Source organism: Petaurus breviceps, unplaced genomic scaffold, assembly GCF_028583685.1.
Source record: "Petaurus breviceps papuanus isolate PSGF00001 unplaced genomic scaffold, PetGlider_PUasm1.0 37, whole genome shotgun sequence".
Classification (NCBI taxonomy): domain Eukaryota; kingdom Metazoa; phylum Chordata; class Mammalia; order Diprotodontia; family Petauridae; genus Petaurus; species Petaurus breviceps.
Genome location: NW_027186296.1, coordinates 93,270,968 through 93,339,013, shown reverse-complemented (window position 1 = coordinate 93,339,013; position 68,046 = coordinate 93,270,968). Strand labels below are relative to the sequence as shown.

General features: G+C 39.0%; 1 protein-coding gene across 2 annotated transcripts; it reads right to left on the bottom strand.

Annotated features, from left to right (window-relative positions):
• Positions 1-13,921: 13,921 nt before the first annotated feature.
• On the bottom strand, positions 13,922-42,054 carry LOC138168666 (pancreatic lipase-related protein 2-like). 2 transcript variants are annotated; one of them, XM_069097575.1, is made up of 13 exons: positions 42,006-42,054; positions 37,979-38,133; positions 36,126-36,251; positions 32,561-32,695; positions 30,742-30,853; positions 27,793-27,912; positions 27,560-27,679; positions 23,098-23,216; positions 20,240-20,369; positions 19,808-19,919; positions 18,089-18,237; positions 16,370-16,385; positions 13,922-13,985 (listed from the first exon to the last, which is right to left on the bottom strand). In XM_069097575.1, exons 1-13 carry the CDS (start codon positions 42,052-42,054, stop codon positions 13,922-13,924), a joined length of 1,407 nt encoding a protein of 468 aa, XP_068953676.1. The 2 variants fall into 2 exon arrangements, with proteins under 2 accessions (XP_068953676.1, XP_068953675.1); XM_069097574.1 differs by lacking the exon at positions 16,370-16,385 and having other exon boundaries at positions 18,070-18,237.
• Between the last annotated feature and the right edge of the window lie 25,992 nt (positions 42,055-68,046).

The window sequence follows — 68,046 nt, the reverse complement described above, 5'->3', positions numbered from 1 at the left end:
TCTATCTATCTATCTATCTATCTATCTATCTATCTATCTATCTATCTATCTATCTATCTATCTATCTATCTATCTAATGAGGTCCAGATAGGATGCATGGCTTCCATGTTCATGGTCTCTCCTCAGCTATAGCCTTCCCCATCTTCTGCTCCTATCTTTGCCAAAATACTCATTCACTCTCCAAAATTCTGTGTTCAAATTGATCTGTGGATCTATTGATTTGGATATTCCCTCCAATGATGCAAATTACAACTCACCCAAACTGTGCTGCCCTTATCTTCCAGGGTGGGAACCTCCTACCCTGAGATTTCCTGCAGAATAGAGAATGTAGCCACCAGAAACTGGCCCTTAGGGCAGAGCCTCTACCACCCTTCAAGCAGCAAGAAACTTCTGAAACAAGGCTTAAAGGCAGTGTGGTATTGTGAAGAAAGCTGGACTTAGAGTCAGGAAGGCCTCTGGGTTCAGATCCCACCCCACACAGTAACTCTTTAACCCTAGCCAATCCACTTAACTTCCCTATATTTCAGTTCTGTTCAACTCTCAAATGAGGATTTGGAATCAATGACCTCTCAGGTCCTCTCTCCTAGATCTGTGAGTCTAGAAAGTCAAGAGTATAACTTCTCTCCATGAGAAAGGTTAGGGACCCCTGTTCTATAAGAACTACTCCAGTGGATTTAGGAGAAAAAATCTATTCCTGTGTTAGCTTATAAGACCTACTGAAAATAATGTGCAAAAACTCCTATTTCAAATGGCCTCCAGCCATTACTAGAAGACTAGAAGTTGAGTTGATGCATTAGATAGGTTGGTTTTAAGCTATATTGTTTTGAAGTGCTGAGTTGAGTTTATAGACCTCTTAAAAGAAAAATGACATTTGGATTTGATAAGCTCTACCACAATACTGCCTCAGTGAGCCATAGTTTAGGCTCCATACACAACACAAAACAAAGAAAAATAAAAAAAAAAACACAGAAAGGACAATCTCATAGAGCTTGAAAACACTGCTCTTGGCAGAGTCAAGATGGCGGAGTAGAAGCAGGACCTCCCCACTGCTCCAGCTTCCACCTTCCTCAATCCATGTAAAAAGGGGACTCTAAACAAACTTTGGAGCTGCAGAACCCACAAAATGACACAGAGAAGCTAACCTCCCACTGAAGACAGCCTGGCAGGCAGGCAGGAATTGGCCAGTGCAGCGCTTTGAGAGCCAAGCCCAGCCCCATTCCAAGGCTTTAGCCCTAGGGTGGGCCTGACCAGCTGTAGGCCGGAGGGACTCCAGATCAGCAGCAGCTGTGGCCATTTCCAGATTTATCAACACATAGATATGAAGGACAAAGTGAGAGGTCAGCGCAGTCTGTACTTTGGGACTCAGTAAGTGGGAGTGCTTAGCTTTTGCCCCCAGAGTGAGAAGCCGCTGAGTCAGGGCAGCTTCAGCTCCTGGCCTGCAGAGTGTAGGGGGACCAAGCACCAGTCTGAGGGGTAATTGCTCTTGCTTTAACCTTCTTGGATCTGGATTGCAGTCTAGGGTGGAGGTCCTGGGGTGTGTGTCCAGCTTGGCAGAGCGTATGGAGACCTCAGAGAGGGCGCCCATCTAATACCTCTGGCAGCTGAGAAAACCCCAGCCTTTGGGACAAAAGCTCCCCTGTCTGGTGGCAGAGTCCTACTGTGGCAAAAAGCCCAGGGGTCAAGTGACTGAGGGGTGACATGACCAGGCAAAGGAAACAAAGCAGACAGAAGATTCCAACACTAGACTCCTATTTTGGGGACCAAAAGGAGCAAAGCATGGAACAGGAGGAAGACAGTGAAGTCAGAACTCCTGCACCAAGAGCTTCAAAGGAAAATACGAGCTGGTTACAGGCCACAGAAGACCTTAAAAAGAAGATAAGAGAAGTGGAGGAAAAATTGGGAAGAGAAATGAAAACAATGCAAGAAAATTATGAAATGAGAGTCAACAGCATGACTGAGGAAAATCATACCATAAAAAATAGACTAACTCAAATGGCAAAAGAGGCTCAAAAAGGCAATGAGGAGAAGAATGCCTTAAAAAGCTGAATTTGCCAGATGGAAAAAGAATCTCAAAAGCTCAATGAGGAGAATTATTGCTTCAAAATTTGATTGGAGAAAATGGAAGCTAATGACTTTATGAGAAATCAAGATGCTGTTAAATAGATCCAAACAAATGAAAGAATAGAAGGCAATGTGAAATATCTCATGGGAAAAACCACTTACCTGGAAAATAGATCCAGGAGAGATAATTTAAAAATTATTGAACTACTTGAAAGCCATGATCAAAGTAAGAACCTAGAAATTATCCTCCAGGAAGTTCTCAAAGAAAACTGCCCTGATGTCTTAGAACCAGAGGGCAAAATAGAGGTTGAAAGAATCCACCGATTACCTCCTGAAAAAGATCCCAAAAAGAAAACTCCTAGGAATATTATAGCCAGGTTCTGGAATTCCCAAATTAAGGAGAGAATATTACAAGGAACCAGGAAGAAACAATTTGAATATTGTGGAAACACAATCAGGATAACCCAGGATCTGGCAGCTTCTACACTGAGGGATCGAAGGGCTTGGAATATGATATTCCGGAAGTCAAAGGAGCTGGGATTAAAACCAAGAGTCACCTACCCAGCAAAACTGAGTATCATGTTTCAGGGGATAATATGGTAATTCAGTGGAATAGAGGACTTTCAAGCATTCTTGCTGAAAAAAACAGAGTTGAATAGAAAATTTGACATTCAGATACAAGAAGCAAGAGAAGCATGAGAAAGTAAACAGGGAAAAGAAATCATAAGGAACTTATCAAAGTTGAATTATTAACATTCCTACATGGAAAAACAATAATTGTAACTTATGAAATTTTCTCAATAGTTGAAGGGAATAGAAATACATATACATATATATGTATATATGTCTATATATGAGGGTATATGGGCATATGGATACATATGTGAATGTGTGTATATATGTTTACAGGTATACATAGAGAGAGGGCACAGGACCAATTTAACAGGAAGGAATGATACTTAAAAGGTGAAATTATGAGGTGAGAGAGGAATATAATGAGAGGAGATGGGGAGAGTCAGAATGGGGTAAACTATCTCTTATAGAAGAGGCAAGGAAAAATGGTTACAATGGAGGGGAAGAATAGGAAGACAAAAGGGAATGGGTCAACCTTATTCCCATTGAATTTGGCTTGAGGAGGGAATGAAATACATATTAAATAGGGTATCTCACCCTCCAGGAGAGTACAGGGGAAGGGGATGAGAGGGGGGATGATGGAAGGGAGGGCAGGCTGCGGGGGAGGGAAGTTGGAAGCACCCATTTTTGAAAAGGGATGGGATCAAAGTGGAGAATAGAACAAGTGGTATAGGAGGGAGGGAAATATAGTCAGTCTTTTACAATATATCTACTATGTTAGTGTTTTGCATTAGCCACACATGTACAACCTATACTGAACTGCTTATCTTCCCAGTAAGGGTGGGAGACAAGGGAGGAAGGGAATGAATCTGGAATTCAAAGTTTTAAAATCAAATATTCAAATATATATACTATTATTAATACTATTTTACATGTAATTGGGAAATAAAATACACAGGCACTACAGCATAGAGATCCACCTGAAAAGTCAAAAGGGGTTTGGGAGAAAATATGTGAGAGAGCAGATTGGGGGAGGGGATATCCTGTGGGATTGCTATTTTGGGGCGGTGGGTAGGGGAAAAACAGGGAGAAAGTTTGTAACGCAAAATCTGTTGGAAATGAATGATGTAAATCAGAAGTTAATAAAACATTTGAAAAATTAAAAAAGAAAAAGAAAAAAAAGAAAACACTGCTCTCTTGTTTGCTATTGAAATAAATTAAAGGAGGTGCATGTTTGAACTTCCTCTGAAGGGGATATGTCCTTCCTTGGGAATGGGTGAGCACAAGTTTTTATAGCTTTTAAATTAGAAAGATTTTGTGCTTCAGAATTTAAATCATGCACTCATTAGTGCTATCTTTAATGATGTCTGATCCAGTTTCAGGTTTCTCCTTTTTTTTCCCCCCAAGAACCAGAGGTTATAAAGGTAATAAAATGTGAATGCAGGTGTTTTAATCAATTCTTAAATATCATCTAATTTTTTCCCAAACTTCACATTTATGACCATCAAGTTCATTGCAAATCTGCAACTTCTTTGCTTAAGCAGTTACGTATCTCAATTCTTTTTCTTAATCTCCATCTTTTCTGTTTCTTACTAGCCTATAATTTCTGGAGTGTTGGCTGTCAAAGAGGAAGTCAAAATAGGTGATTTTCCTGAATTGCAAACTATCATTATTAACACAAGATGCATTAGTATTGGATCCATTATTGCCACTAAAAACACTTCCATTATCTGATATCACAAAATTACCTGTGCATCTGTAATGCTGTGGGAACTGACAGGGCATGTTTACAGAATTCTCAGTGCTATCTCTTGGTGAATTGAAGGAGTCCTGGGTCTGAAATCTGAAGGTTTGGATCTAAGTCTCAACTTTGCCCTTACCTTGCTGTTTGTCTTTGGGTAATTCATTTCCTCTTTCAGTGTCTTAATTTCCTCATCTAACATAAGTACATTAGACTACATTCATTTATTGATTCATTCCTTCATCCTGTCAAGTATTCATTATATGCCAAGTGCTATGCTAAGTCTAGTGGATGTAAAGGCAAAAATGAAAAAAACCTCTACCCTCAAGGATCCTACATTCTGTAAATGGGAAACAAGCATGCATACACAGAAAATTAAAAGGAAAATATATACAAAGTACTAGGTACTATGGCCAGCAACAATAGTGGTAGAGGAGAATCTGGAAAGACCTTGCATAGGATTTGACTCCTGAACTGAGTCCTGAAGGAAGCTAAGGATTCAAAGATACAAAGGTGAGGAAAAGCACAGCCCAGTTATGGGGGTTGAGGGGTGGGTGTGACGTGTTCAAAGTCACAGGAATGGAAGATGGATTGCTATATATAGGGAAGAGACCAGTTTGGCATTAACAGAGTATGAAAGGAAGAGTAATGAGCAACAGGACTGGAAAGACAGGCTGGAGATAGATCATAAAGGACCTTCCCTGTGCCTAGATTTATTTTCCTCTTCACCTGTATCTCTTAGCTTCCTTGGTTTCCTTCAGGTCCCAGGTAAAATCCCATTTTTTACAAGAAACCTTTCAGTGATCCCTCTTAAAACTAGCTCCTTACCTCTAAGATTATCTTCTGTTTATCTTGTGTATACAGTTATCCCTTTTCCATCATGGTGGGGCCAAAAATTTTTCTGAGGATTTGCCAGATCATGTGATATAGAAAATCCTCAGGAAAATTTTTAGCCCTACCTTCATACCAGAAAAGAGGTCTGATTTTTTTCTTTTCAGTATCTTATTGTAAAAATTGGGTTAAGTATTTCATAGGCTCTGTATCATCTGCTGGCCTTTGTGTGTCATCTGAGGCTTCCTCAAAACTCCCCCAAATCTCCATTTAATTTCTTATGCCAACCTGAGATGTATTGAAACTGCTTTGGGGAAAGTCATGATGTAGAAGGGATAACTATATATCGTCTTTGTGCATAATTGTTGTAGGTTGTCTCTTCTATTAGACTATAAACTCCTTGAGGACAGGGAATGGTATTGGGGTTTTTTTTAACCTTTTTTTTTTTTAAAATCCCAGTGCTTACCACAGTGCTTGGCCTATAGTAGGCATTTAAAAAATGCTTGTTGGCTTGTTGACTTGACTTTAAATAAAAAACAGAAGAGTTTAAGGCCCTATCTAGCTTTAACTTTTCATGAAACCATCTTTGCATTTCTTTATTTTCTTTGAATTTATTTCTTTGTAGTAGTGCTGATTTATTAATAGTAATATGATGGGAGGGAGACTTAGGGTTGAGTTTCTCAAGGCTGAGACCTTAAACTAGTTTGTTCTCTGTGGAAATTTAAGTGTTCTTTTGGAAAACAGTATGGTGTTTTAAGAAGGGCATTGGACTGGGAGTCAGAAGACCTCAGCCACTAATTTCCTTTATGACTGGGCAAGTCATTTGATAGTGTGAAGAGCATAGTCAAACAATGCATTAAAGCCTGGGAGTAACTTCTCTCAAGATCATTGTGGTTCCCTTCCATCAGCTTTGACTTGAAGACCATCTTGCCTGAGGCTCTCTGACAGCATTCCTGTCAGCGATCCTGTTGGATCTCTTCTCTTTACTTCCCCATCCTTCTTTGTAAATTTCAGTGTAGGCCCTATTATGAGAGGTAAGAAGGCTGCCTGGTTTGGTGGTCTCTGCTGTCACCCTTGTTTGGAGGGTACTGTTCTAGTAACCCCCCTTTCCTTGTTGCCCCTATCACTGTTGGGTGTTTCCAATTAATCCACAAGGACTTCCATAAATAAATGACTCTATTTGCCTTCATCACTGACTGACTCATCTGATTCTTCTTTATTTCCCACCTGTCTCCCCAGTTAAGTCCTGGCAGTGGTCTAGGCTAAAGTCCTCATTTCATAGATGTAGAAAATGAGACCTAGAAAATTTAAGTGATTTGTTGAGATCAATGTAGCTAATGGTGATGCTAGGACTAGAGCTTACTCCCTAGACCAGTGTCCTTTCCATTATACCACATGGCCCCCAGGCAATGATTCTGACAGTATGCCTTCCCCAAATGGGTCTTGTTAATATTAAAGTGATTTTGTTCAAGGTGACAGCATAGAATATCCATCATTTCTATGTTTCACTTGAAATATTGGATTAGATTATCTGTTGATTCTTGGGTGAATCAACATAAGATAAGAAAGGAGATTTTTAGAGTTATAGAGAATTAAGATTGAAAGAGACCTTAGGATCCAGATCATCCCCTCATTTTGTAGACAAAAAAACCAAAGCAGATATAGGTCAAATGAAATGCCTGGTTCAGGAAGGTCAGGGAAACTGAAAGGGTCCAGATGTTTTATATGCAAGGATTTGATTCTGCCTCTAATGATGTTACAACTCTGAGGTCAAAGGCAGAGAGGGGAGCAGGAAGGGGAGAAGGGAACGAACATTTATTACATGCCTATTATGCACTAGGCATTGTTCAAAGTGATTCCCAAATATCCCATTTGAGACACAAATTCACGAGGAAGCTGAAAGTTTCTGCCTTGGAAAGTTCTCAGAAGAGAAGAGTCAAGTTATTGGAAGAGGAGTGGTCAGAAAAATTCAGGACTTGAGATGGAAATGTATAGTTTTGGTGTAACGAAAAGCTTCTTTGCAATTTGAGCTATTAAAATGGGTTGGATTGCCTTACTTAATTGGAGGCCCTGGAACAGGGGGGAACACCGCCCCTTTGGGGGAAAGCTGTAGGAGGTTCATAGATCTAGGCTGAAGAAACTGAGGGCCAGGAAGGTTGAGTTATTTGCCAGTATCATACCAATAGCATGAAGTGTAAGAGGTAGGATTTGAAGCCAGGTCCTCTGACTTCAGAGCTAGCACCTTTTCCTCTATGCCTCACTATCTCAAAGTAAAACCTACCAGAGAATGACTGGTTACAATCTATTGGTATCTAAGCTTAGTCTCATTCAGATAAGCTAACCTAAATAGCTCCTAAGGCATCTTCCAACTCTTACAGTTTGTAATTATTTGAAATCATCACTCCTCCAAAACCAAAGGAAGGTTGGGGAAAAAATTATCCAGAAGAGCTAGCCACCAGCACCTAGACAAGGTGTGTGGTTCCCTCATAGTAAAAAGGAGCTATTCAGGGATATAGTACACATTTTCCCAATTGAATTCAACAACACCTGCTGCCTCTTGAGACTCCACTGACTCAAATGTAAGTGACAAAGGAAGTGAAGATGGAAGGGAAGTTTGTTTTCTAATATATAATGAAACCTCGTTTCCATGTGTTAAATTGTCATTGTAGAGCACTGAGCATCAGAACCAGCAAAGCAGTTATGATCTTTGGGTCTTCCCTCTCTCAGGGGCTTTGACCCTAAGCCCTTTTTCCCTTGCCTTTAGGAGGGTGCCAGTCTTGTGTACAGCATATTTTGGGATTTAGGCTAGAAAGTACCTTCAGGATTATTCAACACAATACTCATGCTAGTGACAAGAAATGAAGGCCCCAAGATATGAAGTGACTTGCCCAGGGCCTCCCAGATTGTATGAAGCAAACTTAGCACTTGCACTCATCTGCTGATCCCAAATCTAGTGTTCTTTTCACTGTAGTATATTATATCAACCTGCACTTTGGGAAACTTGGGATCCTAGTCAGGGGCTTGCTGGTTAATTTTTAAAAACTGATTCTCCACCCTCAAAAAAGTATAAATGACACGTATAAGTTTAATTTGTCTTGTTAACATTTTCTCAATGCTTTCTTAAGTGTAAATAATCAGTAAAACAATAAATCAAGCCCTGACTTGTAGAGTTTGTTTGTTTCTGAGGCATAAATGTTCATACTGCAAATTTAGCAATCGACTCCCATTAGCCAGCATGAGCTGGCTTCAGTGTACCCCTGGTCTCACATTTCTGAATCTAACTAGCTAGGTCTGCGTCTTAGTTCTGTGTCTTTGTGTTGGATAGCTCAGGGTATCAATCTTGTGTGCCTGTGTAGTCTGTCGGATGACTGAGGATCCCAATCCTTTGTACTGGATAATTCAAGGTTTCAGTTTTATATGTGTCTCTATACATTGGATTACCCAGATTGCCAGGTCATGTCAGATAGTTCATGGCTCCAGCTGCGGGACGATCTGTCTGTGTGTTATTTGGGGGAGACCCATTGCTCTTGTCTATGTATTAGCTAACTCTGGGTCTCCGTCTTGTGCATCTGTCTCTGGGCTGGGTGACTCAGGGTCCTAATTGTATATGTGTCTATAGGTTGGGTAATTTAGGTAACAGAGGTACACAAATTAAAGATTCAAAAGGATAAGAAGCCATAGAATGAAAACAACCAAGATTTTCTCTGTTTTCTCCAGGTGTACCACTTGGCAAGTTACTATTTACATGAAAAGGCTGACCATATATACACTAGTGAAAAATTGGAGGCTTCATAACTAACTTGTTCAAAATAGTACTGGTATTCTCCAGACTGGTTTAACAGGAATCATCTCTAACAGTTAAAGGATGGAAACCAATGATTTCATACTAGAAGGGGGACAGTAAACCCTCTTAAAATAGTACTAGAACAAAGATGCAAAAGTCTTGAGTAGTGTTTCCTGTGACCAGCTAGGTGGCTACCAGGCCTAAAGTGAAGAAGATCAATCTTGCTGAGTTCAAATCTGTCCTCAGACACCAGCTGGGTGACCCTGGACAAGTCACTTAGCCCTGTTTGCCTCGGTTTCCTCATCTATAAAATGAGATAGAGAAAGAAATGGCAAACCACTCTGATATCTTTGCCAAGAAAACCCCAAATGGGGTCATGAGGAGTTGTACAAAACTCAAGAACAACAAATCTTTTTTTTTTTACATTAAAGTCTACCTAAAAAGGTAGTATATAGTAATTAGACAAGAATGTGGAGCATTTGTCATTGCATTATGCTCTTAGTAAGGAGTGCTTTAGCAAATTTATTCTCTATTGTCCAAAATAAGATGCATTGGGAAATTCGAGTTTGTTTTATAAACTGAGCTTTTGAAATAATGCATACCCCACTTCAGATATGTCACAGAAATAGAACGCTGAAGAGCTTAAAATTCAATCAAAGGTTTGTGGCAAGTGGCCTTATATTAAAATAGCAGGAAAATCATTTCAATATATGTTTTGAACATGATTTGTCCCAAATAGCATTCTAATAGATAACACTGATTATATGGTAGCCAACATAATTTATATATCCCCAACACTACGCCTTTGTCAGAGACATTGTTAAGGAATTTGACGCATATGCAAGAGAACAATATATGTCAACTGAAATATATACCAATTAGCTTTAAATGGGGAGCTGCAATGAATGATATATGTGCACGCTATACTTAGAAGTAATCATATGCAGGCTAAAGTAGCTTGCGTTTCCAAACAAGAAGTCTTTTTATGTTGTCATTTTAAAACTCTCCTCTTTCTGAAGGTCAAGAATAAATAGCACCATTAGCATTAAAAGCGAGTAAAAGGGAAAGTCATTTGTTGTTCATTTAACATCCCATTTTTCTGAAATCACTTTGTAAAGCATTCATTTGTTCGCCCTCCCTCCCCTCCCTTAGAGGTTCTCAAGACAAGGTAAAGACTGTTCTAGGTTTTGTTTATTAGAAGTGGATTTTTATTTTCTATTGTTAATTTTAACATCTTGCTTCAGTGGGATAAGTTGTTGAAATTATATGGCTTGCTGAGGTGACCATGGTGAAGGATAATACTAATAAATACAGCTGTCCAAATCATTGTTAGCACAGTTGGCTCCAGCAGCTGGTGCTAACGAGACCAAGGTTAAAGGTTCAGTTCCCATCTGGGCTGGTCTAACTTTACATCTACCAAACAACCACCTCAACAACAACCAGTCTGGCTGCCAGATGCTGCTTCTTCTTCTAATTCATACCTTTGGTTATGAGGGGACCAGGTGAGAAAAACACAAGGAACTTGAGGGCTCAGTGCCAACTCTGTACGGGAAAACAAAACAAACAACAACAAATCCCTTAGTGTAAGAAATTCTTTCTATGGAAATGAAAGGGTGGGCTGGTGACATAGGGATCATAGATCTGAGCTAGAAAGGACCTCAGAAATTATTGAGGTCAACCTTTTCATTTTACTGTTGAGGAAACTGAGACGAGGGAGGTTAAGCAACTTGTCCAAGGTCAGGTAGGTAGTGTCAAAAGCAGGATATGAACCTAGGTTTTTTGATTCTAGGACAATTGCATTAGACACAGGACTTTTAGATATAGACAAATTGGGGTGGCTAGGTGGTGCAGTGAATAGAGCACCAGCCCTGGAGTCAGGAGGACATGAGTTCAAATGTGGCCTCAGACACTTAACACAAAAACTAGCCATTTGAACTTGGGCAAGTCACTTAACCCCAATTACCCTCCCCAAAACAGGCAAAAAAATAGATATAGACAAATTGATTAAAAACCAAGAAGCATTTATTAAGCGCCTACTAAATGCGAGACGGGCTCTGTGCCTGGTGCTGGGGATACAAAAACAAAAAGGAAACATTTTCTGTACTGGAGCTTGCCTTCTATTCAGGGAACAAAACATCTATGTATATAAAAAAGTTTACAAAACAAATCAAAGATCAGAAAAGGATGGATGGAGGAGGTGTCCCTTGAATAGAATTTTGAAGGAAACAAAAGAGTCTAAGAGATAGAGGTAAGGTGGCAGTGAATGTCAGGACAATAACATCACTGAAGAATCCCAAACATTCCCTGGGTCACAGACCATCTAGTGTGTAGACAAAGTGGGGGAGAAGCTCTGCCTCAGGCCTCCTCCTCCTTCCAGGATCTGCCCTAGGGGAAAAAATGAAGTGTGAATTCCAACATAAAAGTGTCGTCATATTTCGGAAAAGTAACCCATCCTGGGATAGGGCATTGTGGATTACATATGATTTCATGAAGCAGACCCAGTGGCCTCATTAGCAGGCTACTACCTCCCCCTGGAGGACTCTGGGGTTATATCCTTCCCAACCACATATGCATACCTCTGTTTCTCTGAGACTGCCGGTTCCTCACTTTTTGAAATAGAGATTATACCAGCCATTCTCCATTCTTCAGAGCTGTGGTAAGGACATGAATAACTTTTGGTCAAAGCAATTTCATAACGCTGTGGAGAGGCTGCAATTTGTATGAATAGGACAAATTCCCACTCGGATGGAATCATGCACCCTCGATTAAGTAAAGAAAGTTTTACGTGAACGTTATCAAAATCAGGCTCTGTGCCATGGCAAGGACATACATCAGTTTTTTTAATTGAATCAAATGAATCCAGGAAGTCAGAATGAACCACGGTGATCTACAGTACCCAAACAATTGGCTTCCATTTCAAAAATAAAGGCTTGGAAGCAGAAGTCCATCTCCTCCATTTACTAACCAAGTCACCCTCCCCTCTGAACTTCAGTGTCTTCATTTATAAAATGAAGATAATAATACTTGTACCCTCAGGGGGATAAGCTTTAAAATTATTTAAAGCAGGAGTTATTGAGAAACAAGCACATATTGTTTGCTCACACATATACTCCTACTCCCATGTGACCAGATCAGCTGAGCTCTCACATCACTTAATTAACTTCAACGTTCTTCTCTGCTCTTTTCCGTTCAAGGTAACTACCAAATGAGACCATTCATGCTTTGCTTCAGAGTGCTGAATACCTCTGCCCTCCCCAACATCCCTCCCCTGTGACAACCCCTCTGTTGAAGCAATCCATTTGCTCAGTAGGTGTTCGTTGCTGAAAGGACAGTGCTGCCCTTCCATAGTTCAAATGACAAGATGGGTATTGTTCATGAATTTGGGAAGAGGCCAGGTCAAAATTGCTGGGGAATCATTGAATCAGTCTGGCAACAATGGCCTTAGCAGCCGTGTCTTATGAAATCTCATTAGGATAAGTGGGGGTCTGGGCAAACATTTAGCTTCATCGGCCTCTGAAAGGGAATAACCCAGCATCTGTTCTGTTGTATTTTTGGGTCAAAGTCTGATTTTGGTGTTAAAAGTAATATTCATATGAATATTAATAATGATGATAATAACAATAGGCAAAGTTGATATGATGTTTTAAAGTTTGTAAAGTATATATCTCATTTGAAACCCTTTCCCTCATCTTCTTACATGTTTATGCCCAAGATTTAAATATGTATAATTTAATTTCATCTGATCCCCATAAAAGGTAACAAGTTACCCTCCATATTCCTACCCCCACACATCCCCACCACGCATTACAGCTCATCTTCCAGCATCACATCAGCTCTTCAATCAATTAGGGGGCTTTTTTCGGTTTGTGTCAGAAACATAGACTCAGGTCGGCAGAAAATATTTCTTAGATCACCATGGACTGAAACAAGGTGCTTTGAGGATCTGGGTGAGGTCATAGCTGGTGCTAAAACCTCTATTTACTTTGCCAATGAGCAAGTAGGCACTGAAAGTAATTTCCCCAATAAACTGTCTTTGCCCCTTTCTCTAAATCGTAGGTTATTATTGTTCCATTTAGGACTATACTTAATGAGCCTCAATTCCTAATGGTTTGGGAAAGGTTCTGGGATCAATTGTGGTCACTGTCCACCCCCTTTTGTTGCATTTTCTTCCTGCTACACCTACGTTATTCTTTTTTCCCATCACTGTACATATTGCATTATGAATAAAGCCCCCTAATTGATGTTGATGTGGATGTTTCTGATAGCATCCACCTCCAGAAATGTTCATTTAAAAATTTAAGATGATTAATTCTGTATAGTTGGGTGTGTTACTGGCATGTTTCACCAAGGTCCATCTCTTGTTAATTTTACATGCTTTGTGCATGTTACTTTTAGGTCTAATGAGGCCCTTTTCACATAAGGCAGCATATTGTCACCTGTGTAAACTCAGTACCCAAGTTCTGTCCTCAAAGAGATATGGCAAGGGAAGAAGAACCTCAGACGGTGTTAGCCATCACCAGTGCAAAGTTTGGGTCAATTCAATTCAGCCAGAATTTATTAAGCATCTGCTATGGGTGCCAAACATGGTGTTAGATGCCAAAGGTACAAAGACAAAAGTGAAACATTTTGTGCTCTTATGAAACATATTCTACAACATGTACACAGGGAGGCTAATGAGTATATACAAAGAAAATGGACTAATGCATTTCTCTCTTCATACAGCAAACATTTATTAGGTACCTTTCTGTCTGTGGAGCACTAAGGAAGATAATAGAGTTTAGATGAGATGGCTGTTACCCTCAGGAAACTTCCAGTCAGGCTAGTAACCAGACTAGGATGGGAAGGTAGGCATCAATATCACATAAAACAAGAGGATGCATTTTACAAATTCTATTACGATAAAGACATAGCAAGACCACCCCGGTCCATTTCTAGCAAGGAGAGAGTGTTTGCAGAACATCTTCTCGAACGGTGTCACTACTGCAGAAGTGATACCTGTGGAGGTAAAAATGAAATCATCAATGGGTGGCAAAACTTTGGTGAGACTCCAGCTGATTTCATTTATCGGACTGGTCAGCCTTTGTTAAAGTGTTTATTTCATTTGTGTTTTGTGGATGTAGGAGGGAGAGCTGGAGGATGTCAAAAGACTTCAGTTCAAAACCTATCATTGTGCCTTTGGGCAAGTCACAGCCTTCCAGGACCCTCCTTTACTCATCTGTAAAATGAGATGATTGAATTGTATGACCTCTGAGGTCCCTTCTAAGTCTAGGACTGTGGACCTATTTCCAGTAAGTAGTATGTTATAAAACCCTATTCAATCAGATCCCATTCTTTCAGAAATCTGTGTTAACTCACACTCAAGCCTTCCTAATTCTTCCTACTTTGGGGGAGGGAAGTTCAGATTCTATTGATGGAATATCAATTGATAGACTATCTCTTGGTATGGAAACTCTTCCCAGTGATTCAGACAACTGTCACTACTTAAAGTTCCAGGTGTCTGTTTGCATCTGCCTAATCCATTACTGAAGAAGAAGGAAAAAAAGAATTCCTACTTCATGTTTTAGGTCCAGTCTCAAGTCAGTAGTTGTGTGCAGCAGAAAGTTAGGGGTTGGACCTGGATTGGTGATTTCACTACATGGAACTCCTTGATGAAGGTCTCTCCTCCAATGCAGCACCCACCCACCCCCCTACCTCACCCCCCATTCTTTGTAATTTATGATTTTAGAGACTTGCCTAGAGCAGTGGTGTCAAATTCAGTTTGTACATAATGATCCCTGTAGGCTGAAAATCAACTTAGTTTTAAAATGTACTTTATTGTATCTTAACTATTTTGTTGGGAGCAGTGGATAGAGTGTCAGGCCTGGAGTAAGGAAGACACATCTCTGTAAATTCAAATCTAGCTTTAGAAACTTACTAGCTCCTTGACCCTGCACAAATCACTTAACTTTGTTTACTTCAGTTTCGTCGACTATAAAATGAGCTGGAGAAGGAAATGGTAAACCACTCCAGTAGCTTTGCCAAGAAAACCCTAAAAGTGGGTCGCAAAGAGTCAGACACGACTGAAAATGACTGAACGACAACATGTCTATTCTCTTAAATATTTCCAAATTACATTTTAATCTGTTTTGGGCCCCGCTAGGAGAGTTAAGGACTGACCACATGTTTAACTCCTCTGACCAGAGTACTGAGATGTTGCATGGTTTGTGCAGGGTCACACAGCTATTATGCGTCAGATGTAACATTGGAACTCAGGTTGTTTTGGTTCTGAGGCTGATTATGTATCACTTGTTGTTTAGTCATTTTTCAGCATAACTCTTTGTGACCCATTTGGAGTTTTCTTGGCAGAAATACTGGTGTGGTTCAACATTTTCTTCTCCAGGTCATTTTCCACATAAAGAACCAAGGCAAAGAAGGTTAAGTGACTTAGTGCAACACAGTAAGTGTCTGAGGCTAGAGGTGAATTCAGGAAGATGGTAATTCCTGCATCCAGGCTGGAAAGTCTATCTACTGTGCCACCAAGCTGCCAGCTAATCTAAACATTATGCTATGCTATATTCCCTCTCATGCCAGCAGAGGGTTGCTAAAGTGAAATGTTCCTTGAATGGTTCTGCACGGCCTAAGTTCTTCATTTTATTCTTCATGCATTAAGAGCACCAGTCTTTTCCTGAGATTTCTTTCCCACTTTCCTGAATTTTTCGAAACCCAGAGGAGATCAGGAGTACTAAATTTGCAGTCATTGAAGAAGGGAAGTATTGGATGGAATATGTGGCAATAGGTTCTTTCTCTCACTGGAACAATTTTAAAGCCCTAGGGAGTAGGTTAGACACAGTCCTGAGTTAGACCAATTGGTGGTAATTAGTCACCTGGGGAACTCCATTGTAAAATTAGTGAACTTCTGTGTTTAAAATCCTCTTTCATGTAATATAATATAGCTCTGCTATGAGTGGAAATTGTTTTTTATGGACAACTTCATTTACAAGTAAGTTTACAGGTGTATTTGTTTATAATTTACATTGTCTTTAAAGGTAATTCATCTGTTTCTTTACATACAACCTTTCATATGACAATCTCCTACTTCCATGCCTTTCTGTTTGTACTCCTTCATGCCTAGAATACACTCTCTCCTGACCTCTGATTCTTGCAATTCTTGATTTCCTTCAATGCTCAGATCAAAAACCACCTTTTGTATAACCACTTTTTGAGTCCCTCACCCTCCACCCTGACCCAGTTGCTAGTGTTCCCTACCCCAAAACCACTCTGCATTCATTTTCTATATTTTCTTTAAATTGAACTAAAGAAGAATTAACAAGTGTTTTTTTCCCCCACCCTTATTGCCCAGAAAGAACAAAAGATAAACAAAATCCTCATATCAAATATGCCGAATTCCCACATTGGCTTCCTTCCTTCCTTTCCTTCTTTCCTTCTTTCTTTCTTTCTTTCTTTCTTTCTTTCTTTCTTTCTTTCTTTCTTTCTTTCTTTCTTTCTTTCTTTCTTTCTTTCTTTCTCTCTCTCTCTCTCTCTCTCTCTCTCTCTCTCTCTCTCTCTCTCTCTCTCTCTCTCTCTCTCTCTCTCTCTCTCTCTCTCTCTCTCTCTCTCTCTCTCTCTCTCTCCCTCTCTCTCTCTCCCTCCATCCCTCCCTCCCTTCCTTCCTTCCTTTCTTTCTTTCTTCCTTTCTTATCATCTATGTATGTGTGTTGTCTTTCCTGTTAAAATTTAAGCTCCTTGAGGGCAAAGTCTGTTTTACTCTTCCCTTTATATTTCCAGCACTCAATCTAGGGTCTGTAGCAAGAAAAGTACTTAATAAATGCTTGTAATTGATTAAACTCTGAGAGGAGTTCACAGTCATAGTTGATAACAGGCTAGCCTTGGAGTGCAGAAGAGTTGGTTTCTGTTCTGGGACATTGGATGAGACTGGGCAAATCATTTAACCTCTCGTAGACTTAGTTATACACATATGGCCAATGAGCATTGAGTACAGAGTAGAGAGTTTACACCCTATGAGTTCTTCATTCTGATAACAACATGGGATCAGACACACCTGTCCCCCAAACAACAAGACAATCTACAATTCAAACTTTCTCCAAAGTCGACTTACTCTTTCCTCATTATTCACTATTAGCCAGGTTTTACCATACACATCTCCTCCCTATTACTTTCACTGGGGTTGACCAAACTAATAGAAAACAGATAAATAAAAGAACTGATAAATAAAGCTCCAATTGAATACCAAAAATGATCAACAAAGAAACTGTGCTCAGGGAAGATCCAGAATCAAGACACTTGAAAAATTCCATCTAATGCCAGTTCTGTCACAGAACTTCTCTAGAACTCAGTTTACCCATCTGTAAAAGTGAAAGAATCAGATTATATGAGTTCTCAGGGCCCTTCTAGGTTTAAACCTATCTTTCAGTGATAATGATGAATTATTTTGCCTTCTCAGGACTTTATGTTCCCTTCAAACTGCTATATTTTTCTAAAGTCAAGTCAAAGAGAATTGCAGATTCCCAAAGGAAGAATTTGATCATTCAGGGCCAGGCTCCCAACTCATATCATATTCTCTAATGCTATGATCTTTCACATCTTCCCATCAAATACATTTGAATAATGGATAATAATATTACTATGACACCTGGAATTGTTGTCATTTACTTCCCAGTAGTGCATCCTAGACATTTTCCACAGCATCTATCAGATTGTCTAACCTCATCACTTCCCCTTTTTAATCTGCTATTTCTTGCTTTTAACCAACAACCTCTGTTGAGCCACATGGTCTTAGTGAATTATCATTTGATTTCCAAAAAAGGCAGAAAAACAGACAAATACGCATGGTCAAAGAGTTAACTTGAGTTGGGAGAGACCTGAATATCATTTACTAACTAGCTGAACAAATTAGTCAGCCTCTCTGGATCTTAGTTCCCTTATCTGTAAAATGGGTCCAAAAATTACTGCATTACTTCACAGGGTTGTTGTGAAGGAAAAAAAGTATAATTTAAACATTTAACTTAATAAACTTAATAAAAATTTAAATTAATAAGTATAATTTAAATATAAATCATTATTATATCCAGAATGTACATACTCTGTTCCATCTTCACCACTTTGCACTGTGACCTTTGAAGCACCTAATTTGGGCCGGAAGAGGTTGATCACGTTGTTGTACCAGAGGAATTTCACCTTCTCCACTTTTCCCACATTGATGTCAACATCAATCTCCTTCTTATGACTTGCACCTGGCCTGAGGGAGCCCCTTCAAGTAGAGAAGCATGGAAAGGTCATGCCAATGAACTGTGCTATTAGGAAAACTGGAAATTCGCTGCTTCCCCAAACTCACTGGAAATGGGTAAGCCTAGTACAGCTGTGGATTGGTTCCTGGATGTGTATTGAAGGATTTTACAAGACCAAAATCATTCTCTAGGAATTCAGCTTGGAATATGATGGGATGCTATTTTCCTCACTGCCTGAGTCTCTCTCTAGTAGTCGATAGATGGTTGGAAAGGGTATTAACCCTTTAAGGAACCAACACCCAGTTAGTATAGCCCAGGGACACACTTAACTCTGCCTTACCTTTTAAAATATGAATCATAGATCATTGTGGAATCATTTGCATGGCACCAAAGTTGTGACCAGAATTTTTTTCAAAGTTGGATGCAGACTTCATACGAAAGTGAAAATGTAAAATTGAATAAAACTATGGCTATTTTTTCTGCTTATAATATACAAATGCTTCACTTTGAGAAAAATCTAATATTTCTAAATGAGAACTTACAAAATAGGTAAGTTAGAAAGTATGCATTCTTAAGGGATTAACTCCAGGACTCCCCTAGCATACATTGGGCAAGTCCCTTCTCTTTAACAGGTTTTAGCTTCTTTCTTTTTCTTCTTTTGCTTTTTGGAGGGGGTAGGGCAGGGCAATTGGGGTTAAGTGACTTGCCTAAGGTCACATGGCTAGTAAGTGTTAAGTGTCTGAGGCCAAATTTGAACTCAGATCCTCCTGACTCCGGGGCTGGTGCTCTATTCACTGCACCACCTAGCCACCCCAGGTTTAAGTTTCTTAATCTGTAAAAGGAAGGGACTGAACTAGAGCATGGATTCTTTAAATTTTTGTGTCATGAAACTCTTTCATAGTCTGGGGAAGTTGATGGTCCCCTTCTCAGAAACAAAATGCATTAAATACAGTATTAGAAATACAGAGGATTACAAAGGAAAATTATAAGAATTTTTAACATTTCACTGATGCCTGATTGAGAACCCTTAGACAAAGCCACATTTTCTTTTCTTACAGGTATAATTAGATCAGATCGAATTGAATCATTGCAAATTCAGTGGGCTGGAGGGTTGAGGCAGGTGGAGAGAACTCTCCAACTGGTGAAGGGGGGGAAGGGGAGATGTGTGAATGTAATTGAGGTTGAGTCAAAGATTTTCACCTTCTAGAAGACTTAAAAGAATAGAATAGCAGTTATCCAGGGAAAGGAAACATGGAAGCCCTCCCAAGGAGGAAGTACCCAACACCATACTGAGGTTGGCACCTGGGAAAGATTCCTGTAGTCTTCATACTGGGTGTTGTTTGTGTCTCTACCCTTGTAGTTCTAATGTCATCACTATTCTTCATTGTTTCTCCATCTCTAAGACAAGTTGGGTTTGGACCAGATGACATCTTCCTTCTCTAAAATTCCATGGTTCCATTTTTTAAAGTTGTTTAAAAATTAATTTATATGTAAGCTTTCAAGAACACCTCTGCTAGGTGAAGCAAAGTACTTGGAAAAGAATGATTTAGTATGTAGAAAAGAATGACTATTTTACTTGAATGTTCGACTTACTTGAAAATGTCATATTGTCTTGAAATGCCATTACTTCCAAACATAGCAATCCTGATATACCCAGTCAGTTTTTTCTCTCCGGAGAGTTTGACTGATACTCTGTATCTCCAACCTGCCCAAAGAAAATATGTTGAAGTCACCTTTTTATAATGTAGAAAAGAATACTTGTGTCATGTTTCTTTTTTCTGGCATTACATAGGGTTTTGCCCACTATTCAACAGACATTTATATATGCGTGGATTTTCTACTGATCCATTAGGAGAAGACTTATAAGCGTTGGATCACAATGAACTTGTGCATTTCATTACCTTTCTATATCCCCAGGGGAAAGTCAAGCCAATAAAAAAGGGGAGGGGGGATGGTGATTTGGAAAAAATTAAATTTGCTTGTAAGGATTATAAAAATGACATAATAAACAAAAAAGAAACTCACGAGTAAAGTTACCACTGTCCCCAGTGTTCAGGAAAAATGTCTGCCCCAATGCGTTTGTTTTTCCCTTAAACTGGTCAGCATAGTGACCCATTTTTGGGCAGCCTTCAGCTGGACAAGGGAAACATGCATCCTGGTAGGTGAAAAGAAATGAATGAATTTGTCTATGAAATGTAATATGTTGAGTCATTTATTTGACAAATTGGTGATCACCTGCTCAATGTAGAGTAAGATGGATATAGTACTTTTCTAACAACAACCCTATAAGATAAGTAGTACAAGTAATATCATCCCCATTCTATAGGTGGGGAAACTGAAGTAGAGGTCAAGTGACTGGCCTAGGTCACATAAAATAGCATTTAAATTCCCTTTTCTCTCTGGCATACACAATGTGCTAATGTCATGTCTATATCACTGTCCTCATCTGTAAAATGGGAAAAAATGTGCTTGCTATATAAATGTCCACTATTATTATTGTTTCTCACTGTTTTTTAGCCCACCAATGCTAGTCTACTTTCTGTTATTCCTGTTCCCACCTTCCTTCTCTCCCCACACTTTTACCTACATTTCCAACTGACCTCCATTGGATAGGATTATGTGTTGTTTCCCACTAGATGATAAACTCCATGAAAAGAATGATATGCCTTATGCTTCCCTTATATCCTTCCTAGAGCCTAGCACAGTACTGGACCCAATAGTCATTCTAGCAACCAAGCACATATTAAGTGCCAACTGTGTTCTAGTACTATGCTAGCTGCTTGGGATATAAATACCATAAATACTTGTTGACTCATTAGATAGATGACATGTTGACTTTGATACACATACACACATGTGCACACAAAGTGGCTGAGTAGAATCAGTCATGGTTTGGGAGAAGTGAAGGATAATCAGAATGACAAAAGAGACTTGAAGCTATATCATATGAGGAATGGTTGAAGAAACCAGTACACTTATCTTGAAGAAAAAAAATCTTGGGGTAGCAGCATGGTTCCTGCCCTAAAGTACCTGAAAAGCTATGGAGTGGAGGAGAAATTTGACTGATTCTGTTTAATTTCAAAGGGTAACATTGGAAAAAGTGAGCGGAATTTACAGGGAGGCAGATGAGAGTGAACAAGAAAGTATTTGTAAGTACTAATCAAAGCTGTCCAGAAATAGATTGCACTGCCACTGGAGAAGTTTCCTGTAACTGATGGAAAGGCATCTGAGCACCTTTCAAGGGCATTGTTGAGGGGATTCCTGCATTGCATGAAAAATTGAACTAGGGAGTCTCTAAAGTTAGTTCCAACCCCAAGATTCTGTGATTCTGTGAAAGTCAAAGAAATTCAGGACAGGGGAAAATGTACATTTTCATATAGTTCTCTTTTCAGTCTTTTAAAAATAAATGTTAAAAATCACTTTGGGAGTTGACTCCCATCATGTTGGCAGACATGACTTTGATACAGTAGGTAGATCTATGGCCTTTGACTGGCTTCTTTTTTCTCCCTCTGCCACAAAACTAGGAATTCTGGTGCCCAGGGTAAATTTAGTAGGAGTAGAGGGTAGTACAAAGAACAATCAGGTATATTCAGATACAGTAGGGATAGCCTGCCTTCCAGAGATTTAGATTTCAGCTGAGAGCACAGCCAATGACTCCCATTTCTCAATCCCTAGGGAAAGGTAGAGGGAAGACTGAAGGTGAAGAGGTGCATTTATGGGAGAAGGCAGTCCCTGAAAGAGGGGTATGACCCTCAGGTATAGCAGACTGAAGATTATGAGGTATGGGAATGGTGGTCCAGGGGACCATCATCAGGAGGAAGTAGACTCCATCAGTGTCAGCACTCTGGGGTCAGGCTCCATTTGTCTAGCTCTAGCTATGAGTCAGAAGAAGCATCTGGATAACTCAGGAGATAGAAAGCTGAGCCTGGGGGCAAGAAGACCTGAATTCAAATCTGCCCTCAGGCATTTACTAACTATGTGACCTTGGGCAAGTCACTTAACCTCTCTTTACCTTATCTACTGGAGAAGGAAATGGCAAACCACTCCAGTATCTTTGCCCAAGAAAACTCCGTGGACAGTATTGGTGTGCTATGGTCCATGGGGTCATGAAGAGTCATAGAAGTCTACCCCCTCCAATTGCATGTTCATAGTCAAATTTCCTTTGCTACCCACTTGGACTGGGGCAGTTTGATCCTCCATTATGTGATGTTTTTTGAGTTCTTTTCTTATGATCATATGCTTTTGAAATTTTCCCATACCATTATTTTGCTTTCATCAGTCAAGAAGATGGGGTCAGTGACCAGATTATAATTTATATATCTTTTGTTTTATTTTATTTTCGTTATTGAGATTTGTGTTGACCTATGATTTCTTTAAAGAGGGAATGCTCTCCACCAATGATGAAGCCTACAAGTCATTCTGTATTTCATAATCTTAGAATTAAGTGTCTTGACTGTGGTCACATAGCTAGTATACGTCAGAAGCAGTTCTTGAACCTAGGTCTTCCAAAACTGGACCTAAATCCCAACTTTTATAGGAAACCTTTCCCCACCCCTCTTAATTCCAGTGTCTTCCCTCTGTTAATTATTTCCTATTTATCCTGTATATAACTTGCTTTGTATATGTTTGTTTATATGTTTTCTCCTCCATTAGACTGTTAACTCCCTGAGGACAGGGACTGCTTTTTAATTCTTCTGGTATCCCTAACACTTAGCATAGTGCCTAGCAGGTAGTAGACATTTAATAAATATTTATTGTTTAACCTAAATCCAAGTCATAATGTTATCTTTCTGTTCTTTGGTAGAACAAAATTATATTCTGTGAAGGTGGTGTGTCTTAGGGTTTTAACTCACATTTTGGGGTATAGAGGATAGATCGCTTACCGAGTCAAAAACCTCATAGGAAGCACAGGGATAACCAAGAAAGCCATCGGGTTGGAGGATGCTTTCAGAGTAATATTTATAGCTTCGCAAGTGATTGCAAGCTGCAAAATCACGTGTCCCTGGGGAGACAAACTTCAATTAAACTCAGCAAGAATGCAGTTTCATTTTCCCATTAAAGAATTTGACCAAAGCAGTTAAGAGTTTGGTATTTTGTTTGTTTATTTTTGTACTTTGAATTATTTACACAATTCCTAAGTCAGTGTCAGGATTTTTATATATGTTACAATAATTGTAAATTATAGGTTTTTTTCCCAATTCCTTTACATTCAAGTGTATTTGCAGAATTCTTCACCATTACTTAAGGGACCTATAACTATCTCTAGCCTCCATAACTTGAATTCAAGCTGTGCCTACTCAAAGCTAAAATCACCACTTGAAAAGTAAAAACAGCCATCAAATGGGTTGTTTTGTCTACATGACAGCAAACAACTGGTTTGATTGATTTTTCCACCACTAAATGGACTGATTTGACCAATATTTTGATGTTCTGTACATGCAACTGCAGTTTAGGAAATTCATTCATTCAGCAAATATTATCAAGCATCTATTATAGAGAGAGCTTTGGAAGAGATAAGCAGATGTGGGAAGTGAACAGCTAATTAAGAGGATGATATCTAAGAATGGGACATGGATTTCTCAACTATGGCTAAACAAAGAGGCATGACAGGCTCATGGCCAGAGATGGAGAACACCTTTAAGAGGCTGAGAATGTAATTCCTTGGAATCATGCAAATATAATAAAAATGGTTTAATCTGAAAAGGAAGGAGAAAGAGGAAAGGAGGGGAAAATGGGGAAGAGGAGAGAAAACTGCCTTACTCTTTTACTAAGTGTGTGTGTGTTATTAAACTAATTATCATAGAGGGTAAAGACAACATAGGAAGAAAAATAACATTGGAGATACTAAGCAATTCAGTCATCCATAAATTTTCAAGAATCCAAGAAAGGAGTCAGCATGAAACTCATAGCCTCAAATATCTATATACAAATAAAGAAAGTATAGGTAACTAATAGGGTGAACTAGATATCCTAATGTAAGAAAGCAACTTTGACAGCCTAATAATTACTGAAATTGTGTAGAATAGGACATCACTGGAGTCTAGCTCAGGAAGAATATGCCTTACTAAATGATATAGGTAAAAACTCAGTGATATAGGTAAAGCATGGGGTGGGGCAGAGTTTAATTATAAGGAAATCCAGAAACTAGACAGAGGAGAGTTTGTGGAATCTTTAGGGGCCTTGGGTTATAGATTACACCTGCTAAACCTATTATGGCATGAATCTGGACTGCTTGTCTAAAATACTTATAAACTCCAGGTCCATTGGAAGGTAGTTGCCTGATAGCCTAGAAATTTCTAGAGATTGTTCTCTTTTTGTGTCTCAGGACATAAAACAAAACTATTTATGAATAGAATCAATATGATTACTGCCATATGTTTTTTTTTCTTTTTCTGTCACTTTCCCCAATGAAATTCCAGCTATTAAAATTACTTTCTAACTTCACTTCCTCTTAGAATGCTAGAGTTGGAAGAGACCTCAGAAACTGTGAAAATACAGACACCTTAGAGGTCAAATAGATCCCCTCATTTTACAAAAAGGGAGACTGAGGTAAAAGAAGAACCAAAGAAATAAAATACCTTGTCAAAGGACAATCTAGTAGAAAGGAACAGGGTTAGGATACAAGAATCTGCAGCACAGATATGAAGCAAGAGAGGGACATTAAATGGCAATTGATTTGAAAAAGATATGAGACTTCTAGTGGGATACAAGTTCAAAATGAGTTAATAGTGAATCCATAGGAGTCAATTTCATTCAAGAGAGGTGGTGAGCTCTTAAGCCACATTGCCAGGCTTAGGGTTAAAAGCATGCAGGTGACACTCACGCAGGTGATATATATTGTGTTCTGCTGACCTGATCACATTAAGAGTATTGTGTTAATTTCTGGGCACAATGTTTTAAGAAGGTCATTGGCTAGATTTTTGAATACTTGAGGAAAGCTATCATTTCTTCACTCCTTTCCCCCTAAATTTTCTTCACTCTGAACATCTTCAGTTTGTCCCCTAGCTTCTCTTATGGCATGCTCTCAAAGTCCTTCACCATTTTGTCTCCCTGCTCTGGATTGTCTTGAACTTGCCAATGATTGTCTTAAAATATGAAAGAGGAATTAAGCTAGGTCTGTTTGACCCTAGAGGGTAGAGTTAAAAACAATGGGCAGAAGTGACAGAGGCAGGTTTAGGTTTGCTGTCAGAAGCATTTCCTAACAACTCTAGCTATTCTGCAATGGGGTGGGCTGCTCTAGGAGGTGGTGGGTTCCCCTGATTGGAAATCTACAAGAAAAGGCTAGATGACCCCTGGTCAACAGGGTTGCAGAAGGAATTCTTAATCAGACTCAGGGCTGACTCTATGGACTCTATGGATTTGAGCCCCCTTCCAACTGTGAGATCCCATCAACCTGAGAATTCAGGCCTACCAGCTCTAGGTCTAGGGAATCTTTCTGACACATTCTTTCGAAAGAAGCTTCCAAATGGGTTATTTGTCCTGGATGCAGGCCACACCTGGGAAACATCCCAGATACTTAAATAGGATTTCTTTTTCATCATCTAAGTAAGGATACTGAAACATTGTCCATTTTCACAGAAAAAAACATGCTCCAAGCCCTCTACAGTTCCTGCTGCCCAATAACTTCTAGTAAGAAGATGATCTGGCCACCACTGCTATGGCTTACTGCACAACAGAACCCATTTTATGCTTAATTGTTTCTTTAATCCAAAATTGCTGCTCAAGGATCCAACAAGAGAGAGAAAGTGGATTAGATTGTTCCCTGGTGCCCAGAACTGGTGACTGAACCTCACATAATAGGCCCAGACGTCAGTTTTAATGTTTTTACCCCACTTGAAATTACTTCTGTAATTAAGGCCATGTTAATTTCTATTATGTATACCCTGTTCATCATTTCTCTAGAGTTAGGGACTATTGTTGTCACTAGAGTTTCCTTTCAGAAAGGGCTAAGTAGTTATTTGTTTTCTAATTTACATAATCACCTGCTATTAATCACCTGGTATAATATTAAACAGCTTCATTTGGTGGAGGGAGGGGCAAAGTACTGTATACCTCAGTAAGTAACATTTCTAATTTTTTTGGCCCAGTCCTGAGATTTCATCAGTAGGAAGCATTCCCAGTGAAGAAACTTCATCTACCACTGCAGGTTAGCGACTGATCTGTAATGAATGGTTACCAACATTTACCCAGAGCTCTGAGAGGACTAAGTGATTTACCTAGAGTTATAAACGCAGTGAGTATGTGTTAGTGGCAAGACCTGAATTCATGTTTTCCTGACTCCAAAGATAACCCTTTATCTACTACAGCACATTTTCTCATAGAGTGTAATTAAACATGTAAGATATTACAATGTGACCCAGGTCAAATGAGATGTTGATAAAGAGTGACAAAAATACAACAAATCATTTCTAAGCTCATTGGCTCCCTTCTAGTTTTCTTCCTGAGGATTTCTGATGGAAATTCCAAGAAGGTTATTCAGTAGACTAAAGCCCATTTTAGGGGAAAATATTAGCTTTTCTTCTATACTAGTGATATGTGAACTCTTTGAGGGGAAAATCTATCTATCTATCTATCTATCTATCTATCTATCTATCTATCTATCTATCTATCTATCTATCTATCTATCTATCTAATCTATCTATCTATTATTTTGTCTTTGCATCCCCATTCACTAGCACTGTGCCTTGCCCAAAATAGATACTTATTTAATGCTTATGGAACTGAACTGAATTACCAATGTGTCAGAAATTGCACAATGACCCCAGAAGGGATACCCATGGGATTAAATGAAGTGCTGGAGGGAAGGAGAAGGAGAGGGAGAGGGAAAAGGAGAGGGAGAAGATGACAGAAAGAAAGGAGAATATAGACTTCCCAAACCATAGTTCTCCTTATTATAAGGCCATCCGAGATACACAGGCCAGGACACTCACCCTGCTTATTCACCCAGAGGTAAGGTTGGTCCTACTTTAGAGTACATTTTTCAGTCAAATGTAGATGAAATAGTAAGGAAAAATTTATCTAGAATATGAATTCAGCTGAATTCAAATTCAAATCAAAGCCCCAATATTTCTTAACTGGGTGACCAATGGTAAGTGACCTAACCTCTCTAGGTTTCACTTCTCTAATCTTTAAATGAGAAAGTTAAATTAGACAACTTCTAAGGTCCTTTAATAACTCCATATCTAGGATCCAATAGAATCTATCCATGGCACACTGCCAGGATGAGACAAAATATTTATCTGTGCCAGGAGAGAATTCTAGCTGCCATTAAGGGCAGCCTATAAATTTTTTACATCTTTCAAAATGGGGAAGTCATCATCTTCTTAGTTTGCTCAATATACATACCTTCCCATATTCCATTTATATCAACAATGGTTGAAAGGATATTTTTCTGACATCCAGGCATTTGTTTTCCACCATTTGGAAAGAAATCCAGATGTCCCACAATTTGACTCATTCCCAAACCTAAAACATTCAAAACAGGTCAACAGATGCTAAGTTACTGTCAGGTTCTGACTCCTTATCAGGAGTTTAACTACAGCTGGTCCCAGTTATAGGGCTCAAGGTGAGACACTCACCCAGGTTTGGGATCATAGGAGCAGAGTCTGTGTGAATCACATCAACAAACATGGCATCACTGGCATCCAATCGGACTTCTTCTGGAGTATTCTGGAAACAAGGCTCAGCTGGATCCAAGCCTAGGGGAAAAAATTCATAAACAGTTGTTCTCTACTTGAAGAAAATCAGAGATTCAACCATCCATCCATACTCACAAAATGGACAGGTCACTATGTAATATTTAACACTGTTAAAGGACTCCAGTTTTTTTGAAAGGGAACTTTTAAATAGCAAGAGCTCTCCTAGGACATTTAAATCTTTGTCTATAGATCACAGATTTAAAGCCGGAAATATACTTAGAGATCGCCTGCTCCAAAGCTTACATTTTATGGATGAGAAATGTAAGGCTGAGAGGTTGTTTGCCCAGGGTCATGCAGGTAATAAACAGCAAAGTGAAGATTCAAACCCAGGTCTTTTTATGACTAAATCCAGGCCTCTTTCCATGGTAACACAGCTACAAAGAAGAGCAGTAAGGGACTTTATATTTTATCTAGTCCAATTCTCATTTTATCACTAAGGAAAACGAAGCCTGGAAAACAAGTAACTTGTTCAAGGTTACATAGGGAGTTCTTGGCAAGACCAGGAGTAGAACCTGGGAATCCTCACTGTTTCCACTCCAGTACTTGGTTTCTCTCCTTGAGTTCTCTGACAGAAGAGCTGGTTTAGAGTAACTTCAATTGTTAGGAGGTGCCATCAAGTGAGTACCAATTAGACATAAAGACAGAGCATCTTTGAAATGTCTGTGAACAGCTCCTCACTCTGCCCTCTCCCTGCTTTTTTTTTTCAGTCTCAGCCAGATCAATGGAAACAGGAAGCATGATAAACATTTGATTGACTTAGGTCTATCATCAGTCAATACCCCTTCCCCGAAAACCTGGCTATAATAACTAAATATTTTTCCTGCCTTTTATTTAATTTTTTTTCTAGAGGCACAGATGTTTATTTGAAGAAAAAATGAAATCCACAGTATGAATTTGAATGTGTTCAAAACTTGACAAAGAAACAGAAATATGATAAATTGCTGGTATAAAGATATTTCTTGAGGGCCCCCAATATTGCTGAATCAGATCTATGTCCTATGCACTACGTTATTATAGTATTCAATCTATAAATACCAACTCTTTAAGGGAACTTCACAAAATATTTCTTGTGCTTTGTAGATGGTTAGGGAAAATATATATACATACATACACATATATGTATATGTTATATATATATATATATATATATATATATATATAGTTACTGTTGTTAAAATTTATGTTAGAAGAGAAGGCAAGGTTTTTCTAGCATTTCTTTTTTTTCTCCCTCACCCTTCCCCAAGAGGGCAAGAAATCTGAAATAGGCTATACATATACAATCATATTAAATATTTCCACATTAGCTAGATTTGTGAAAGAAGAATCAGAACAAAAGAGAAAAACCACGGGAAAGAAAAAAAGAGAAAATAGTATACTCCAATCATTATTCAGACTCCAAAGTTCTTTCTCTGGATGTGGATAGCATTTTCCATCACGAATCTTTTGAAATTATCTTAGGTCATTGTATTGCTGAGAAGACCTAAGTCTATCAATGCTGGTCATTACACAATGTTACTGTTACTGTGTATAATGTTTTCCTGGTTCTGCCCACTTCACTCAGCATCAGTTCATGTAAATCTTTCCAGGTTTTTCTGAAATCTTCCTGCTCATCATTTCTTATAACACAATAGCATTCCATTGCATCCATATACTAGAACTTGTTCACCATTCCCCAATTGATGGGCATCCTCTCCATTTCCAATTCTTTGCCACCACAAGAGGAGCTGAAATAAATATTTTGTACATGTGGGTCCTTTTCCCATTTTTATGATCTCTTGGTGATACAGACCTAAAAGTAGTATTTCTGAGTCAAAAATATGCATATTTTTATAACCTTTTGGGCATAGTTCCAAATTACTCTCCGGAATGATTGAATCAGTTCACAACTCCACCAACAATGCATTAGTGTTCCAATTTTCCCACATTTTCTCCATCAGTTATCATTTTTCTGTTTTGTCATGTTAGCCAATCTGATAGGTGTGATGTGGAACCTCAGAGTTGTTTTGATTTGCATTTCTCTAATCAATAGTGATTTAGAGCATTTTTCATGTCTATAGATAGCTTTAATTTCTTCATCTGAAAACTGATTCTTTATATCCTTTAATCATTTATCAGTTGGAGAATGACTTGTATTTTATAAATTCAACTCAGTTCTCTATATATTTTAGAAATGAGGCCTTTATCAGAGACACTGGCTGTAAAAATTGTTTCCCAGTTTTCTTATTTCCTTCTAATCTTGGTTTGCCTTTTATTTTTTTATGTGAGAAAGAAGCAAATGACAAATCAACATATCCATCAGGTGTTTGGTCTTTTTAAATATATCTTCCGGGATAGCTTATAGGCTCAGTCTAGATTCAGTTCGGCCTTCTACCTCTCCTATAATCCCCACCACAGACTGACAAAATGATGCTTACAGTGATAACCTGATGCACTACAAGATTCTAAATTGCCTTCTGAATCCTCAAGATGCAATGAATCACATCACATTAGAGATGATTTCTTTTTGAAATCTTCTTCTCCTCTTCCTCATCCTCCTCCCCATTTTCTGTCCCAGCATCCCACCACAGCTAATATTAGAGAAGGTTTCCTGACAGAGTCCTTAGATAGAGACTGAGTTCAGAATCCTGTCCCTTACTTGCAGCGTGCCCCTGGGTAAGTGATTTAAACTTTCTTAACATCAGTTTCTTGATCTGTAAAATGGGAATACTAATAGCATTAACTTCACAGAGTTGTCATGAGGATCAGGCAAGAGAACCTTTGTAAAGAACTTCACAGACCCCAAAGTACTAGATAAATTCTATCATCATCGTCACCCTCTCTTTGGCATACCTGTGATCCTGCCGATTTGACCTTCCAGTCTCCTCCCAGCCTCCCCAGCAGCATGAGCTCCCAGACTGTGACCAATGATGTGAACATTAGAAGGAGAATATCCAAACTCTGTCTGGCAGAAAGAAGAGTTTCTTCAAGGGGCAGCACCATCTTTCTGGCATTCATTCTGAGCCCTAACTAGGACTTGGCAACTGGGGCTTTGCATAAAGGTACCAAGAAGTAAGGGGGCAGGGAACGCTTCTTTGGGTTGCCTTGTACACCTCGCAGTTCTCTTCTAGTCTCAAGCCATCTGGCAGAGCTGTTCCCCAAGTCCATCCTAGGCCTAGGCTGCCACTCCTAATGGTCCCAATGTTATCAAGTCAAGTGAGTCTCAGGACTCACTTTCTCATTCTGCTATACCTGGGTGCTCCCTAACAGGGGCAGATGGCCTGTGTAGCACCACCAGGGGCCAAGAGACCAGTGTCATGCAAGCTGGCCAGGATTTTCATCAATTATACCAGAGACCAGTCCTCCCCGCAACCACAGAATACAAAAATCATGTTTTAAAAAGAAGTTTGGGTGCTTTGTCTCTCTCAACTCCCCCTCCACATTCAATCAGCACCCCCACCCCCTGGGAGATCATAACCTCCTCTTGTTACCCTGAAATGCTGACTACAGCAGAATGCCCACCCTCAGTTTGAAAAAAATACAAAAGAGAATACATTAACCAGCAGTTGTATTCAACCTTAGTCTTAAGGACTGCTGGTGGCCTATCAGGGTTAGTTCCCTGGGCCAGCATCCCAGTCCCCCTTTTTGCTCGAGTCCATCCTAAACTTGGGGCATTGTTAGCTGAGGAAAAAAAGGAACCAGATGGGGCTGACACTGGAGATGGGGGGTGGGAAAAAAGGGCCAAAATCTATTCCACTTAGTCTGTTTCATATATCTTAATGCTGTTCCTGCTATGTGGAAATGCTAACACTGCTGACCAGTGGCAGATTAGATCAACTGCAGGCCTGACTGGAGGTCCCTTCCAAAATATTCCAGGCATTTTTCTAATAACTCTCTGAAAAAGTCAGCTATCTTCTGAACGTCTTGTACTATCTTTAAATGTACTCCATAAATGTGAGTTATAGTTACAATACAAATACTGTCTCTGACTTGTTTGTGTGCCCGAAGAAAGACAAATCCTAAGGACTCTTGTTAGGATTCTTGTTTTATTTGTTCTGTGGAACTAGGAAGTCTTGGGTTAACTCTTATACTCCCAATGGAGGTTGATGGGAACTGAGAACTGATGGAGCAGACTTGGTAAACTTGAATTAACTCCACCTCCCCCCCCCCCCCAAGGAAGATTGATCTAGGATTCAACTATGGGCCCTTTGGGTATGAAGGATGTAAAAATAGTTTTATAGTTTTAGGATTTGGGGAGGGAACACCAATGACCTTAGGGAATTTCCTTGATGACTGCTTCTGACTTTTACCACCTTGGGGACCATTTTTACCAGGGATTATTGGATTTTTTTTGAGGGGGGAAGGCAAGGCAATTGGGGTTAAATGACTTGCCCAAGGTCACATGGCTAAGAAGTGTTAAGTGTCTGAGGCCATATTTGAACTCAGGTCCTCCTGACTCCAGGGCCAGTGCTCTATTCACTGAGCCACCTAGCCACGCCTGGATATATTTTTATTCAAGGAACTTTATCTAAACCCTAAATCTGGTACTGAGTGAACCATTACACCAAATGTGGAATGGTGACCATGACCATTTGGGAAGGTTAATTCCAGACACCATATCAGTTCTAAAAACAAATATATCCTAGTGTACAGTACAAAGAAGGCAACTTACTGAGAGTACATTGATCAGATAGGCCACTTCAGCCCCTACTACCCGGATGTTGTTGGTTGCTTGTATATACCTTGTTCTTGAACCCTTTTTCCAGTCAATACAGAAGCAGTTCACTTTTTCCACCTGAAACATTTTCTGGGGAAAACATAGAACAAAAAAGAAATCAACCAAAAAATCAGTATTATAGAAGTATACAACGCACAGTGAGTCATAGGCATGTGATAACCAGATTACGTTAGCATCTTTTCCTTTGACAGAGCTGGACTGGCGTGGTGCTTGTTTTTCAACAGCAAATTAAAAAAAAATTCCCCCTAAATATTTTTCTTTCTTCAAGGGAACAACTGATCAGTAGGGCTGTTCATGCTCAAACTTCTTTGTTTAGGCAATAATTCTCTTTCCACACATACTTAGGATACTTAGGAACTTCAGATCAGGTCATAAACAGATGTAACTCTTGGAGAACTCCAAGACCATGACATAGGTTGAAAGATCTATGGTGACCGAGTAGGAGGCAAGTAATAGACTCATACAATGTTAGAGATATAAGAATCCTAGAGACCAGTTCTCTCGATTCCTTTATTTTTACAAATAAAAGGGAGGTTTGAACAGGAAGAAGTACTCAAGATTTCATAGAATTTTGGAGCTGGGCTACATCCAAGAAGTCTTCCAGCCTGACTGTCTCATCTTACAAATAGAGAAATTTAGGTCCATGGAAGTGATGAGATTTGCCAAAGTTTACCTAGCTAGTCGTCAAATCAAGGACAAAATCCTGAGGGAATGTCATAGATTGATAGAGGATGGAAGAGAGCAGGGACTGACTGATTAATTTCTGGTTTTGGATCACAAGAACCTGGCATGGTAGCTGGCACAAAGCAAGTACTTAAAATTTGCCTGTGGATAGGTTGGTTGATTGACCTCATATCTTTTATCATGTCCCTAAATCAGTTCTCTTCCTGTTGAACTAAACTGCCTCTTTTTTGGTCTTTTATTTTGGAGGGGGAAAGGCAGGGCAATTGGGGTTAAGTGACTTGCTCAAGGTCACACAACTAGTAAGTGTTAAGTGTCTGAGGTCTGGTTTGAACTCAGTCCTCCTGACTCCTGGGCCGTGTTCTATTCACTGCACTACCTAGTTGCCCTCAAAACTGCCTTTCTTGAAAGGAAGCTGCTAACTAGACAGTTAAAGTCTCAGGCCATATCTCAACTCATTTTTTAAAAGTGTATTGTTTCCCTGTTAATATTATTAACTACTTTCTATGTGTGGGTATTTGCTCCAAGTAAAACACCATGGAAAATATTTCTGTGAGAGGTTACCATCAGTTGGGGCAAAAAGGGAGGCTTTTGTATCATTAGGCATGGCCACAGACAGTAGTTAAATTAAAAATTCTGAGAGCAAATGTAAGAATTCAGAATGATGCCCTTCCCATTATCCTTTATAATACCCAAAACAAAACAAAACAAAGAAAACCCCAAACAATTCTGGGGCTCTTTGGCTGAGTTTATCCTTATGGGGAGAAAGAAAGGAGGTAACTGTCAGAGATTTTCACTCTAGTTTGCTCAACACTTTTCTCTCATGAAGACCAGAACTGTAAGCCACAGACAAGTAAGCCATAATAAAATTTGCTTCCAACTTGAGAGATTTAACTGAAATGGATCTAGTTTGTCAATGCAAAAGTTTTGTAGAGTTTTTCTGAGATCTGAGAATGCTTTGGAAATATCTCTGATTGAATTAGAATATTCTGAATATCAGGATCATGTTAACTATACCTCATAATCACACATTAAGAAAAAATCCAACATCTGGAGGTCCACATTCTGGTTCTGAGTCTGTGCATAGTTAGCTAAGCTATCCTTAGACTTCAATTCAATTCAGTTTGATATATTTATAAAGTGCCTGCCATGTTGCAAGCACCACATGAGGTATTGGGACATATAGCCCAGCACCAGGCTTACATTTGAACACTTTGATTCTTGTTTTCCATTGGCATAGCCTTTGAGAACACAGCATCATACCACGTCAAGATGGGTACCAAAAGCAGACTTTAATGGAAGTTTGTCTATCTAGCATTTGTCACAGGTCACCTCATTTGATTTTTATACCAATGCTAAGAGGTAGGTAGCACAAACATTATTACCTCCACTTACCAAAAAAGGAAACTGGTTCAGAGAGGTTAGAAAATCATGGATTTAGAGCTGGAATGTGCCTTAGAGGTCATCTACCCTTGTCTTCTCATCTTCCAGATGATCAAATAAGGCCAAGAGAAAGCAAATGACTCATCCAAGGTCACATAGCTAATAAATAGCACATTGGGGGTTCAAATATATGTGTTCTTACTTTGAACACAAAGCTCTTTGTCTTTTGTAATATGTTCCCTGTATTAACCCCCTTTGCCTGGGAGAATGCATCATGTCAAGAAGTACAAAGGAAATTTTGCTCACATGGACAGGGAGTTGTTACTAAGTTATTGGGGAATGAGAACATCAAGGTAAGGAAAAAAGAATTTTTTAAAAGTTGATATTAAGGAAGAATTGTCAGGAGGAACTGCTTTTAATGATTGCCAAATGAGTACAGAGCAACCGCCCTTTTTCTATTTAGAAAGGAAAATGAAGGAGAATGGAGTCTGATTGAGGGGAAGATTCAAAGAATAGCAAAGCACTCGGCATCAGAGGATCTCAGTCATTTTACCCTTATGAGCCTTGGTGTCCTTTATCAGGAAAATGAGGGAGTCAGACAACATGATGTGTTTGTAAATTACCTTTCAGCTCTAATACCTGGGAGGAGTTTGTGGTGGTAAATGGGAGGAATTGAGAGGTTGGAGAGGAATTTTAAGATTTATTTATGCTTTTGAACTGAGAGATTTGGAATTAGCTCTATACCTATTATACAATCATTAGATTATAAACTGCTTGAGAGCAAGCATTGTCTTTTTGCCCCTTTTTATATCCCCAATCCTAAGCACAGTGTCTGGTGCATAGTAAATGCTTAATATTTTTCTATTGACTGAATTACTGACCCTCTGCGGTAGGCTAGCCAGTGCAAAAATGTCCCTCCATCACGGTGGCTATTATTTTGGGTGATCAGTAAATCTCTGAATTCATCAAGGACTGCATCTGGTAGTCTGCCTCAAGACAGGACATAGCAGTTATGATTTCACCCACTCTGTAGTTCCTTTAAAATTTGTGCCCTGTGACATGGGCTACTCCCTCACCACTGAGCTGTCCAGATTGGTCTGGGACAGATTTCTTCAGCCTTACAGCTACACCGTAACTGCTTGGGCAATGGTCACTCTGAAGACTACAAGATATGTAAGATATAATACATTGTGAGAAAACAGGGAATTAAATATCCTTAATTATCCTGACATGTTACCATTAATGATAAAAAACATTATTATTCAACATACGTTTTTCAAAGGATGTTTCTTTTGTTAATCCCAGGGCTATCAAAGTAGGGGCTCTGAGTCACACTCTAATGTATGTTTGAACCTATTCCTTGGAAACTGATAGAAGCTCTGTTCCTTCAAGACTTTAAAATAAAAACCGGTAGCACCAGATTTCTGCCTCCTACCTTGCACATGTCTGTCAACCAGGACTCTTCCCCCTCGTCTATGAAGCCATGGATGATGAAACGAGTCTTCCGATCTGTTTTGAAATTTGAAGCCTCAATGGTAGATGGATCATCCACAAGGATAGTCTGTTTTAAATCAAAGGGAGTAGAAATTAAATATTGCTTTTACTAAATCTGTGGCTGATCAATCTCGCAGATTATTTCATAGACCAAACAAAACTAAAGCCATGAGTTCAATTCCAGGGATGGACAGTTTGTTGTAACCTGTCCCTGGTCACAGATTACACCCCTCATCCTGAAAATCTATCTTTGGAATGCAAGTTCTTGGTCACAAGGGAGACTTGGCAAGATTTTGTAGATGGCTCCATGTAACCTCATTCCACTGCTGGAAAAATAATTTTAAAAATCAGGTCCTACCACAGGAAGAAGGGTGGGGATGAAAAGAATAGTGATATCACATTAAGGTTTCTAAACCTCGTGGAAAAGTGCTCCTATCCATAGGGATAAAAATAAAGGATCCATGAGACCTAAGTTAAAATATGAAAGTCAAAGTTATCTTTTTGTGGGAGCTGAATAAGTCCTTGGACAGCTATATTAGAAAGAAAGATTGATTCTGTGGTCACATGGATGGAAGATGGGTACCTTGATGTTATGGAGACATTCATAGCCATTGCATTCAGAACTCCTAATCTAACCACCAAACCTTTGTTATTGCATCCCATTTTTGGTTTTAAGGGTTCAGTTGATGCTATTAAATATGTAAGAAGCTATATGTACTATGTTTTCTCCAACTCAAGAGGAGAGAATAACATAATGCAAAGGACAACTTTCTGTCTTATACTAAACTATTGCCTCATGGCTCTCCTGTATGACCCTCAAGTTCCACCTTGGCACCATTTTGCTTCTCCTATTTTTTAAAGACAAGAAACTAGGTCAGGCCCCATTCAGAAAAATCCAGAAACAGAAACACTGACTGTACAAATGCGATCATCTTCCATTTACAAGGAGAGTTATTGTTGTTGTTATTTTAATAAGGCCCTCAACAATCCGGCTGACAACAATCTTTCCATACTTATTTAATGTTACTCTTCTTCATGTACTGTACATTTCAAGTAACTTTTATAGCCATTATTCCCCAGACCTATCTCTCTGTTTCTTATCTCTCTACCATGCTAGGTATGCATTCCTTTCTCACCTTTGCCTAAGGCTCAGTTTGAGTACCACCTTCTCTTTGAACCTTTTTTGGATCCCATGAGTTGTCATGCTCTCTCCTTAAATTGTCTCAAATTTATGACTCTAGTTTGCATGTGATGTCACCTATGTGGAATGTAAGCTCTTTGAAGGCAGGGATTGTTTCTATCAACAGTGCCTAGCACAGGGTCTTGCACATAGTAGGACTTAATAAGTTTTGGTTTGATTTGACTATACATGCATAAGTTATATTTCACTCAATAGCCCATAAAAATGGGCAGACAACAGACTATGTCTAAGATATTTATAGAATGAAAGTAAGTCTCCTTGAAATAGGAATCCAATTCCCTGAATGCATGTAAGGGTTTGTTAATAGAGCAGTTAATTTACTAGTTAGAAATTAGAGTTGGAAGGGACATCAGAGGCCATTTACTCCAATCTCCTCATTTTGCAAGTGAGGAAACTGAAACCCATAAAAAGAAAATTACCTACCCCAAATCACAAAGTATCAGAACTAGGATGAGATCCTCTATCTGCTAGTGCCATGCCCAGGACTCTCTCCACAGTACCATGATTACCATGAGGAATTCCTCTATTATAACACCACTATCACTTTGACATCAAAGAGAAATGATTTCTTTAATTCCATAAATTGATCTTACTTGGAAGTTGTTTGGATTTTCATTAGTGTAGAGAAGGAAACGGATATTGATTTCCTCAGGAGACCAGGGGAGTGCTTTAAAAGGTCTCTGGAGAGTTCCAGACCATGGTTTGTCATTCGAAAAACAGCCAAGTCTTTTAAAACATATCTCTTTCCCTGTGGTAAGGGGATGAAAAGCAAGATATTACTAATTCTTGATTTTTATATTTATAAAATATATTAAATATATAATTACACATCATTATATATTATATCTATAGAATATATATTTCTATTAAGGACATTTATATAACATCTTAAAATTTGCACTCTATACACTCTATGTGCAGCATCTCATTGGATCCTCATAACACCCTGTGAGATAGTTACTACAGATATATCTTCATTTATTCATAAGGAAAGGAAGACTCATAGAGGTTTAGTGATTTGCCTATTGTCTTACTGTAAAACCTAGGACTTACTGCTCCCAAGACTAGCATACTGCATACCGTGCATTACTTTTCAATTTCAGGTATTCAGAAGGACTAAATAGTGTCATTCTAGTTATCACCCTGATAAATGGAATAATTTTACTTAATAAATGTTTTTATTGATTGGCTACTTAATATACAATGAATAGAAAAAATTATTTACAGGAAACCATTAATCTTTGTTGTGTGTGGTGAGTCCTTTGTTCTTGAAGAGGAGCATAACATCAGGGACATGATGACATGATTTGCAGTTGATTTGATTTGAGGGAGGAGGGCTGTGCAAGGTCGCCAGCCTTACTTTCTCTTACAGAGCCATCTGGGTCCAGTGCGGAATATTTGAAAATAACTAAGGCCAATCTAGAAATAATCCAGGATCATAGCCTTGAACTTTGACAAATTATTTATTGTTAGGATGTTAAAATGGTCCTTTCATTTAACTTGAAGTTGGTTGAGGATTAGTGAAATTTGCTGCTGCTAATTTAATAAAGAATTATTTTTACAATTTTAATAATAACTAACATTTAAATAGTCAAGTCAACAAACATTTATTAAGCACCTACCATGTGCCAAGCATTATGTGAAGTGGATATGTTATTATTTACAAAGTTTTTTCTTCACAGCACCTCTGTGAAGTACCACATATAAGTATTATGATTCCCATTTTATAGAAGCAAAAACTGAGGTTTAGGGAGCTAAAGAAATTTGCTCACAACCACCACAATAATAAACATTTGTTTTTATTTTTTTAGAAAGGGGAAGGCAGGGCAATTAAGGTTAAGTGACTTGCCCAAGGTCACATAGCTAGTAAGTATTAAGTGTCTGAGGCCACATTTGAGCTCAGGTCCTCCTGATTCCAGGGCGGGTGCTCTATTCACTGCACCATCTAGCTGCCCCAACATGATAAGAATTTATTAAGTGCTTATTACATGCCTGGCATTGTTGTTGTTTGTCCTTAGTTCTCTAAGAGGACCATGATATCAGGAAGGTAATGCCATGACTTACAAGTGAATTGGATTTAAGTGAAGCAGGGCTGTGCAAGGTCACCAGCCTCACTTTTTCCTCTGGAGCCATCTGGGTCCAGTGGCCAGATATAGATCAGGATGACTAGAGATGACCCTGGATGACACCAATCACTATCAACTAATTAGAAAATGATCTTTTTCAGATCTCTGATAATTATAACATACACATACATGTGTGTATATATACAAACATATATATGTTTATATTTTACTTACATACATAATATCTCACTTGATACTCACAACAACCTTGTGATGTAGGTGCTATTACTGTTCCCCTTTTACAGATGAGAAAACTCAAGTCAAGAAAGGTTAAACAATTTGCCCAGGATAGCATAGCTTGTAAATATTTGAGACAGGATTTAAACTCAGATCATCCTTACTCCAAGTTCAACTCTCCAATTTGCTGCCACCCTACCTTATGTAGAGGAACATCTTAATTTAAAAAGTATATAATTAAAAAAAAACCTGGTCCATAGACTTAGAGCTGGAAAAGACCTTAAAACCCCCCTCCTCTAGGTAGCCTTCCATAATTAATTCTATTTAAAAATATTTATTAAGTGCCTTTCATATATAAAGCACTGTTCTAGGTGTTGGGGATTCAAATTTATAAGAACAAGAACCATTTCCTGATTGAGAAATGATCAAAGGCTATGATCATGAAGTTCTCAAGGGAAGAAACTTAGGCTATCTATAGCCATGTGAAAAAAATAATGCTCCAAATCACCATTAACTAGAGAAATGCAAATTAAAACAATTCTTAAATTCTACCTTACACCTATCAGATTGGTAAATATGACAAAAAAGGGAAATGCAAATATTGGAGGGACTAAGGGAGAATAAGCTATGTACTATTGAAGGACCTATGAATGGGTACAGCCATTCTAGCAAAATAATTTAGAATTAAAAAAATGCTACTAAATAGTACATGTATTCATTGATCTAATGGTCCCACTGCTAGGCCTATGCCCAAAAGAAACCAAAGAAATAGGAAAAATGTGTAAAGTGGACAAAACATTCATAATAGTTATTTTTTTTGGTAGCAAAAATATGGAAATTAAAGGGATGCTTATCATGTGAAGAATGGCTGAATAAATTGCAATGTCACCAATGTGATGAGCTACTACTATACTATGGGGCCGCTAGGTGGTGTAGTGGATAGTTCACTGGGCCTAAAGTCAGGAAGAATCATCTCCTGAGTTCAAATGTAGCTTCAGACACTCATGAGTTGTGTGACCTTGGTTGTCACTTAATCCTGTTTGCCTCAGTTTCCTCATCTGTAAAATGAGCTGGAGAAGGAAATGGAAAACTACTCCAGTATCTTTGCCAAGAAAAACTCAACTTGGGTGATGAAGAGTTGGACATGACTGAAACAATTGAACAATAACAACTATTTTACTTTGAGAAATTAGGAAATAAGTGATTTCAAATATTCACAGAAAGACTTATATAAACTGATTCAGAACAAAGTAAGCAGCATCAGAACAATTTATACTATGATATCAATATTATAAAAATTAAAAAATTCTGAAGAATTTTATAAGCTGATGAAGAATGAGATTAGCAGAACAGCAGGAGAACAGTTTTTATAATAACAGCCATTTTAAGGACAAACATAAGTGCTAGGGCCAATGCAATGACCGTCTATGGTTCCAGGGGATCAATGATGAACCATGCTATCTACTTGCTGACAGAGAAGTGATAGATTTAGGATGCAGAATGAGACATATATTTTTGTATACATCTAAGACAGAACATGTACCCAGTAAAGAGAAAGGGGGATGGAGGCAGAACCTTTGAGCATATTTACATTTAAGAGACAGCTTTACATTTTAGGAGGAAAAGGAGGTAGAGGAAACAGAAATAATCAAATAGGCAAGTGAAGAGCCAGGAAAATCAGATATTATCTGATATGGTAAAGGAAGGATTTTAAGGAGGGGATAGTCAATGGGGATGAGGACTGAGAAAAGAACATTTGATTAATCAATTATTTATTTAAATTAATCTATTATTCAAACTATATCATATTGGTGTCCACCTTTTCCAACTATATTTCAGGTTGACCCTTTTTTCTTTAACAAATTAATCTCTGTGGAAATCCTGGGTCCTCAGTCTTTTTTTTGAGTGACCAGGACATTGCCTAACATCCAGAGCTTTGTTCTTTGTTTCTGATCTGCCCCTCTTTGAACAAAACTGTTAAGTCCACAAAATTCGAATTGATATTTATATGTCTATGAGATACCCAAGATGAACCTAAGAGAATGATAAAAGCTCAGAATTATTGCCGTAGCTCCAAGTGAAGGCAGACCTTGGCTCCTGAAGGAGCATGTGAACCATAACATTCTCTACTAGATACTATGGATATTCCTTTCTTCTGTCTGAGTATCTGACATTTATGCATATCACCTGTAACTCTAGTGATAGCCATGGAACCTTTTACTGAAGGTCCCTTTATGAAATGCAGCATAGATACATCATCCTAAATAACTCAAATATGATTAAATTCTACTCAAAGAGATATAAACGACATGCTCACCTCTCACTGTGGCCAGCAGGAGAAGTGTAATGGTCCAAAGCTGCAGCATCTAAATGAATTAAAACATTTTTATATATATACATGAGTCTTATACGAATAAGATGGACCCTGGAGCAAGTAGTTTACTCCATGTACTCTGAAGTAATATTTCTGATATTTCAGAATTATGTTAGAAATAATTGTGATGTAAGATCGGTATATATACAATGATACATGAAATAGAATCATAAAATATTAGGACTTGAAGGATTATAGACTTACAGCTAAAAGGAGGCATTAGACATAATTTAATCCATTTTTTTCACTTTACAAATGAGGGAACTAAGGCATAGGAACAAGGTCAGACAAGTAACTAATGGCAGAACGATAAATAGAATGCAGATCACCAGACTTCCAGTTTCTTTCCACTATGCAGTGTCTCCTCCCTCCTATACCACCCAGTTTCCCTGTAGGAAATATAATTCCAGTTTCTAAGCTTAAATATACTTCCCTGGACACCCTGAAAGCTGCAGCTTACTGTGTAGTCCCAACTGGTTCCACCCACAACTACACAGCTGGACATGACTTTTATAACCATGCTTTTATCCTTTGGACTTTCAAAGGAAAGGATATGGAAAGATGGAAGGTGACGCATATGCACTTTGACCTTCAATAATCATAAACACATAAAAGTTGATTGCCACAGTAAGCAGAGCTATTTATAGAGTGAGGCTCTACAAAAGGAAATCTGGAGGTCTGGATGAAAAACAACTTAGTTGATTTGAGTTGACCATCTCATTTGGTGAGAGGTATGATTCTCAAGGTGATGTTGTAGAATGGTTATGCTTAGCCCATGCTATGAACCTGATTAGAACTCTGAACCCTGTTAGAAAATAGGAGCCCTCCTCGTTGCTCTCTAACGACTATTAGACTTTCAGGAATGGAAATATTTCTATGGTTTCTAGTTGTGCATAAACTCGGAGGGTCCTTCTAGCTCTAAATCCATGATTTTCTGCCCTCTCTGAACAGATCTAGAACTACAGGGGACGTCAGAGGTCATCTATTTCAACCACTTCATTTTATAGATAAGGACACTGAGACTCAGATAGGTTAAATAAGTTGATAGTGGGGACCCAGGTTGTTGAGTATCTGAGGTAGGATTTGAATCCAGGTCCTCCAATGCCCTGGTCAGTGATTTCATCACTATATCACACTGGGGGTGTAGGGACTAGCAGAAAAGACTAGCACCTCTAGTGTGAGGACCTGCTAAGCCATTTTCAGGTCTGCTTACCCACTTCTGCTCTCTACCTTCATCCAACAGGCTATAGCATGTGCAGCAGCCACACCCCAGTAAAACCACCTCAGCGTGGTCTCATCCATGTTAAGGGTAACTGACAGGCCTCAAACCTGTCAATGAGTTAAGGAGAGGTCTACCCCAAACATGTAGTGGGTGTATGAGAATAATTTGTTCCAACAGCCATGCAGGTGACGGAAGCAGGCACTGTGGAGTGCTTAGAACTTGGTCAGACATTGAAGATGCCATGATCATGCACTGCATTCCAAACCATTGCCAGTTGTCTTAACTTTTTTCTTTCCACTGGACTTCGACAACTTTGGAAGAGAGTGACGCTGACGTCTTTGTGCAATTCTGCCTCCCTTAAATACAGTGATTCACAGGAGTCAAGGCATCTCTTCATGATGTCATTGGTCTTTTTCGAAAACAAAGGATAAAAACCAAACAGCAATGAAACATGTCATACTGCCTCCTAATGGACAAATTTGCATCAGCTTAATGATTTTAGATAGCTTAAAGAAATTGTGCACCAAGGAAAGCATGCACATTATCCAAACATGCTTTTATTTAGAAAATTTTCCATTTGCTTTTAGAGTTTAGAGCTGGTGCTACTAACATGCTGACAAGAAAGGAAAAGCATTTCCCAAGTCACTGCCAATGGGAAGAGAATGACCTTTTGAAACATGAATCAGTATCTGCCCTTTTAGCCATTTGTGTTGGCAGTACTTTTTTTTTCTTGGAGAATTTCAAACACAGAAACAGTTTATACTCCATAAAATCCTCTTCTGATAAATATCAGGGGTCCATAAGAGAGACCAGGGTGTCTGAGTAGAGAGAAAATATATGATATGATTCTTTGCAGATAAGATTTTCCTGTAAATTTGCCCTGAATTTGGGGAAAAAACTCAAGAGTTTCGGAACTGGTATCTTTAGGGAAAAATAGTTTTCAAATTGTTAAAGTGAGGAAGAAAAAAACTTTGGAGATGTGCTATCTAACACATATACTCCATCTCCAGTAATTTAAGTATTTCAGAGATCTGGAGCTTAGAGACTCTATTGTCAAATGCTCTGATATTTCAGTGGTTGTTTTGGTCTAAGTTGACTCTTTAAAGGCTAAAAGGAAAGAAGTCAGTTTGAAAGTAAGTTATAGATCCATCAACCCATGGAAAAATAGGTAGAGATAGATTATCCAATGGATAGACTCACTAGAGTGAGGGTGTCCTGAGTTTGAATCCTGACTCAGACACTTACTATGTGTGTGAAAGGGCAAGTCACTTAACTTCTCCCTTTCCTCCTCTGTAAATGAAGGGATTGGACTCAGTAGTTTCTAAGGTCCCAATCAGCTTTATATATAGGATCCTATGAAGTTGAAAGGCCTAAGTATTGTTAGCTATAAGTGACAGATGCCTTCTAATTTTCATGGATTTGTGAGAAACAGATCTGCAATTATATGCATTTACACCTGATAAATTCATTTTAGGAGAAATAAGAACAGTGGACAGTCTTAAGGTGGGTGAAGTCACACCAGGATATGGGGTAACCTAACTCCTAAAGTCATGGCCTCTTGACTTTACAGAGCTTGGGGAGGGTTGGAGGAATGGGGATGTCAGGAAAGGGGCCTCAACAGATGATGGTCCCTCAATGTAGTAACCTGACTGTGATATACACATTTAGAAGACCACAAAGCAAATCTTAGGGGAACTGGTAGGTATCAAAAGGAAATGCTATCACCTCATTTCCAGAAAACTGGGAAAAAAACCCTGAATATTTGTTATGGAGACTAGAGGTAGCTAGCTGGGGCAGTGTATAGAATTGTGGACCTGCAGTTAGGAAGATCTGAGTTCAAATCCAGCCTTACTTACTAGCTGGGTGACCCTGGGCAAGTCACTTGGCCTCTGTCTGCCTGAGTGTCCTCAAGTATAAAATGGAGATGATAAAAGCACCCACCTCCTAGAATCGTTGTGACAATCAAATGAGATATTTGTAAAATAGTTAGCACAGTGTCTGGCACATAGTAAGTGCTTAGTAAGTGCTTCCTTACTCTAATCAGAAGAATCAACTAACTATCCAACTTGTGACATATCTTCCTCCCTCCCTCCCTCCTTCCCTCCATACCTCCCTCCCTTCCTTCCTTCCTTCCTTCCTTCCTTCCTTCCTTCCTTCCTTCCTTCCTTCCTTCCATTTTCTTCCTTACTCTGGTGAGAAGAATCAACTGTCTACTCTTCAACTTATGACATGTCTCCCTGTTCTATCTGTCAGTTGTTTTATTACTCACTGGCAACTTATACCAGGAGTCCCATTATCCTCCATAATGCTTTGCAAATGAGGTAGGAGGCATAGCCCAAACTTATTCATTTTGATTCATTTGCCATTATAATTAGGGAAGAGTTTGAAGATAATAGTCAAAAGTATTTTTTGGATTATTTGTGGATTTCAATTGTCTGTGATTTCCATGATCTCCAAAGATGTGCTCTTAATATCACTCTATACAGCATTCAGTCAGGGAATGCAAGAAAACATTCTTCTTTGGATTACTGACAATTGCAATGAACATATATTAAATAAAACATCTCTAATAGATGGAATCTATTCTGGTAGTATAACTTTTTTGCCTATAAATACAACAGAATTTGTGACCAAAAACATTTATTTTCTTAATCTAACAAGGTAAATGAAACAGGAGAAATATGAAAGAATCAGTCAATAAATATTTGTTAAACACCCACACCCACACCCACACCCACACCCACACCCACAGCACGTTCTCTGCTGGGAATACAAAGAAAGGTAAAAGACAGTCTCTGCTCTCAAGGGGCTCCCCCTCTAAGGGAGCAGATGACATGCAAATAACTACGTACAAACAGGCTCTCCATGGGATGAATTGGAAATACTCAACAGAGAGAAAGGACTAGAATTAATAGGAGTCAAGGAAATACTTCCTGTAGGATTTTAGCTGGGATTCAAAGGAAGCTAGGAGGGGGAAATGGAGGGGGGAAATCATTCCCTATGCATGGGGGGCAACTAGAGGAAATGCCTGAAATTGGGAGATCTTGTTCAAGACGCAGCCATGAAGCCAGTGTCTGGGGATCATAGAGAACATGGGGGAGAAGTGGGGTGAGTATAAGAAAACTGGAAAGGTGTCAGTGGGGAAGGTTATGAAATAGACCTGGAGTCAACAAAGGACAAATCGATTTGAAAAAAACCTAAACAAATACTTCTGGGGAAAAAGATTCAGAGTAACAGGTGTTTTGTTGGATGCTATATGGGTGCTAGAAGATGCAGGGGTGAGATAAAAAGCTGCATGTTGAAAAGGAATTGGCAATGTCATGTGGTGGCAAACAAGCCAGTGCTACTTATGTTTGAAAGTCTTGTGGGAGAATACCACAGTCACTGGGACTTATACAACTGATCAGATTTTAGAGTTGTTACCTAGATCTCAAGATGAAGAAACAAATGTACAAGGAGTTTGGAGTACAACCAACATAATCCATTGGGGTTTCATTATGAATGAGGGGAGTGAAGGCTTAGTCTGATCTGTGCTAACAGAAGGTCCAATGGGGCAGGTACTTCAGGAAGATCTCTTCGAGCTTCCTGCTAATAATTCCCTTCCTCTCTCTGCTCCCATGTGAACCACCCTCTCCCCACCCATGTGAGAGCAAATCCAGAGCTCCCACTGCTTTCTGACATTCAGGTCCACTCACTCCTTCCCAAAAGGAATGGGCTATATTCATCCCTCATCACTTGGATGTGAAGAGAGTCAATTGCAATCCTTTAGATAATATGAAGTAACCCTGGACTGTACCATTTTCTAGTTCATCTTTGAAACCATCAGACCTTTCTATTCTCCTGGTAACTGAACCTTCCTATGTGTTTGGTCTCTCCCAACTAGAAGGTGAACTCCTTGAAACAGGGACTCTTGCTTTTTTGTTTTTATTCTCAGGTTTTTTGCATAGGCTGGGTACACAGAAAACAATACATTTCATTTCATTCAATTGGGATATTCAAAGAGTAGCAGACTCCAGACATATATAACTTTAGGGGGCAAAGTAGGGACACATGGCCATATTGCCACGGAAAGTCCCAATTGACAGATTATGGTTATTATTGTGATATTATTGTTATTATATTATTATTGTTGATAGACCAGAACTTGTGATATTATTTGTTATGCTTGTTCAGTGCTTGTAATTTTTTCCTGGGTTCATTTTCCCATTGATCCAATGGGATAGTTGCTATATCCCTTCTCTTATCACCGTCCCCTGCCCTCATGCCAGGACATTCATAGCGATTTAGGTTTAGCATAATTATAGTTGTGGACCTTGGCAAATACTGCAGAGCAACCAAGAGAACTAAGCATCCTCTTCCTGCATTTTATTTGTCCACTCTTGTCTTGGCAGCTAGGTGATGCATTGGATAGAGTGGTAAGGCTGAAATCTAGGAAACCTGACCTTGGGCAAATCACTTAATCTCTGTTTGCCTCAGTTTCTTCATCCACAAAATGAGGATAATAATAAATTATAATAAAACAAATAATAATAATTAATAATAATAAAATAAAAAATAACAAAACCTACTTCCTAGAGTTGTCGTGAGGATCAAATAAATGAGATAATAATTGTAAAGTGTTTTTAGCACAGTGCCTGACACATGATGAGGGCTATATAAATGTTAGTTATAATAATAATAGTCTTTATTTACCCCTTGGCTTCACTCCTTTGAACTTTTCCATTACACCCCCAGCAAACTTATCATCAATAACCTCATTATCCTGCAAAATCAAATCAGCCTTGGTACCTACACCTCATCAGAGCTCCAAAAACCTCCATTTAAGGGACAGGCCTCTCTTTATTTCCCACCTGGTTTCAATCCTTTGACTTCTCAATCATGCCCCTTTGCTGAGGACCTCCCCTTATCCCACCCTTTCCAGTTTCTTTTTGTATATTGTCTTGCCCCCTTCCCCCCACCCCCGCACCTCTCCCCCAGATTGGAAATTCCTTGAGGGTAGGGGCTATCTTTCTTTTTCATATTTGTTTCCCCTATGCTTAGCACAGAACCTGTCACATTGTAGGCACTTGATAAATGTTTATCAATTGACTGACTCGGTGCCTGAATCCCCTATGAAAAAACTTCTGGTGTTATACATTGTAGGAAGCATTAGCCCGACTGCTTCTAACCCCCAGGACCCATTCACAGCAATGGTCTGACTTCACCCTTGCCTCAAGATGAGCTAGCACTTATCCTTGAGACTTCAATTATAATTACTTGTGTCTTTTATGTCTTCCCCCCATATAGACCATAAGATTGGTAAGGACTGTGGCACTTTCCCCTTAATTTTTGTCTTCCATGCACCTTATTTTACAGATGAAGAAACTGAGGCAAACAGAGGTTAAGTGGCTTGCCCAAGGTCACACAGCTAGTACGTGTCTGAGACTGGATTTGAACTCAGGTCTAACTCAATGCTTTTCACATCATAGGGCTTAATAAATTGAAATTAGTTCAGACCCAGATGCAGCAAAGTCACAGCCCTTTCTCCCCTAACAATCCCCAAACTGATCTCTGTTACCTGTAACTTACTCATGGTGCTTTTGTATGGTAGGTAAAGCAAAGCTGACACTGTACAACATACATTGTACTAATGACTTCTCGTCATGGTGGTCATAGTAATATAAATTGCTCATATTTATATTGTACTTATGGTTGACAAAACACTGGATACATTATTTCATTTGGAAGACAGGAGCTAAGAGAATATTTTCATTGGATTCCTCATTTGTAAAATTAGAGGGTAAAAATGGATAATTTCTAAGCTTTAAATCTATGATCCCAAGATCCTATGAAATGTCCAAGTGGCAGGTAAGGAGGTATTGCTCCTGACCAGAAGTGGTTCATGGAGAAGAGGCTAGAGATATAAGTTCTAACTCTGTAGGGCTCTATCTTTCATTATTTATGTGACCTTGGGGAAACCACTCAATCTTAATGAGTATTTATTGAACTCTGTACCCAAGGTCAAAGCAAGAATCAAGGAAAACAGTACAGGAAAACTTTGAGAAAGGTAAAGTGAGATGAGTGTAAGGCAGTCTTCCTCAGTACCTAGGATAATGCCAAAATTCTTTTGGAGGACCTAGCTCTGCCACTTCCTACTTGTGTGACTTTGGCCAAGTCACCTAGTCCCTCTGGGTCTCAAGTAAGTGGGATTTGATAATCTTGGAAGCCCCTTCCAGCTCTAAGTCTCTAATACTATGATCCCTATCAAGGGTGGTCCATGGTTGGGGATATGGCATTCCATTCAAAAGTCTGAACCTAACATTACATAGCCTTTTAGGGCAAAATTTGAATTATGCAAAAGTTTGCTGTGTTTCTTATGGTGGAAGTCACACCTATTATACAGTTGATAGAAACAATTGCTATCCATCTTTGGAGACTCTAAAAGTCTTTCCCTTTCCCACTCCCCCAAGCCCACCCTAATCATTATGCTCCCTTCTTTGCCAATCTCCTTTTAATGTCATTTCCCCTGCACACATTCCCTACATACCTCTTAGAAAGAAGAGAGTTTGAAAAGTCACTGCATGTAGTTCCTATAATCTTAATAACTAAATAAGTAACCTCTGAGAGAAAAACAAACAGCTCATTGGTTAGTGAAGGTCCCTGGGTGACATGCATTCTACCGAGTTCAATGTTATCTTGAGGTGAATGCCTATAGTATGTGTGTGTGTGTGTGTGTGTGTGATGTACATATATACTATGCACAAGCCCCTCAAGATAACAGTGTAACTTAAGACAATCCTTTCACAAGCTCATTTTCCCAACCCCTAAGCACTACTATGATCCAATTTCAGAAAATGGACCAAAGTGGTTCATGAATTCAGTTCTAAGATTAAATATTGTATAATTATTATGTTATGATGTTATGCTATGCTATGTTATGTTGTTATATCATATTATATTATACTATGCCATTTAATTAAATATTAAGTATTGTAATAGTTATCTTTATCCTTCGGGCACAGATATTTATCTGAGATGCTCTGTGCATCTTTTCTGTTATATTCCCTTTTTCCCAGTCCTTCTAGCCCCTTAAGTCTTTACTGCTGTTGTTAATGTTGCTGTTGTTTATCCTTCATTTTCTTTTTTTTTTTTTTAAGCAATCAGGGTTAAGTAACTTGTTCAAAGTTACACGGCCAGGTGTTTCTGGGTGTGGTGCTGAGTATCTGAGCCCAGATTTGATCCCCAGGTCCCGACACTGGAGCCGGTGCTCTTACTAGCTGAGCCACCTGGCCACCCCTAAGCAAATGGGGTTAAGTAACTTGCTCAAGGTTACACGGCCAGATGTTTCTGGGTGGGTGCTAAGTGTCTCAGCCCGGGATTCCATCTCCGGGTCTTCTCAACACTGGAGCCGGTGCTCTTACTCTCTGTGCTACCTGGCTGCCCCTATCCTTCATTTTCAAAGAGAACCAAGGACATCACTGGGTGATGTCTTGACTTGTGCATGAATTGGATTTAAATGATGCAGAGTTGCGCAAAGTCATCAGCTCTCCTCCAGAGCCATCTAAGTCCATTGTCAAGACAAAAAAGAACAACTGGCAAAGGTCTGCTATTCAATGGATGATCTTGGCATCTTCAATGTCTGACCAAGTTCTAAGTGCTCCATGGCTAGTGGAACAAATTGACAAATTGTTCTCATCTGCCCATTCTGCCAAGGAAGTCTTCACATGCTTGGGACGAATGTGCCCCTAACTCAATAATGGATTTGAGGCCTGTTAGTCACCCTCAACTTGGTTTAACCCATCTCCCAAGATGGTTTTACCAGAGTGCAGACACTTTGCATGATACAGTTTCTTGGAGCCACAGGTAAGAGCTGGATTACTGCTTGGAAACCAAAGGTAGATGAGCAGCTCTAAAAGGTCTTGACAAACCCTCATATTAGAGATACTACTCCTTCCTTAATACCCCATATATGCCCACTGAAGGGATCTACACATAGCAGCCACTTAATGTTAGATATGGAACTCTCAAATAACCTTCACTAGATCATTTATGTTAGAAATGAAACTTGTATTATATCTAAATGACTTTATCACAACCAATTTAGCTTTTACCAGAAAATTGTTACCAACTTCTAACCCTCCCTTTCTCCTTCCATGTCCCTTGAGGGAATTGGTTCATGCTAAGATGTGGTGTATGACATTTTTATAGCTGTGTGTTGTTGTTCGGTCACCTTTCCCCATGACAGTTGTTCCATAGGACTCAGCCCCTATATCAATGCTCCTAGGCTCACAGCTGTCTTTCTCTAGCATGAGGCAGCTAGGCAGCATTGTGAATTTTTGTTGTTGAAAGGTGCCCAGGGAGGAAGCATCAGAACTGGAGTTTGAATCAAGTCCTATGACTCTGCTTCCAGTGATCTTTTCACTTTACTGTCTTTTGGGGGACAAGATTGAATCAGTCAAGTGATTCAAGGATTCTTAACCTGGGGTCCAACCCCACTCCTCACCAAGGATACTGTGGATAGAGTTTTTGGGACAAGGGGATGTCTCAGAACTTGGATGGGAGAAAAGCATCTTTATTTTCATTAACTTTGAGCTGAAATGTATAATTTCTTTCAATTATGAATGTAGAAAACAAATTACAGTAGTGTATTACTGCCAAAAGGGTTGAAGACAAAAAAAGGTTGAGAACTTCTGAGTTAGACAGGACATCTGAAGAGAGATGTACACAAAGAATGGTGTGTTTACTCCCCAGACACTGTTTTATTTAAGACAATTTCCATTTATTTTTAGAGTTTATAACTGTTTCTGCACCTTGGTCCACTGATCAGAAAGTGTAAGTGTTTTTCTTAAGTCACTGTGACTGGGAAGAGACTGACCTTATTAAAAATTTGTACCAGAAGCCATTAGTGTTGCTAATATTTTTTTTAAAAGAATTTTAATCACATAGGTTAATGAATCTAAATTAACATATAGTGTTCAGAAAGCATATAGTTAATCAGTGCAATATATAGCTTAACTTCCACAATAGCTATAACTAGTTCAAATTTCCCCTTGATATCATGTTGTGGAAAAAAAATTAAAAGAAAACAAACTTCTCTTTAATGATAAACCGAAGAACTTCAGTAGGTCTCATATGTTTTGTGCTTACTTTTTGTAAAGCATTTTGTAGATGCACTCTTGAATTACTCCTCAACACTTGATTCATTGAAGAATTTCCTTTTAATTCATCAATGCAAACTTAAGTTGGGTGAAGTAACCTAACAAAGCACCATTATGTTCCAGTACTAAGAAAGTGACCTTTCAACAAAACTATTAAAATTAAAAACAAAGAATTTCAATCACATTAATAGCTTACATTTTGTGAAACTCTCTTCCTGCAAAAAACCGAAGATCTATTGGAGAGGGAAGTGAACCCAGGCAGAGGGAAAATGTTTGACACAATTCCTTAGGTACAGGCTTTCTTTGTGCCTAAACACCACTGAGATTTTTGGAAAACTTAAAAGTTTTGGAAGCTTATTGATAAGGTGTGCAGAAATGGGGAAAAGGACATACTATATGTCATGTATAATGTATCTCTAGTATTTTTAAGCATCCCTAAGATATTGGTCTTAAAGAATTCATTGTCAAATGCATTTATCTATCAGTTTGGTTGGTGAGGTCAAAGCTAACTTTCTGAAAAGACCAAAAAGAAAGAAGTCAATTTTAAAAGGAATCATGGGTGACATTGACCCATGGAAATATAGGTGGAGCAAGGTTGTTGCGCTTAGAGCCAGGAAGTCCTAGGCTTGAATCTGACCTCAGATACTTATTAGTTATAGGACCCTGGTCAAGTGACAATCTCTGCCTCAGTTGTTAATTTTGCCCTCACCCGCAAGCATTCCACTTCCATATTCAAGGACTGAATTTCCTTTATCTGATCACTATTTTTTATCTTTCCATCTCTCCATAAATCTTACTCCTCCTAAACCTACTCCTTGTCCTTTGAATGACTACCAATCCTCCCATCCCTCAGCACTATCCAGGCCCTTATCCTGCTCTGATCATACTCTCTTCCCTTCCCAATGTCAACTTTTTATTTAACCAGATAAATGTGACACTGTCCCATATTGTGAAATTCCTTTGTCCTATTGACAATCACATCTGACCAAACCCCCTGACCCTAAATTATTCCCACCATCCACTTCCTTCACTCCTGCTCGGGTGCTACTGAATGGAACAAAAGGAAATCATTAAATCATGCTGATTATGTACTCTACAAATTTATACTAGCTAATATCAACTGGTCCCTCATTGTAGCAAGGCAATCCTATACCTGCTGTTTAATTGATATTTTATCCCACTCACCATAGCAACTGTTCTAAATCTCTTCTCTGCTTAAGCTACTCATGCCCCCACCCACCCTCTCCACTGAAGACCTCACCTCATATTTACTTAACATGTTCAAGACAGAATTATTTCTTTTCCTCCAAGCCCACTCCTCTCCTGAATCTATCTATTACTATCAAGGGTACTACCATCATTCTAAACATTGAGGTTTGCAGCCTCAGTATCGTCCTCTACTACTCTCAGACTTATCCATCTAATCAGATGCCAATCTTGTCATTTCTTTTTTTTTTATTATGGAAAGTCTCTCAACTATGTCTCTTTCTCTTCATAAACAGACTCACCTCCATCCCCCACTCCCGGTTCAGGCCCTCATCACCTCTCGCCTAAACTATTGCAAAAGACTTCTAATAGGACTTTGTGCCTCAAATCTTTCCCAGTTCACCATATTCTTTACACACTGGTAAAGTGTGTTTTGTAAAGCATAGATCTGATTATCAGGTGGCACCCAATAAACTCCAATGACTCCCTCTTGCCTCTAAGGGCAATTAAACCCCCCCACTTTTTTTTTTTTACATTTAAAGCTTTTTATAATCTGGCCTCTCATTATCTTCCCAGTCTTCCAATCTGTTCCTCCCCCTATGCCCTCAACAATCCAGCCATATTGACCCACTTGAAGTTTCTCATACAGGAAGCTCTATCTCCCATCTCCACGTATTTTCATTGACTGTCCTCCATGTGTGGAATGCTCCTTCTCTTAATTTCAGCCTCTAAGAAGAATTGGCATGATTTAAGACATATCTTCCATGAGACCTTTCATGACTTCCCCTCCCCAAACCAGCCCCCTAGCTCTGAGAGTCTTCCTCTTTAAGGTCCTTTTGTATCATGTCATAGTTATTTGTATAAATTTTGTACATTAGAATGTAAACTCGAGGGGAAGGAGTTTGCACTTTCCCCCCTTAATATTCCCAGTGTTTAACATAGTTTGACACCGAGTATTTAAATACATGTTTGTGGATTGATAAGTGAGCCCAGAATATTTTGAAAGACTGAAGTTTCCAGTTAACTTTTCTTTGTCCATTCTCAGTATTCCTCTGCATTTCTAAAGCTTCCTTTTATAATCTTTATAGGCGTGCTACTGATACTGCTGAGTAGATGACTCAGGGCATGACAGCCCAGTGCTGCCACCTTTGGGTTGACTGTGTGAGGCAACTTTGCATAGTAGGGAGCTAGACTTGGCATCAGGAGAACCTGGGTTAAAATCTTACCTGAGATACTTAGTATGACCCTGAGTCAGTCATTTAAAGTTTCTTCATCTGTATAGCACCTGCCTCAGAGGGGTTGTTGTGAGGGTCAAAGGAGGTATACATGTAAAGTGCTTTGCAAACTTTAAAGCTTAATATAATTATCAGCTATCATTTTAAATATCATCATTCTAATCTTTAAGTAACTTCCAACTTGATGAACTCAAGGTCTTCTTGTCCTCCCAATATATATATATATACACACACATACATATATATATATATATATATATATATATATATATATATATATATATATATACATACATATATATTTTAAGCAATCAGGGTTAAGTAACTTGCTCAAAGTTACACGGCCAGTTATTTCTGAGCGTGGTGCTGAGTTGTCTGAGTCCGGGATTCGGCCTCCAGGTCGTCCCAACACTGGAGCCCGTGCTCTTACTCGCTGAGCCACCTGGCCGCCCCTAAGCAATTGGGGTTAAGTAACTTGCTCAAGGTTACACGGCCAGGTGTTTCTGGGTGGGTGCTAAGTGTCTGAGCCCGGGATTCGATCTCCAGGTCATTACTCACTGTGCTACCTGGCCTCCCCGGTCCAGTATATTTTTTAAGTGTATTTCCTGGTCCCAAGCCTTTCTTCTCTTCCTATCTTCTAGAGGTTCATTCAGTTACATGGTTCCATCAGTTAAGCCCAGTGGATTTCTAGCCAAAAGATGCCCTGCTAAGGGGTCCTTTAAAGGCTTGCTTAATACCTTTCAAAATCCTTTCATCAATACTCCTTTCCCCCCAGTCCTAATGGTTCTTGGTTGGCAGAATGCATTGATATAGTCTTACTTCTTGTCAATCACAGCATTACTATAAGCCCATTTATGATGGGAATACCTGAAAAAGAAACCTTTGCCATTCTTTGATCATAATTCTCCAGCAGGGGGCTCTCCTCCTCTATCAGAGGAACTGGTCACTCCCTCTTAATTTCTCTATCAAAAAAACACCTGTTTATAATATAGCACAAAAGTTCACGTAAAATTCCGGCTCACAGTGACCCAGAAAGTCCAGCAGCGTCTTACTATTATCCTTTAAAGACGATGATTCTGTCGTGGGCTTGGGAAGGGGAGGAGCTACGTCAGTTAATGATGTTTATGTTAATTGAAAGTATGACTGTGGTGGCCACAGTCTGTAATTCGTGGATTCGACCTCAAAGCTTCTAAACGTTTGCTCTAATTCCTTCAGAGCTATTGGCGGCAGTATGCTGGGATATGTTGAATAATTGCCAATCTGGAGAAAAGAGTATGTGTCTGGGTGTTTGACACGACACAATTTTAAGTTTAATTTACATAATGTTACATTTTCTCCATCACCCCTCCCCCCATTTGTAGCATTTGTAATTTCTGAGACGTTAAAAGCTTACACTGAAAATTTAACAATCAGCTTTCTTGAAGCTTGGTACAAGTTGGTTTGTGCTCACCACTGGTTATAGAGAAGGAAAAGCTAGTTTTCATTGTATAAGTAGAACCGTTATGTCTGAGCATGTGAAACAATCTCTATGGTGACAGGGCAGTGTCTCAGAACAACTGTTATATTTAAAAATGCAGACTGGATCTGATGAGTCTTATCATCATGGACTCGTTTCCTAAGAGAAAATTGATCTTCTCTCATTGGGGAAGGTATCAAGCAAAGCCAGGACACACAAGATGCTTGGGGAAGGGAAACGGAGAGGTAACACATTGTCCTCTCTCCCCATAAAGCATACTAGACACACAGATTTGTGCCCCCATAAGTCAGGAAAACCTCCCAGGAAGGTTGTTGTTGTCATTATCATTTATTATTACCATTCTAGAGAATGTGGCAATTTCTTTTATGAGTCTAAAAGACTCATCCAGGTCTGACCACCCAAAGAATAACAAAGCTGCGGCCAAGCTAATCATCTACCAACAACCAGTAACTGTCCTTCATATTAAATAAGGATTATGTGCCACAAATTGTTGCTGTTGCTTCTGAGTTATTTCAGTTGTGTAGGACTCTCCATGACTTCATTTGGGATTTTCTTTTTTACTCTAGAGGTTTGCCATTTCCTTTTTCAGCTCATTTTACAGATAAAGAACAGAGGCAAACAGGGTCAAGTGACTTATCCAGGGTCACATAGCTAGTAAGTGTCTGAGGTCAGATTTTGAACTCAGATCTTCCTGATTCCAGGGCCAGCACTCTATACTATGCCACCTAGCTGCCCATATGCTACAAATATATCAGTATAATTGCTTGTAAATAGGATCATAGGTTTCAAGTTGAAAGGGACCTCTGAGGTCCATCTAGTTCAATCCCCTCATTTTGCTAATAAGGAAAATGAGACCCAGAATGACTTTCACAACTATTTCAACTATTGCCTATTATAGCCTAGGTCTTTTCTGGTTACAGTACTAACACTTAGTAAGTGGTTTGCTAGAATGATTGAACAAGTTTTAGTATCTACTGTAAAATACTTACATGTTATGGAGGAGAGATTTAAGAAGGAACCTTTTGACTTTAGGCAATTTTGCTGCTTTGGACAGAATCATCAAAACAGCACACTACCTTCTCTTTCCCACCTAGTCCCCAATTTGTCTACAGTTCTCTAGACTAAATAGTCAATGAACTTGGGTCCCACGTGGCCCAAGTATAGTGCTCTGGGCCTGGAGTCAGGAAGACATGTGTTCAAATCTGAACTCAAACACTTACTAACTTTGTGACCCTGGGCAAGTCACTTAACCTCTCTTTGCCTCAGTTTCTTTATCTGTAAACTTCCCCAGTTATTGTGAGGATCAAATGAGATAATTGTAAAGTGCTTAACACAGTGTCTGGCACGTGGTAGGTATCATATGAGTGTTGTATATTATATTATTAGCATTATTATTATTATTTATATGACTATAAATTTCAGGAAAAGGGAAGAGAGGGACAGGGAAAAAGAAAGAAAACTCCAAATTCTTGCCCCCTCTCCTCTAAGGATAGCCACCTCCCCAAATCAAGGGAGACCATGGATCCTAACTTGGCAATCAACCTCTCTGACATCACCAGTAGTACCAGATAACCCTGGAATAGCAGAATAAACCTCATCTCTCTATTGGTTTAGCTGTCATATAACCTCTGGTGTTAGAAGGTCCTTGGGACTTTTGGCAGTCTCTTGGTACAAGGTGTGAATGAAGAGAAGGCCAACACCTGTGAGAATAGTCATTAATCTATCACTTAAAGGCTTATCTGAATCTATTATGAAACTGTTTCCCAGAAATAGCCAAAACCAATAATGTTAGGAGAAAGACATCACATAAAATAGAAATCTTATGTTCTTCCCTCCAAAACAAACAAAAAATAGAGTTTGTCTGTATTTCGTAGAATCATTCCGTCCACCTTTGCAGGAAGCAGGAACATTCCTGTTGAGGGGTTGTCAGCCTCTGCTGATGATCTCAAGATATGAGGCCCTTACTGCCTCCCCAGGCAGTCCATTCCTCCAATTCTGAGAAAGTTTTTGCTTTTGTTTATTTGGTCTTTCACTAAGTTGTAATTTGCCCCCTGTATTTTCATCTGTTGGCCCCTAGTGCCTGGAAATACTCTCCCGACTCACCTCTGCCTCCTGGGCTTCCTGGACTCTTTCAAGACTCAGCCCAAATCTTACCCTTTGTAGAAGGCCTTTCCTACACCTTCCCCCCACAATGATCTTTGCCCTATCTCATCCCCAATGTCTTCCCTCAAGAAGTAATCTTCCCTTTTTACTCTACATACAGTGTCTACAGTCATATGCATGTTGTTTCCCCATTAAAATGTGTTTCCTTGAGGAAAGGGGCCTGTATCTTTGCCTTTCTCTTTATCCCCATTACTTAGCATGGTGTTCGGCATATGATCAGCCAATCAATAAAGCATTTATTGTTTGCCAGGTACTGGGGATAAAAGCAAATATGATGAAGCAAAATACAGTCCCTCAAGAAGCTCACAGTCTAATGGGGAGACAATAAGCAAACAAATACATACAGACAAGCTACATGCAGAACAAATAGAACACATTTAAAAGAGGGCAGGCACTGGAATAAAGAGGGGTAAATGTTGACTGACCAACCCTTCTTCCCCATGATAATCCTTCAGATATTTGAAGATCACAATCATGTTCCCTCTTGGACTTTTCACTTCTTTTCTTTCCCTTCCACCGTCACTTGTTTGCCATAGGTTTGAGCACCACTCACTTTCCCCCAACCTCAGTTCCCTTCATCTGAAAATCATATCAATGTACTTCCTAAAATGAGGTGCCTGGAATGGAACCAAGTACTTCTCATGTGGTCTGTCTAGTTCAGTCATTCTAGTATCGCCTCATTCACCACCAGTACTGATGCTACAGAACTTGGACTGTTCTCAAAAATTCTACCAGAGCCATCATGTTTACCAAATCAGCTGATTGGCCTGATTTCTGAAGTACAAAAGAAACCACATGAAATTACCCTGAAATCCATAGCAACATATCTTGAACACATATGGGAAGCTTTGACTGAAAGGTCCTTTCAGGACAATTGATGATACCTCTGTACAGTGAAGGAAGTAGATGTAAAAACCAACTTCTTCAGGAGGGATCCTATTATCATAGTTCCCTCCTCACCCCCCCAAATAATAAAAGACCAAAATTATTCTCAGAGAGAGGCAGATTTTTTTTCCAATGGCAGAAAGGAGAAATATGCTATATTTAAATTTTAAATTGGCTTTTGTATTTGTATATTTTCTACACTTGTGATCCCTCTACTCTCCCCTCCACCCCCAATATTCAAATGCCACATCTTTCATGAAACATCCCCTCATTACTTTTGTTGGATGTTATATTTCCTTTATCTGATCTCATATCACTTTCATTTCCTCTTTTAAACTTACAATAATATTCTAATTTGTATCATATTTATATCCTCATATCTTTTCTCCCTCTATCTCCCACTAGATTTTAAGGTCCTTGAAACAGAGGATATATTTCATTAATTCTTATCTCTTTCTCCTGCTCCATCTCTGTGCCTATCACCACAGTGCTTATGAGGTATATATTAGATACATAATGTTTCTTGAGCAAATGAATAAATGAAATATAAATATCGAGACATACATTGACATTGGCTAGGCAATTCTAAATTAAAAATATTTTATCAATATACTAGATATAGATAGATGAGAGAGACAGAGACAGAGACAGAGACAAAGACAGAGAAAAAGAGATAATATACAGAAAAGAGAGGCCCTTCCAGGTCAGGAGACCAACAAGATGGAGGACTTGGCCTTTTCTACCATTCTCTCAACTTTTCTAGTCTCTCCAAAGTAAGAAATATATGTAATAAATAAAGTAATTCCCCCTGTCTCCATGTTCTAGGACACTAAGAACCCAAATGAGGCAAAAACCCAAATGATGAACTAACAATATGGAAACATAATAATTGCCAAGTCCTAAGGAGCTGACTTAGCATGGTCTCTGCCACTGCCCACCATGATCTCAGGAAGCTGGACTGCACAAGCTGACCCAGGGGCTTAAAATAGAACTATCCCCACCGTGCCCCTCTCAATGTAGGGGAAATTCAAATAGTAGAAGTGTGCTCAGACTCGTCTGGGGCAGACCAAGCATTCTGTGCCCCAACAGAGCTCAACCAGTGGGCACCCATCTCAAACAGCAGAGGGACATCAGGAACTGGGATAGGAAACCCGTGAATGGTTAGGAGGCACTCTGCTAAGCCTGGCTGTAAGAGCCTAGCATTGACCAGCTCAGTCCTAACAAGAGTCATTTGAGGCAGAGACCCAGATGGGTGAACTATGAATTGATTGCCAAGAGTAGGGAAAAGACTGAAATGCTTTGAAATTCAGCCCTGAGGGCGACTGCCACCAAAGCAGAGAGAGTCAGAGGCCACCAACAGAGGGAGCAAAGACTGAAATTACCTAAAACCTCAGTAGCAAGTGTAATAAGAATGTAAATTTTGAAGATCTTCCCTGCCCCTAGGCTAATGTGCACCTGAAGCCTGGGGTGGGAGGCTTGTTTTTCAGTAGATACAATGTAATAAGAATGTAAATTTTAAAGATTTTCCCTGCCCCTAGGCTAATGTGCACCTGAAGCCTGGGGTGGGAGGCTTGTTTTTCAGTAGATACTTCTTGATTGGCCAGTGAGTCAATAAGGTTGTTACATTCTCTGAGCCAGGAGAAGGCTATATAAGCCCTGATGTGTAGCTTTGTTTTGGGACTCACTTTGAGAAGTATTCTGTGATTTGATCTGAATTCTGGGAAGCCGTTGTTGAGAGTCCCCCGGCTTTGAAAAACCCAGAATGTGGAAACCCAGATGTTGACTGGGTATGGATGTAATGGTTGGACAGTTTGGAAATCTGTCTACTTGATGTTTCTGTCTTGATAATTATGCCTGTATACTTTGAGGTTCAGGGTGCTGACCTTTTCTCCTGAACAAGGTAAACGATATATGTCTGACTGATTAAAGTAAGCTTGTTAACCCATTTTGAGTTGCTTTCCTTTAACAAAGCAGATCCAAGAACCTGTGTGAGCAGGCACCTTGGGGACACTGGGGTGCTTGCCGCTACAGCAAGAAAACCCCAAGCATAAGCAGATAAACCAATAGGGAAGACGTTAACAGCAGAAGGAAATTTGGCTTCCATATCTGGTAAAAGAATTCAAATTTCTATAAATAAACACTACAAAATAAAAGAAAATTATTCAACCCCTGAGGAAGCAGAGGACTCTGTGGATTTCGAAGAAAGCATGGAACTGCATCACACTGTTCCTGAACTGATTAAAAGAGAAAAAACCATAATTGTTAGAGAAGGACACATGGCCTTCAGAAGATATAATTGGCAGAATAGAAAAACTGCAAACCCATGGTGATTGGTTTCACCAAAGAAACAAGAGACAATAACTAATGGGAAATGGAAATACATCAAAATGAAGACCATCTGGAAGAAGAGAAGCAGTGATAATATGCAGAAAGTAATGGAAGCAGTGCCCTTATTCCACAGGTGTGTCCCATTTTACAGGTTGCATGGTTGCATGTGAGCATTACCTGACATAGTAACACTACAAACTGGAAAGTATCTAAGCCATTGTTAGTCTTGTATCTCTGGCATGTTAATGGAGTTCTATATTTTCAGCTTATTGAAACAAAATAAGAAACTCATGCCTATAGATTTTCCTACTGATAGCCTATCTACCTTTATAATGTTGACCAGGATCAATTTTGTCCTAGGTAGGGTAAGACAGTGAGCCCATCCTACCTTTCCCACTTCTAAGCACCTCCCTCACATATTGGTTAATGCCAATATTAAGAGTTTTTAGAATGTGAGCTTTCTAACTTAAAGTCTTTGTTTTTAGACTAAATGAAATCTTTCCAGGGAATTGTCAAATCTTAAACTGTCAATCATTTTTCCTTTAGGGTATGAATGAATCTTGACTTCTTTCTTAACAGTGAGTTTTGAAAGATGGAAGATGGAAACTTAAGAATGAATGAGTGAAAAAATTTACCACGTGCAAACCTGTCCTAAATGCTGGTTATACAAATAGAAAAATCAAGGCAGTTGCAACTCTCAAGGAGCTCACCTTCTAATTAGGGGAGACAACACATATAAACAGGTTTCAGCTGTAGGTCTGATAGAAAGATATCATGGTTGCTGCAGCTGAGCAGATGGTAAAACATCTTCTTTAGTGAGATTTCCATGAATAAAGCCCTATTTCTGATGTTAAACCATTTAACAATGCCAAAAACTTTATTGTCAAGAACTTTCTGGGTCTTTAGTAACTGGCTGATGAAGAGGGGAGAGCTGCATTACCAGCAGAGGAAGTTGTCAGGTTATATATCTGCAGTGATGGCTTCCTTGGGCTATGGATTTAAGGGACAGGATCAAAGCAGGGCTGGTTAGATCAAGGCATTGCTGAGAAGCACTAAGTCTATCAAAATTGGTCATTGCAAAATGTTTCTGTTACTGTGTACAGTGTTCTCCTCATTCTGCTCACTTCACTCAGTATCAGTTCACATAAGTTATTTCCAGGTTTTTTGAATTCTACCTGCACATCATGTCTTACGCAACAATAGTATTCCATTACATTCATATACCACAACTTCTTCAGCCATTGCCCAACTGATGGGCATTCCCACAATTTCCAATTCTTTTACACTGCAAAAATTGCTGCTATGAACATTTTTTGTATGTGTGGGTCCTTTCCCCATTTTTATGATCTCTTTAAAACACAGACCAAGAAGTGGTATTGCTGGAACAAAGGATATGCGCCGTTTTATAGTCCTTTGGGCATAATTCCAAATTGCTCCCCAGAATGGTTAGATCAATTCACAACCCCACCAACATTGCATTAGTGTTCCAATTTTCCCACATTTTTCTTTCTGTTTTGTCATGTTAGCCAGTCTGATAGGTGTTGTTTTAATTTGAGTTGTTTTAATTTGCATATCTCTAATCAATAGTGATTTAGAGCATTTTCTCATATGACTATAGATAACTTTAATTTCTTTCTCTGAAAACTTCCTGTTCATATTTTTGACCATTTATTAATTGGGGAATGACTTGTATTCTTATAAATTTAACTCAGTTCTCTCTGTATTTTAGAAATGAGGCCTTCATCAGAGACACTAGTTGTAAAAATTGTTCCCCAGCTTTCTGCTTCCCTTCTAATCTTGGTCATATTGACTGTGCAAAAACTCAAATTATCCATTTTTCATTTCAGAATGTTCTCTATTTCTTGTTTGTTCATAAATTATTCTCTTCTGCATAGATCTGACAGGTAAACTATTCCTTACTCACCCAATTTGTTTATAGTATCAGTCTTTATGTCTAAATCATGTACCCATTTTGACTTTATTTTGGTATATGGTGTAAAATGTTGGTCTATGCCTAGTTTCTGCCATACTATTTTCCAGTTTTCCCAGAAGTTTTTTATCAAGTAGTGAGATCTTGTCCCAGAAGTTGGAGTCTTTGAGTTTATTAAATAGTAGCCATTGACTACTGTGTCTTGTGTATGAATCTGTTTCACTGATCCACCATTCTATTTCTTAGCCAGTACCAAGTAGTTTTGATGATTGCTGCTTCATAATACAATTTTAGATCTGGTAAGGCTCGTTCACCTTCCCTTGCATTTCTTTTCATTAATTCCCTTGATATTCTGGACCTTTTGTTCTTCCAGATGAATTTTGATATTATTTTTTCTAGTTCTAGAAAATAATTTTTGGTATTTTGATTGGTATGGCACCAAATAAGTAAATTAATTTATGTAGAATTGTCTTTCTTATTATATTAACTTTACCTACCCATGAGCAACTGATGTTTTTCAAATTATTTAGATTGGACTGTATTTGTGTGAAGTGTTTTATTATTGTGTTCATATAGTTCCTGGAATTGTCATGGCAAGTAGACTCCCAAATATTTTATATTGTCTATAGTTACTTTAAATGGAATTTCTCTTTCTATCTCTTGTTGTTGGGCTAACAATGTATCACTTCTTTGGTTTTGGGGGTCAGGATCTTGAGCTATCTCCATCGGTGTCTGAGGAAGTGGGTGGAGGTTGTTCAGGAAGCCACTGAGAAACTAAGAATTTTGTGGAGAATACTAGCAAGGAAGGAAAAAGTCAAAGAACCAGACTGGTGGTGGTGATCTCAGATAATACGGAGGCAACGCCTAACTCACAGTTAACAAAAGATCTTCATGTGCTGGCTGGGAGATCTTCATGATCTTCATTTCTTTACTGTTTTACTTTTCCTTGATTACAAAATAAGATTTCCTTACTACAAAAGTGCTACAGTAATTCTTTGACATAGAAATGAACTGAATCATCATAGCTCGCTGATGCCACAGCATGACTTAGTCAGTTTCTTTCTGTATACCCATTTCCGGTTACATCTGTCATCTCCTATTGCAGTGACCACTTCCAAGGGCACATATGAGGCAGAATGAGGATTCTGTGCCTTTGCCTCCACCTGGCCCCCCTATCCAGCTCTTCATGGATGCTAGTGACACTATAGCTCTCCTAATTCTAAAAAAAATTCTAAAGCCTCAGTAACTCAAAGTCTTTGGCTCCTACTTCTTTTTAGTCATCATGTTTGATGAGTTCTTCTTATGCAATAGCTCTTAGGTTTCCCTTCTTCTTTTGTTTTAATTCCCATTATCCTCCTTTAGGTCTGGATTATCACTACGGCTTCCTGAGCTATTTTTTTTTTTTTTGTTTTTCTAGTCTCTGCTTTGTCCTGTTCATCCTACCCCCCCCCCCCCCCCAAGGCCAGGTCAGTCTTCTTATTACACAGCTCTCATGACTTCAGTCCTGCCCTTAAAAACCTACAGTGTCAAGAGTCAATAGACTCTTAGATCAAACCCATGCTCCTTGTAGGGAGGTTGAGCAATTTTAATGAGAAGCATCAGAGGACATGGGTCTGAATCCCTGCTTTGTAGTTCACTAATTGTATCACCTGGGGCAAGTCACATAACAAAAATAATAACAATAATTTTGTTGTTGAGTTGTTTCAGTAGTGCCTGACTCTCCATGTCCCTATTTGGGGTTTTCTTGACAGGGATACTGGAGTGGTTTGCCAATTTCTTCTCTGACTCATTTTACAGGTAAAGAAACTGAGGCAAACATAGGTAAGTGACTTGCCCAGGGTCACCTAGCTAGTAAGTGTCTAAGGTCAGATTTGAACTCAGGAAGATGACTTCTTTCTGACTCCAGTCCTGGTACTCTATCCACTGTGCTACCTGATAACCATGATAGTTAGCATTTAATATCTCTTTGAGATCTGAAAAATACTTTACACATGTTAACCCAATGGATTCTCACAACAACCCTGGGAGATAGGTGCCATTATTCTCACCATTTTACAAATGAGGAAACTGAGGCACGGGAAGTTTAGATGGCTTGCCCAGCGTCATACAACTCAAATGTCAGAGGCAAGATTTGAACTCATGTTTTCCTGATTTCGGGTCCTGTACTATCTCTATTTCATCTTCAGAAAACCTCCCTGGTTCTCAGTTTTCTCAGCTGCAAAATAAGATGTTGGACTATACCATATCTTAGGGCCTTTCTACCTCTAAATCTACGATCCTTTTATTCTCTTGCTTACGTAACATTAATAGCCTGGCCCCTCTCTGTTTCACTAACTCACTGCTTAACACATTGGGACAGCTAGGCAGCACAGCAGATAGAGTGCCTAGCCTAGAGTCAGGCTCAAATTCTTGAGTTCAAATCTGGGTTCAGACACGTGCTAGCAGTGTGACCCTGGGCAAGTAACTTAACCCTGTTTGACTCAGTTTCCTCCTCTGTAAAATGAGCTGGATAAGGAAATGGCAAAATACGCCAATTGTGGTTATTGTTTGTCCTTCATTCTGGAAGAGGACCAGGACGTCAGGGAGATGATGAAGTGACTTGCAATTGACTTTGATTTGAGTGAGGGAGGGCTGTGCAAAGTCACCAGCCTCACTTTCTCCTCCAGAACTATCTGGTCCAGTGGCCAGATATGGATCAGAATGACTGGAGATGGCTCAGGATGCAATGGGAGACCCTGGTGTTTTTAAGCTAAGGTCTTTTCAGGTTCTCACTTTGAGTGCATAGGCCTGTTTAAGAAGTGAGTTGAGGGATGGGTACCTTTTAATTAAAAAAAAAATCAAGTTGGGAGGGGAAGACCCTTAGATTGGTGCCAAAAGAGAAACAGTTACTATTTACATTCACTCTGAGCCAGGAGGGCCAAAACATAATGATCAAATGGTGCTTGGGCAGGGACCTATTGTTGTCTAATCCACGACATCCAGAGTGAATTGGGTTTAAGGCTTGGTCTTTGAGAAAGAAATCTAGCCAGTAAACCTCAAGTTTACAAGATATATTTGTCAAGAAAACCCCAAATGGGATCACAAAGAGTCAGACACAACTGAAATGACTTGACAACAAAAACAGCTTAACACAGACCTTCTGCTTCAATTAGGTTGGCCTGTTTTCTATTCCTTCTGCATATAATACTCATTGCTCTTCTAATTTCTGTTCTCTCGCTGCTATCTGGAAAAGCTTCCAAATCAATCAAGTCCCTGACACCCTTCAAGGAAGCACAAGTACCACCCCCCCCCACCTCCATGAAGTCTTCCCTGACTGCTCTGGTCCATTACAATTTCTCTAAAAGTCAGTAATGCAAAGTCTAGTACCAAATTATATACTTTGTTAGATTATCTGAGTATGTCATGGATTCTTAATTAGACTTGAAGTTTCTTCAGTGTTGGGACACTCCCAAGGCTTAGCACATTGTAGAGCCCTCATGCACGAATGAGTGTCTTAGTTTTACTGGTTGCAAAATGCTGAACATTACCCCACCTTTTCTTCTTGCTTGTGTCACACTGTTATCACATCCTTTGATTCACTATTGATTCTATTTCTACATGTTGTTTTATAGATATATTGCTTTGATAATAACAATCTCATGCGCATTGTGTAAAAAAATCACTTAAAATTCAACCTCACTAATAATCAGGGATGTGAATATTAAGACAACTTTGATATACCCTACTTCATATCCATAAAACTGGTCAAAAATAAATCTGACAAAATTCAATACTGTTGGTGTTGTGGATAGATATACTCATACATTAAGGCAATTTCAAATTGGGGCGATCATTTTGGAGAACTGTCTGTCAATCTGTATCAAGTGCCATAAAAGTAATCACACTTTTCGACCCAGTTAACTTCATTACTGGTAATACAACCTAAAAGTGCTGTATAGAAAAAAAGCTGTCAGTTTGAAGACTGTATAAACAAATTATTTGTGATTGTAAGGAACTGAAACTTACCTAAATATCCAACAATTGGCCAATAGCTTAGTGAACTATAATATAGCAAAGTAATGAATAACATAGGACTATTGAAATAATAAATATGATATAAAGACATTTGAGGAGATTTACATGAAATAAAGAGAAGTGAAGAAAGCAGAAGTGAAGAACAAGTCACCTAAACCTCTGTTTGCCTTAGTTTCCTCCTCTGTAAAATGGGCATAATAATAGCAACTACCCCTCAGGGTTGTTGGGAGTATCAAATGAGACAATAATTGTAAAGTGCTTAGCACAGTGCCTGGCACAAAGTAGGAAATATCTAAATGTTAGCTGTTACTGCTGCCGCCATTGCTGCTGTGCTGCTGCGACTACTACTACTACTACTACTACTACTACTACTACTACTACTACTAC

Bases quoted from the DNA above. Each gene is read 5' to 3' on its own strand.
- LOC138168666 (XM_069097574.1), bottom strand. From the start codon at position 42,054: ATGCTGCAGCTTTGGACCATTACACTTCTCCTGCTGGCCACAGTGAGA. The intron at 27,680-27,792 runs GTGAGTGTCTCA...TGAATGTTTTAG, and splicing joins TCCTATGATCCCAAACCTGG to GTTTGGGAATGAGTCAAATT. The intron at 23,217-27,559 runs GTATGTATATTG...TTGTCTCCCCAG, and splicing joins TATAAATGGAATATGGGAAG to GGACACGTGATTTTGCAGCT.